This window comes from Nuphar pumila, chromosome 10, assembly GCF_984573655.1.
Source record: "Nuphar pumila chromosome 10, dmNupPumi1.hap1.1, whole genome shotgun sequence".
Lineage (NCBI taxonomy): Eukaryota > Viridiplantae > Streptophyta > Magnoliopsida > Nymphaeales > Nymphaeaceae > Nuphar > Nuphar pumila.
In genome coordinates this window covers 91,256,688-91,328,776 of record NC_143258.1, presented here as the reverse complement: position 1 = coordinate 91,328,776, position 72,089 = coordinate 91,256,688, and the positions used below count along the sequence as shown (strand labels likewise).

General features: G+C 37.7%; 2 protein-coding genes across 2 annotated transcripts; both read right to left on the bottom strand.

The window, feature by feature from the left end:
• Positions 1 to 1,470: 1,470 nt before the first annotated feature.
• LOC149827341 (WRKY transcription factor 6-like) lies at positions 1,471 to 4,274 on the bottom strand. The gene is made up of 5 exons (XM_090020293.1): positions 3,910 to 4,274; positions 3,500 to 3,595; positions 3,204 to 3,365; positions 2,553 to 2,933; positions 1,471 to 2,391 (listed from the first exon to the last, which is right to left on the bottom strand). The coding sequence occupies exons 1-5, from the start codon at positions 4,159 to 4,161 to the stop codon at positions 1,651 to 1,653; spliced, it is 1,632 nt and encodes a 543-aa protein (XP_089876419.1). The 5' UTR covers positions 4,162 to 4,274; the 3' UTR covers positions 1,471 to 1,650.
• A 38,481-nt stretch (positions 4,275 to 42,755) lies between these two features.
• Positions 42,756 to 63,636, bottom strand: LOC149827340 (type II inositol polyphosphate 5-phosphatase 15-like). Its single transcript, XM_090019293.1, has 12 exons — positions 63,458 to 63,636; positions 61,498 to 62,954; positions 56,193 to 56,445; positions 49,736 to 50,546; positions 46,771 to 46,895; positions 46,589 to 46,673; positions 44,852 to 45,005; positions 44,724 to 44,764; positions 44,376 to 44,637; positions 44,073 to 44,196; positions 43,619 to 43,979; positions 42,756 to 43,404 (listed from the first exon to the last, which is right to left on the bottom strand). The coding sequence occupies exons 2-12, from the start codon at positions 62,930 to 62,932 to the stop codon at positions 43,045 to 43,047; spliced, it is 4,011 nt and encodes a 1,336-aa protein (XP_089875419.1). The 5' UTR covers positions 62,933 to 62,954; positions 63,458 to 63,636; the 3' UTR covers positions 42,756 to 43,044.
• Positions 63,637 to 72,089: the final 8,453 nt, after the last annotated feature.

The following is a 72,089-nucleotide window of genomic DNA, read 5'->3' as shown; positions in this document are numbered from 1 at the left end:
ACATCTTAATTTTATGCTGCCAGGACAGCGATCATAAGTACGACAGACAGAGCCAGCACGACTAGGTCTATGAACCTGGGGTAGTTTCTCCTAATAATTTAAAAAAAAAAAAAGTAGAATAAATTAGAATCACACCCACCGATGGACAACTTCAACCACAACGGTCCATTTTTTTAACTTGATGACGAGAAGCCCACCATGATCAGCCTTAATTGGCCCTACATGACAGTTAAGGTTGTCAAGGGGTGAGGTTATTTGACTCTGACCCGTATCAAACCCCATAGGGTCAGGGTTTGGAGACAAAAAAAGAGGTTCAGTTAGACCAAAGGGCCAAATTAGTATATATAGCTGGGTATGGTTTGTGAACTTTCATACCAGACTCGGGTTCCACCCTGAGTTCTGGTTAAGATCCGTGATTTTTAAATATAAAAACATAAAAAATATTATTTTATCAGGTATGGACCAGGTCTGGTTCATGCAATCCTTATAGATTCTGAGTATGGATTTTCTTATAGCAGGCCCGATAGGGTCCAGGCCTAGACCCGATACCCCCACCTCAAAACAGATCCAGGTTCGGACTCACCTGGGTGCGAACCAGATCCGACCCGTTGATACCCTGCTAACAGTGGTAAACTTGGAGAGAGCGGACTGGCATTACAAATTACAATGTTGATCCATATCTGTCACGGGTTTGATCACAAAGAGAGTTGAAGTCATGAGGTTTAGGTATGGATGCAAGTCTGTCAGATCCAGGATGGAAGTTTTGCAATTTTTTACTGTTCCAAATTTGATTCTTATCCGAATTCTCTTGTATTTAGCTGTTTTGGATCGAAACCGTTTAGGGCCTTCAAACATCCTGATTCTCACCCTCACAGAGTGACCACACGAGGTCTACAATAGGCCTCAGTCTGCGTGGGAAAAGTGGACACTTACAGTAGTCCAATTCTAAAGAGATCGGATTTTCAATCCTTTGACCAATACCTTGGGCAGATATTAATGAGTTCTTTGAATCTCCAATAACAAAATCAGGACCTGCACTTTCCATGGTCTTAACCATCCGGTCAATGCGCTGCCATAACTCCTGTGTCTCCCAACTTCAGCAGTCAATACTTTAAACAATCTCTCTCTCACATTTATTAACAAAGAAGAAAAAGCAAAGATGAGAATTTCCAGTCTCTTTCGTGTGAATGTTGCCTTATGACTTATCCTCCACTCAGTTTCAATCAATGTACAATTTGAGGAAAAACTGATACACGTGAAACTCCAGCCGTGGAAAAAAGTTTTATCACTTGTTGATACATTAATATCATCAAGAGAAAGGGTGGAAGAAAAGCTAAAACGTCATTTTTCTCCTCTATACAAAAACAGAAAATCCATGCACATTTATAGTATTGAAATGATAGGCACCATCCTAAGGTTGGTACTTATAACAATTTGTACACAATTTTTTCTTCTGTGAAAGGAAAAAAAGAAAGAAATAAGTATCATCTTTATTCCATATAGATAAATGGAAAAATAAGAAAATGGGATGTACCTGTTTCCTTCAGAAAAAAAGGAAAAGAAACTGAACAGTTGTATAGTGATAATGGTAATTATATTCCTTAAAAAAAAATAATGGTAATAGTAAAATCCAGCTTTAAGTTTCTTCTTCTATGCAAGATTCTGCTGTAAAGAGCTATTGCTATTGCTGTTGGTGGTATTGCTTTGGTGGTTATTTTGCTGTGAACCAATGATTGAGGTGATTGCTGCTGCTAATGCAGCAGTGAAATTGGGATCGGCTGTGATCGCGCTCACTGCATCTGCCAATGATGGGTTCTGCTGCTGCTGCTGGCCTACCTGCGCTGCCACTGCCGCTTCTAGGCCGCCGGAGATTTGCAGGCCGGAGAATTTCGATTGGTTGTAGATGGATTGCCTGAACAATTGGGCTGGTGCTGCTGCGAATGGCTGCGGTGCATTGCCGAATGGGAGATTGAATGGTGCTGAACCAGGCCTCTGGAAACCTAATGGGTTCTCCGACTTTGTTAGATCGAGGGTGACAGTGGGAAATGGAGCCGAAGCCGAGATGGTGGCCATGCTGGATGAGCAAGGCAGCAGTGTTCGAGCCAAAAAGCTGGAATTCACGAGCCCATCGGCGCTCGGCATCGATCCGGAGAGCAGCATGCTCGCAGCGGCTGATGTTGTGGATGCCATGGCCATGGCTGCTGGGGGAAGCGGATGGTTGTGGTTCCCTTCATATGTAGTTATCAGGATTGTTCTGTCTTCTGCACACCTCTGCACTTGTTTGCGCACTGGACAGCCGGCTGCCATGGTGCAACGATAATATGCTCGTGGGCATGGATTCCCTTTTGCCATCTTTTGCCCATATTTCCTCCATTGGCATCCATCTGTTATCTGAAAAATAGAAATCAAATTTATCAATTAATACATAAAATCATCAATTATCATGATTATCAGATCGATTATCGATTATCATCAAACCTTATCCCATCTACATGAGCTTAGCCATGCAAACAATTAGCACTAATTATGCAAAACTGAGAGCAAGCTCTTACCATTGGAGCTTCTGATCTCGCGCGAACCGAAACTCTAGCCTTCCTCATTGTGGCCTCTGTCGTTTGCTCGACAATATTTGTGGCCTGGTGCAACTTGGGGGACTTGTTAGGGACCCAACCTTGTGAAGTCCCGTCTGGGCTCTCCTCTCTGATCAAGTGATCAGGACTACCCACTGAAACAATCTCCCTTGATACCACTTCCATGTTGTTCACTGGTGATGTCGACCGATCATGGCTCCGTTCTTCCTCCGATGAAGACTGCAAGGTCTCTTCAGGGTCTGCGGCACCTAATGTCGGGCCTGGGTCCATGAATTGCCTTGGGATGATCGGCCTTCCTCCAGACTCTATGAGTTTGACTCCCTTCTTATCTTCTTCTCCTCTCTGAGATATAGTAATTGCACCAAGAATGAGTTTTGTGCATTTTAATCACGGGGATTGATAATCACTCTCATTATCATTACGTGCAAATTGTGGCCTTTCTTTTAATTGTAGTTGGTTATATATATCAAGGATGATACATAAATCATCAATGGCGTCCCCATCTACATCCTTATTAGATGGTGAAGAAATCAATGTAGTGTGGTCGTGGGTGCAATCTAATTATAAAAAAATAAAAAAATGATGAGTTAGGATTGGTAATATGCTGCAAACCTGTTCCTGATTTCCGTTGGCTTTTAGCTGACTGTGGTGCTGCATAAGTGATGCAACCTGCATCTGCAGGCTCCTATAATCGTTGCTCACTTGATGAAACATGCTCCGCAAATGTCGATTCTCTTCGTTCACCCGTTCGACTTCTGCTTTGAGCATCAAAAGCTGCAAGGAAGATCAGATTCTTTTGAATTCAATTCCTTCATCAGATCAATTTGTTTTCATTTGCTATGAAACTGTATCATATACCATTTCTTGTGATACTTCCTAGCATTAATTAAGCATTAGCGCTCAATTACCTCATTATTTGCCTTCTCTTCGTGATCGGTATGCGCACAATCGTCGACGCTCGATTGATCGCTTCCGGTGTTTGCGGTAAGAAGGCGTAACCCGGTCTAATTGGAACCAAAAAGAGAAAACTAATTTCAGTCCATTATTTTGAATTGTTTCAATGATCAGCTAGAGATTAGGACTAATCAATGGGATAATAGTTCTGAAAGACGCTAATCATGAAATTGGAAATAATTCACAAAACCAGATCATACTAAAAAAAATCCGATTCCTTGGTCACCAAGAAACAAACATCAACAAGGATGAATAAAAAGAAAAGTTGATTGGACAGCATCGAACGAATTAATTGGACTAACGGAACGCAAAAAACAAAACAAAACAGAGAAAAGAGAAGTACAGAAATATACAGATCACTCACATTGACATTAACATCACGAACCAGAGGTTCACTGGAATCTTCCTTCTTCACTTTGAGATCCGCCTCCTTGGGGCCCAACCGCGCCTTCTCAGAGAAGAAATCCATCTCGCCGAAGACGCGCTCGTCGTCGGAGCCGAGCGGGATGGGCTCGCGCTTCCTCTTGGCGCTGCGGAACGGGTCGAGAGGTGCCGTCTTGGTCAGGAAGAACACGCTGGAATCCGAAGCGATGCTGAGCCCACCACCTTTGTCCATCAAAAATCAGAACCAGGCCGAAGCAACAACAGAAATGGATTCCTTAATTATGTGCTTCGAATAACCAAAATAGATAAAAATATCTGATCTTGATTCGAGAGAGAGAGAGAGAGAGGTTAGTGATGGAGTGGGAGAACCGAAGAAGTCTTTCATGGTGCAAGGCTACGGTGAATAAAAAGGGAGCAAAGAAGAGAGAGAGAGAGGTAGTGGTGGCGTAAGCAGGTGCGTCAGGGGACAGCTGGCGGTGGAGGAAGCCACGCGGCAGGAGATGAGGCTGCAGACAGAGTCAATCGGCTGTTCGACCCGTTCAATGGGCATCTCCCCGTCCGCCATTGGCTCCTCGTCAGTCCCCACGTGGTGGTCCCACCCCTCGTCGTCGACCTGTTTGACTGCTCGGCTTTGACAAACGGGACCCACACCTGGAGTCTCCCTCGAACCTCCCACGCCCCCACCCTTTGACCCCTCTCTCTCTCTCTCTCTCTCTCTCTCTCTCTCTCGTATTGACTACGTCACACTTTCCAGAGAAAATAACCACACTAGACTGTACCATTCTCTCTAGTAGAGATTGCCCTTTTTTCATTCTTTAAAAAAAAAAAAAACTCAAACTGGATATATCAATGTGGTCATAGTCAATCATATTCAGCCGGTTTAGATCAAATCCGCCCTTAGTTTAATTGATATAGGGGATGATACGGCAGCCTTAAAAAATCGGTTGGTATTTTGTTGAATTGGACAAATTCTATCCCGAATCCATTCACTTAAATGGTTTTAAAAAATAATCATAAAAAGATAAAATTAAATAAAAAATTACTCTTTGAAACTGCCGTTTAAAAAATTTAGAAACCAATTCACTTAACAAATCGATATTAATAACCATATATAGATCCATGTCTACATGGTTTTTTTTTGTTCAAAATGATGTTTTGGATCGTTCAATTGTATGGTTGAAGCAAGTCTTTTGAGAGTTTAAAAAATCAATAGCTTATAATGGATTGGAATTTTACAAAATGAAACGAAAAAACAATTTTTGTTTTCTTTTTCACATTGAAATCGCCATCCATAGTGTGATTTGTAATAAATGAATAATGGGAAACTCATCAGTGGGATCGGTTTTATTAAATAAAGGATGCATCTATGACATTTTGCTAGAGTGTATAGTACAGTCGAGAGTAGTTCATTTCTGATTAGGTCAGATCCAGTGCGTTTGAGCCGGATCAGCAATGCCTACCTGTCTTTATGGATCGTGGATCCTGTGAGAGAGACTGGTTATGTGGTGGGTTGGCAGGTCAAAACCGAGGAGGCTGGAGGAGTCAAAATGACTTTTTAAGTCTGCTAAAGAGAACAATCCTGGCAACATTTTTGGACTTTGGATCCAGGCTTTGTTCAGACTCATTGAGTCCAATTTTAGTTGGTACTCTAAAGTTCGCTTATCGTGTCCACTGAACCAACTGGGTTAATCGTTGATTCAAAGTTGCAATGCACGAGTATATTGAGCCTCCTATGAGTAGGGTGTCAATGGGTTGGACCTTCACCGGACTCGGATCCAACTTCAAGTTGCTGGACCGGGGTCTGACCAGACCTACCATAGGAAATTAAAATCATATCTGGGTTCTATAAAGATTACAGAAACCAGACTCGGTACATACATGAAACTAATATCTTTTATGACTTTTACATAGAAAATTTGTATTTGCGGATCTTAATTGGAACTCAAGCTGGACGTCACTTTGATATTAAATTTCATAAAATTGTGCCTGTCTTCGTGTAGCTAATCAGACTCTTTGGGTTCGACCCAAATTCTTAATCAGACCTTATTCATTATCATCAAAATTGGACTTATCGGGATTTACACGAGTCCGGTCTGGGTCAATCCCCTACTTATGACTAGGGGTGTCAATGGATCGGGTTTGGTTCAGACCCAGGTAGAACCAGACTTGTACCCAATTTTTGGGTATGGTATTAGGTCCGGCCCTGGGTCTAATCGGATCTACTATAAGAAAAGCCATACCCTGGACCCGATAAGACTACATGAACCACTCCCGAACCATACCCGGTAAAACCATACTGTTTATCATTTTTATATTGAAAATTTGCGGGTCTTAATCAGAACTCGGGTCTGGTATAACATTTTACAAACTATACCTGTCTCCATGTATTAATCGAACCTTCTGGTTCAGACCCGGATCTTAATCGAGTCTTCTTATTTATTACATACCTAGACCCTATAGGGTTTGATTCGGGTAAACCCGACCCGTTGACACCCACTGTTTTATACGATCCGCTCTCATTACGAAAGCCATTAATCATGATGGCACGACCTTATTATCAAACTATCTCGTTTGACCTCATAATCTTTTTCTAGTTTTTCTTGGATATATAATCGAGGAGAAACCGCCTTACTTACCTAGTTCATCATCCTAAAAGCTATAGGTCCCCGTTACCCACAAAAGTCCACCCAGCTTTAGCTTTTTAGCAAAGGACGCATCCTGTGGGTTTCGAAACAATTACCAGATTCTCGAAAAGAAACACAATAAGGAGTTTCTCTCATGCTAGCGGTATGTTGTTGGCTGGTGGTCCCACTTACTGGGTCAAATAATTACATTATAATAAGAAACAATTTAATATGTCAATCTCATTTTAACCTATAATTAAAACCTACAATTAGTATATGAAACCGGATTAGTTAAAGATTAACCAAGTATAATCTCTAATTGGGATCTTAAGTCTTGTTTTTAGTGTAACGAGACCACAATATATGTTGCGTATGAGTGCAGTATTTATATATTCCAAAGAGGTAGGAAAAGACCCGTATCTCACTATAAGATGGCCATTGGTAGGAGGCAGGATAGGGTTGACCCTTTGGTGATGAGGTAAGCAGTAGGTGTAAATAATTCATACAAAACCAAACACTATTCCCACACGCAAGGGATATTACTAGATGCATATACTATTCATACTTATCTTATTCATTAATGAAAATTCATGTGCCATAGCTATTTGTCACCTAGACCTACATCTAGAGGTAGGGTTGTCAACGGGTTGGGTTTGGTTCGAACCCAGGTGAAACCAGACTAATTGGACCAGATTTTCGGGTATATATGGTTTTGGGTTCGGACACATGTCAAATCAGGTCTACAATAAGAAAAATCATACTTGGATCCAATACAAACTACATGAACTAGACCCGTACCATACATGATAAAATCATATTTTTTTATCCTTTTTATATTGAAAATATGTGGGTATTAATTGAAACTCGGGTCAGGTATGGATTTGGTATAAAATGTCACAAACTATACCTGGGTCCATGTATTAATCGAACCTTCGGGTCTGGACCCGGGTCTTCTTATTTGTCACCATACTCGGACCCTATAGGTTTTGGTTTGGGTCGGGTATGGGTAAACCAGACCCGTTGACACAACTACCTAGAGGGCTTTATATATACTACCTAAATCATGGTTGAAAAATGAACACGCTTGCAATTGAAACCAGCTAGGGAAGAAAGGTTGGCTGCCAACCTATTAGTTTGAAAAACAGGCAGGGTTAGCACCGACTTGCTACCTTATGGCGTGCACGAGGGCTGTCTCTTAGCATTTGAAGTATGAAGAAGGACCTAGCTTGAATTTGAAATAGCCACCAAGAAACCCTACATTTATGGGGTCATTGGTAAGTTCATTTTGGGTCAAAAATTGCTTGATCTGACCTTGTCGTTTGCATTGGCAAAACGAAAATGACGTGCTAGTGTTAGAATTATAGGTGGGAGTCAAAAATTGCTGTAGCCCACATCCTTTATAGGGCTGGCAATCGGGTCGGGTTGGCGGGTCAGCATACCTCAACCCAAACCGACCCGTTTATTAAACGGGTCGGCTGTGGCAAACACGAACCCGACCCGTTTAATAAACGGGTAACCCGACACGACCCGCCAACCCATTTAATAAATGGGTTGGGTCGGGTAAACAGGTTTTCAGGTTGGCGGGTCAGGTTGGCGGGTCGGGTTGGCGGGTTGATGGATCGGGTTGGCAGGTAGGCAGGTTGGCGGGTCGGGTTGGCGGGTTGGGAGCCGGGTTGGCGGGTTGGCGGGTCGACCCACCCGCCCAACCCGTTTATTAAACGGGTTGGCGGGTTGGCATACCCCCAACCCAAACCCGACCTGTTTAATAAACGGGTTACACGGATCGACCCGTTTATTAAACGGGTTGGCTTAAGCCCAACCCGAACCCGCCTAAGAGGCGGGTTGGCGGGTCGTGTCAGAAATTGCCACCCCTAATCCTTTATAAGAAAGGTTGTGTCCAAAGTGAAAGAGATCAAAGGGTGTGAGAGTCAAGATGAGGAAGAAGGTATAGACTTTGTTGGATCCCCGGTGGAGTAGAGGTAGAGGTAGAGGTAGAGGTGGTGGCGACGTGTTTGAACACCCCTAGAAACCCACAGATTTCGCATTGGTGGTTAGATTGGGCATGGGGCCCGCGCTTCGATCCAACCTTCACGCATCCTCAATGTATGATCCCCAAAACCTTCTATAAATGCCTTTTTTTTTGTTCAATTAGATAAAATGAGAGGAAGGGGTCAGACCCGAAAACCATGGATTTGTGATCCTTGATACCGAGACCTCAGCTAAGGATGCAAATGATTCGGATCTGGAACAGCTAATTAAATACAACAGGGAGTTTGATCCAAAACAGCCAAAATTTGGAAAACCCCCAATCCTGAATCTGACCCATTTGCATCCCTACTCACTACTTTCAAACACAACCTTATTTTCCATGACCATATATGATACATGATCTAACTATATTTAATGTTTACTTATCTTCCTCTTGATCACGTCGGTATGTCTCGATCTGACGGTCCAGATTCAAACCACTCTATGATCAACCATTGACCTGACCTACCTAGGGATTAAATGGCTTTAGTCGGCTCAGTAACTGTGTGGTCATCACATCACCCAATTAAATGCCCTGACTTTTTTGGTCATTGCACGTGAAAGAAGCGTATTTATTTCAAAGTTTGGCTCCACCATAAGACTATCTTTCACGTACCTTCCTAGAAGCAGAGAGGCTTGAATATTTTGGGGGTGTCTGTTAGTCTATATAGTCATCCCCTCGCCCACCTTCTTTCAAGAATGGTCCATGCATTTCCACCACATGTACCACTTTTCTTTAATTGTTCAAAGGGAAAAAAAATGGAGGGGGGGAATTGAATCTGAACTTTAACTTAATTAGACAAGAATATGCTTTGCTTCTAATGTGAGAAAAGGATGGGACGTGCAGCTTGACAATTTTGATCATAATATAAACATTTTTCATGGTTTCAAACTCTTACTCATATTAGAGGGAAGTAAGATCTAACAATAAGTTTTCCCCCCCTAGTTTGGATGGGAAATACCTAAACTACTTTGATTTTTTTTATATTTACAGAGAAACCGCCCCCAGGATCAGAGACCTAGCCCTGGCTCTGCCTACTGTACTTACGACAGCGTAAAACTGTGGGCTTACGCCTTGCCTAGACTAGTTTGACTTGCCAAACTATGCCTATTTAGTTTAGTTTAGTTTAGTTTCTTGAGATGTAGTTGGTAAAACAGACGTGTAGCCCAAATGGTCACCTAAGGGGTGTATTTGGCATGGATATCACTTAGAGATCTGCGGGCATGCAGGTCAAGGCGTGGGGCACATGCTAGATGAGAGTTTGTAATAGGGATGTAAACTTTTTGGATTCGGATTGGATGTGACCAATACCATATTCAACTAATCGGATGTTCACTAAATGGGTTTGAATTCGGATTCAGATGGTGAAAAGTCCATACTAGATTAGCTAGATTCCCTTTTTTTACATGTAAACGGATTAGTATATTTGTCGGATTCGGTCACAAACATCAAAACCATATCTGCATTTGATTATAAACTGATATGGTTTTGGCTTGTCAAATAAAACCAAACGGAATCAAATTTGGTTGGATATCGACCCATTCATTGGCGTCCCTGCTTTCTAACAAACAGCAGATCCTCAGGCTTAAGATCCCCAATACCACATAAATCCCTTTATCTCTGGTCCAATAGGGGTGAGAGAACATTTATCATTCAACATTACCAAAATACATTCAACCGAATATTAGATGAGAGAGGAACATAAGAGTAAGACAGCCACCATCTAGATGGTGACTGTGCACAGTTCAGAGTACAAGTAGATCCAAACCCCCATCTCTACTATGTAATTTAAGAGTCAGATACACATCAAACATAACCCGCTGACGTAGCCTTCCAAAATTGAATTTGATGCCCCTGAAAAAGATATCGTTTCTTTCGGTCCATATCACCCACCATGCTGAAAACAACCATACCCACCACAATAATCTTCCTTTTTTTTGTTTCGTAAACTCATGGGACCAAACAAGAGGTCCCGAATAACAGAACTCGAACGTGTTTGAACTGGCGGTGCACCCCAAGTTTGAAAGAATAGGTCTAAAACTACCGGGGTTAGGGGTTAGGTCTTAATTTCCCTAATTTCGATGGAAATACCTAGATTAGTTTTATCTACACAAACTATGTCTATTTTTTTATTTTAGTTTCCTGTCAGGTACTTGCCCAAATCACCACCAAGCCAAAATGGTCACCCAAGTGATATTATATGGTATCTTACCCTGGTCCACTAATGAATGATACTGGCCCATAAGATGTGACTAGGGGGGACCAACCTGATGCACTCGTCCTTCCCTGCTATATAAGCAAATGTATATCTAATAGATGAGAAGAAAGTCAGACAAGATTACTTCAGAGGATCCCCTATCATAATTGGTACTAATGACTTTTGAATTTGGACCCAGTTAAGCCTTGGGATAAAGCTGAATTTAACATAATGTTATGTCAATGGATAAACATGCGGATCTGGTCCAAGAAACCCTAGGTAGGAAACTGTCCAAAAAGCCTTGGATGGTGTTCATTGCCAAGATGAATGATATATGAACCCCCACAAGGTCTTGTGATGCCAGGCTTCAATCATGATTTGCTTTGAACATAGAGTTTGGTGGGTTTTTGGGTGTCGATGTACAACAGTCAAGGTTCTTTTGGTCTAAGGTTTCTTGGACCTGATCCACACTTACTTGCATACTGGATGGACCCATTTGATTCCCTGATCCCCATGATTATCCGGCTCATGCATTGGATGATCTAATTCTCTCATTTTTCTTTTATATGTTTAGCATTTCACTCTACTTCAAAATTGGGAGCATAACAAGAACACTTGGATATTATCATTATGGGGATATGGATTTATGCTCTCGATGCCTTGTGCCAGTGAGTCTCATCCTTCAGATTTGAAATATGGATCAATGTTGTCAGTATCGGTATCGGCCCATATCGATACTCAAGTGAATCATTCTGTTTTGGCTAAAAAATAATAAAAATATATTACGTACTTGTTAAAACAATTAAAGTAATAATGTTTAATGTTTTTTACATTTTTTAAAAAATAGCCCATTCAGGAGCAAAACATATCAGTTTTCTTCCGATACACGATGCATATAGACCGATACAGGCCGATGCCCACCGATACTGATAACATTGATGTGGATCACATTATATGTCCTGGCCGTCCAAATCGACGGCTAGGACTAGTCCATAGTCTCACTCTGAATGTTCGTTAATCCTAGCCGAGCTTCATTAGTTTGACAGGTAGGAACTGACATATATGTCGTAGGACAGGATCATTTCTCCAGATTTGCTAAAACCGATGGTCCAGGTCCCTCCCTAATACGGGTGTCAACAGGTGGGAGCTGGTTTGGACCCAGGTGAGTCCTAACCTGGATCTGATGTTGAGGTGCGGGTACCAAGTCCGATCAGGTCTGCCATACAAGAAACCATACCCGGGTATTATAAGGATTACATGAACCAGACCTGATCTATAAATAAAACAATATTTTTCAAATTTTAATTGAAAATCATGGGTTTTAATCAGAACTTGAGTCGGGTCTGGTATGAAATATAAGCATACCCGGCTCCATATATTAATTTGAGCCTTTTGGTCTGACCCGGATTCTAATCGGATCTTCTTTTTATCACTAGACCCTGACCTTGGTACGCGTATGTTCCAGGTCAAACCCGTCTCATTGACACCCGTACTCCCTAGCACTTTAATAAAGGGAGGTGGGGTTCTTCACACATTGGGTGCATCAATGTGGGCCCAACGCCACAGAACTTACCGGATTTCTCGGGCCAGCTACACAAGGTTCAAACCGCTTGTGAACCATCTAGTCACTTGATGTACCCATCTTTCAAAATCAAGCTGAGTTGCATCCCATAAAAGATTTGAATCGGGTCAATATTTCATATGTGAAAAGCATCAAGGCAGACCTAAACAAAAGTAGGTCCCAACCTATGTTGGGTGTTCGGCTTACGCATCCGGTCCCACCGATGTACCCAGACCCACACATTTGGACTCGGTCAGATCCTGATGGGGACTTGATTGGCCCATATTTCGCATCATATAGACCCACCTTGATCAGCCTCACCCCCCCCCCCCCACCCCACTTTCCTTGCTTCAATGCATGTGGAGTTCTCTCTTTGTCTCCCTTCCCTTAGGTCCCAACCTATGTTGGACTCTTGGCTTACACATCCGGACCCACCAATGGACCCAGACCCACATAATTGGACGTGGTCAGATCCTGATGGGGATTTGATTGACCCATATTTCGCATCATATAGACCCACCTTCATCTGCCTCATCCCCCCAACTTTCCTTGCTTCAATGCATGTGGGGTTCTCTCTTTGTCTCCTTCCCTTGCATATATACGTGAGGGGATAAAGAGAGAGTAGCTTTCCACTCAACTTCACAAAAAGTAATTTGGTCTATATCTACTGTAAGGCCCCTTTAGAGTTTTGCATTAGAACGTCAACTAAATTAGCCAAAAGTTACATGGTCTTTGTTGGCAGGTTTGGACTGAAAAAAATGGAAAGATGGCTCATGCCTTTTTAATAAAGTTGAAGTGCTAAAGTGAAGAGCAACAACAAGAAAAAACAATACAAAAATTAGTTATTTGTAGCCAAAGCAGTCCTCCAACTTGTAACTTTCAAAACGTAAATAAAATATCTACCATGTCATTACCTGTAGTTTTATCCATTTTCATGAATCTGAGCTTCATAATCTCAATCTCCTATTTTGAAAGATCAAATAACTCATGATGTATCATGATCTTATTGCTATTCAAGTTCTGTCTGAATGTTGGAAAGAGCCAAAAGAAGTGATAGAGCTCCTTTAAAAAGTGTCTTCAACTCAAACTGAAGCTAGCAAGTGGGAGATGCAGGAAACGATAAATTAGAAGTTGACTGATATGATAACTATGCCAAGTACAAACTGAAGCTAGGATCTTGATAGTTTAAGGGTTTTGACTTTAAGCATGTAAAGCACCTTAGGGCTTTTTTAGTGTCTTAGGTATTATGAGACCCAATTCTGAATTGGGTGTAAAAGTAAGACCCAAACCTAACCCAATCTAATTCGGGTTTGGATAAAGTCTGAAATTGTGCCATATGGGTTAACGGATTCGAGTATGTATCAGGTCGGGTATAAACGGGTTGGGTTTTTAATATATTCATTTTGATTTGAATCAGTTAACGGGTTCAGGTATGATCAGTTTGAGTCCTAACAGGTTTGGGTTTCAACTTGGGTCTTGATATTCAACTTACCTATCTTGATAAGCATTTAATTAGAAACATCCTAATTCTAACACACTTCTAAGATATGGATCATTTACGTAGATCTTATATCCTTTACGAAATGAAAACACAAATAAAAAAAATTGAAACTAAAAAATGGATCCAAATGGATCTCTATAGTGTTACACTCCCACACTGCATCATAATGTCTCTCAAGAACTTATTCCAAAACAAAGACATTCTAATATCGGTTTGAGTTTGATTTTTCCTTTTATAGAAAATAATAAATAGAAATCCACAGGAAAGGAATGTTCGAATTAGGGTCGGAGTCACACTAGAGCTAAGGTGGGCATGAGCCCACCCTGACCCAAAAATTTCCCAATAAAGGGGTTCAGATCAGGGTGGGCAGTGCCCACCTTGACTCGTTTGGGTGGGTAGCTAGTGCTCACCCTAACTCTATGTAAGGTCAGGTCAGGGTGGGCACACCAAGACCCGACCCACACCCCTGCCTCTCTCTCTCTCTCTCTCTCTCTCTCTCTCTCTCTCTCTCTCTCTCTAAAGCAGGATGCTTTCTCTGTCACTCTAGCGGCACTAGAAGCAGTGCACCCCAGGCTCTCTCTCTCTCAGCTTTGTTGGATTGGGTTCAATCATCTGCCGTTACGACTTTTCTGGTGCACGACCCTAGGTCTAGTGGTTGAGATGCTGAGTCTCATTCTTTTCAAAAAAAAAATTTAAAGGCTTGATAGGGGTTTTGATGTTAGAGTTTTTTTTTTCCAATCAGCACAATGTATATGGTTAGTGTTTAGGTTTTTGATGTTTTTCTTTTGAAAATATTATGAATGTTCAGTTAGGGTTTTAGGCTTTTTTGTAATTTTTTTTCAATTAGCATTAGGCATGAGTAATGAATGCTTGATCTTGGTTAAAAAATTAGGATTTTTTTTTTCAATTAACTTAAATCTATAATTTTTTTAGGACTTTGGGTATTGATTTGGGTTTTTCCAAATGACATGAATACGTATGTAATTAGGGTTTTAGGGTTTCTTTGTGCTCTTTTTTTTAAATTATCAAGAATGATTCCATTAATGAATGCTTAATTGTGGTTATCTAACCCTTAAATCTTTGATTTTTATTAGAATTTAAGCTTTTTATTGTGGTTAGTCAAATAACATAAATATTTAATTTGGAGTTTTGACTTTTTTAATTAACATATTTATGAATGATGTTTGTTAGGATTTAGGGATGTCGTGTTTTTAAAATGACATAAATGGTTAGTTTAAAGTTTTAAGCATGAATCGATGGATATTGTGTGATTTGATTTTGGTTAAAATATTAAGGCTTTTATTAATTAACATAAATTCATATTTTTTTTGTTTGTTGGAATTGAAGTTTTGATTTGGTCTTTTTAGAATGACATAATCTTTAGTTGCATGAATCATGAATATTGAGTGATTTGTTTTTTGTTAGAATATTTGGGTTTTCTATCAATTAGCATAAATACATAATTTATAATGTTTATAGTCATTAGGGTTTTGATTTGGTTTTTTAGAATGACATAAATGTTTACCTTATGAATTTAGGGTTTTTTGTATTTTTTCTAATTACCATTAAGCATGAATTCATGAATATTGCATGATTTTATTTCAATTAGAATATTAGGAGTTTTTTTATCAATTAGCATAAATACATAATTATGATGTTTATAGAAATTAGGGTTTTGATTTATTTTTTCTAGAATAACATACATTTTTAATTATAGTTTTAGGAGTTTTTGTGTTTTTAAAATTACTATTAGTACATGAATTCATGTATATTGTGTGATTTGATTTTGGTTAGAATATTAGGGTTTTTTTATCGGTTAACATAAGTGCTTAATCTATAATGTTTTATAGGAATTAAGATTTTGATTTGGTTTTTTTTAATGATATGAATGTTTAGTTGCGGATTTAGGTTTTTTTTTTGTGTTTTTTTCTAATTATTGTTAGGCATGAATCGATGAATACTGCTTAATTTGACTTTGGTTAGAATATTAGGGTTCTTTATCAGTTAGCGTAAATACATAATTTATGAAGCTTGTAGGATTATAGTTTTGATTTGTTTTTCTAATGTCATGAATTAGTATAGTTTATTAGTAATATTTTTTTTTTACTTTGGATTTGTGCCACCCTAGTTTAGAATCCCGGCTCTGCACTTGGATCAAATTGGTTCAAACATAACTAAAAGAGGATATCAGTGAGGAAAACATATCTAACTTAGTATGAATGGACCTAGGGATGGCAGCGGACCGGGGGAAAGTAGGGCCCCGCCCCGCCTCGTTTGGACCGGGGATGAAGGGCATGAAATGGGGATGAAGGTTAAAATCCATCCACGTGCGGGGATGGACTTATGCTTTCCCCCACCCCGCCCCATCCTCGTCACGGCAGGGATGAAGGTTGAATAAGGGTATAGTTCAAGTAGATCAGGTGATCCGTAGGTCATTTTAAAAAAGTGATTTGACATCTTCACCATCCGCTGCTTCATCCCACAAGACCTCATGATCCTTGTGTACATTGTGAACGGTGAGGATGTCAAATCATTTTTCAAAAAGTGATTTGGCAGATCACTTGATCTGCTCTTGGTTTTCCTTTGGCATACTTAAAAAAAAGACTTGTGAAAACAATGTTGTTAAAATGGGTTCACTGGGTGAATCAGTTTTTTTTTTAAACTAAGAATTGAATCGAATCATTTGTGAATTGACAACTTTTTACCATCAAATGACCTTGTCCTTTGAAAATAAAAATATTAAAAATATATTATAAAATTTATCCCCTTAAAAATATATTAGAAAAACCATCTGAATCGGCCCAATAGCCCTTTTAGAATCTCTATTGGGCCGATTCAATCTGAATCTACTAATTCAGACCGAATTTAATAACATTTTTTTTCTATTGAGAGTGGATTTTAATAACATTGTGTGAAAGCGTTCGCATGCCTTAAATCCTCTTATGAGGGTGGAATGCGGTTAACATCAGAGGTACTATCCCTTATTACTTGACGGTAAGCAGCTGATGCTAATTAGGGGTGTAACCAGGTTCAGTTCAGGTCTTATTGGACCCGATTCTGAATCAGGTCTAAAAGTAATTAAGACCCAAACCCGACCCAGTCTAATTCGGGTCCGGGTACATCTAGAAACTATGGACCCATATGGGTTAATGGGTTCGGGTATACATCGGGCCAGGTCTGTTGTGTTTTGATTTGAGTCGGGTTCGGATCTGAGTATGGCTGGAAAAAAGTACACCCATATAGGTTAATGGGTTTGGGTTTTAACTGTTTGGGTCTTAACGGGTTCAGGTTTCAGCTCAGGTCTTGATATGATCGGTATTCTAGACCTAATTACCGACCAATAAAAAATATAAATTAATAGAATCAACCGTTTATTCAGAAGATTATATGCTAACAAAATAACAGCTTAATATCTATTTTAAATAATGTCAAATTTTAAATATAAAAAGAATATATCCACACCAACCAAACATTTTAAATTGAAACAAAAAAACATTATTCTAGGATTTACTTCAATCTGACAATTTCCAAGAGAAAAAGGCAATAAGAAGTATATGCAAAAAAGAATTAAAGTTTAGATTACTAAAATGCAATGCATATTAATTCTAAGTTTATCAACTCCTCTAAAAGAATTCTAAGTTAATTAAATATATAATATTTAACATTAGAAACTTTCAAATGGATCAGGTATGAAGCGGGTTTGGGTACAGGTCCATTTAGGCATATAGTTGGGTCGGGTATGGGTCGGTTGAGGTACATAATCGGGTCGGTTCAGTTTTAAAATATGGAGAATCATTTAGGTCTGGGTACATAATTGGGTCGGGTCAGGTCTGGGTATTCATTTACATCCCATGACCCGATCCATTTTCACTATAAGTCTATATTTTGGACCCAACCCAAACCTATGAGTTGAGAAGAAAAGATAGATGGTGTTTGACAATTAATTAACATAGCTGAAAAGAAAAAGGTTGTCAATCATTTGTAAGGAATATACACATGATCAATTATCGCCTTCTAGAATGTAAATCATAGAGAAGAATACCAAAACATTGGGCTCTAGCCTAAAAGCCAATAGGAATTACATTTTCTTTTCCTTGTTTCATTTTGGTTTTTTCTTTATTTTTATTTTTTTGCTATGCCAACGAAAAAAATCTCCATCACCAACAACCCATTGGCAGTCCTCCGGTTGATAGAACCCTTAAGGTCTCCTCACCAGCGAAGAGTACATTCAGCTTTGACCTTGTGACAAGGAACGGGCTTCATGGATTTGAAACTGTGGTCATCCCACGTGAAGGTGACAAACCATGATAACCCCTAGCCAGAAAGGCTGAGCCCTTGTAGGGCCTTCATGAAAGAATGATGTCAAATTTTGCATGGAAAAATAATTCAAACTAGTTGGAGCTCAAACTAGGAGAGCAAATGATATGAAAGTGATTTGGCATCTTCACCGTCCATTGATTCATCTCACAAGGACCCCGTGGTCTTTGTGCATATTGTAGATGGTGAGGATGCCAAAATCACTATCCTAAAAGTGATTTGGCAGATCACCTGATCTGTTCTATCAAACTAGAGCATGTCTGCTGAGCTGCATGGGAAACTAGCGTTTCACATGTGCTCAGTACCCAAGGAAGATATGAGGGTCAAACATGACTGCCTTTACCAAGTGATCTTGAGTCTGAACCGCAGGCTTTACCAAACATAGTGCAAAAGGGTCAAAGAGTGTGCAAGAAATTAAGCTGCCCTAGGCCATCATTTTTAGTAGGCGTGTCAATGGGTCGGGCTTGGTTCAGACCCTGCAGGTAAAACCAGACTCAAACCTGATTTGAGATGATGGTACCGGGTCCAGATCGAGGTTCAATCAAAACCACTATAAGAGAAACCTTATTCAGATCATATCAATACTGCTTTTGAAAAACATCCAAGCGGTTCAAGTTCGTGCTTATGGCATGCCAGCCTTGAAAATTATGTGTTAGGACACGCACAATATCACGATAACTTAATATCAGATGAGCAGAACCCATGTTTATGGCATGCCAGCTTGGTAACTTTCGTAAATTGTTTCTACCAGATGAGCAGAACCCTCATGGGCTTAATATCACGATAATTTTTTGATGATCAGCTTTTTATTTATTTTTTATGATCTATATCGTGATATTTATTAAGGCCAATTTATGTCTAAACCTGTATCGTCTGGTGATCAGGTTGCTCCTTTGTGGTTGGGATCACAAACTGATCACGTTGCAAGAGTTTCTCAAACTATGGATACATGAAATGCAAAGATCTTGAGTCATAGTCTTTCGAAGTAATCACGAGAAATTTTTTTTTTTTTTTTTTAAAGAACAGTTTTCTTTTATAGACAATTTGGGGTTAGGCAGACCCTCCCAGTTTCATTGATAGAACAATATTACAATCATACATAAATGATTTACGTTAGGACACCAATCAAGTGGTTTATCCTTCCTTATTAATTCCTTCTTGCTCATATATACAACCCAATATGATCACAACCATCAACCTTGAATATTATGATCCTCCGTCATCTGTCGAGCCCATGTTCACCTAAAGGCAAAAACAAGAAAATATTCAATATTTTTGTCTATCAAATTTTCAGGTCTTGGAACATATTAGGGCTGGTAAATGAGCCGAGCTGAGCAGCTCAAGCTCATCTTGTGCTTGTGCTGAGCCGAGCCAAGTTCGAGAGCCCGACAAGCCCAAGCTAAACAAGCTGACCTCAACCTAGGTTATTTACAGGAAAAAGAAAGGATAGCTTCAAAGCTAGAAGTAATAGGGTTTGAACTATAGACCTATTGAGTCAAGTTCGAGCAAGAACATTTTAAAAAATACATTGTTCCAAAGCTGGGAGTAAGATTTGATCTCTAAATCTTATTGCTTGCAAGCCAAACACTTCAACTATTTGTTCAACACTACATTATGTAATATTCAGACAATGATATTGACGGCACTCACCTTAGGCATCATTTAGTGTTTTGGCCAAGACCAAAAAAACATGAAAAACATAGCCAATTCATGACAAGAATCATATGATAAATATGGCCAATTAATTTTTTAAAAAAATTAGGCACATTGGTCAAACCACTTGTCTAAGTTGTGGCCTGAAAAAATCAATTACCATGTAAGTTATCACCTGAAAAAATTAGGCTCCATGATTTTAACCAAACAAAACAGCACAAACAGTTCATTTCTAGCAAATGGGCCATGTTGAACATGGCTATGAAGTCTGATTCATCAAATGTTGCTTGAAACATTGAAAATCAGTATTTTCTAAACTATATATATAGTTAAAGATTGCTACAATTGTTTGTATGTACAAAGATCTTAGCAAACTTTTTTTTTCTATAAAAATGACACATGAATGTGATTTACAACCACTTTTCAGTAGGAACAAACTTTGTAATTGCTAGAATCAAACGTGTGTATGGGTTTTTCTGGCAATGCAAAAATCAACGGTTATAAAAGCAATAATTTTTCTACACTAAAAAAATTTGTTTTTTTTAAATGCACCATGAGTTTATCCAAACTAAATCAACTATGCTGAACACATCTACATGGTTAGATTGAATCAAAACAACTTGAATCGTGAGATTCCAACTAGATTGTAGGTACAATCTACTGTTCACCCACGGGTCCTCACCTTCAAAATTTATATTTAATCTTCTTTTTTTGGCAAATCTAACCATATGGATATTACCTCTATGATTGAAAACCTATGAACATATTCTTGAATCAAGCTTTTTTTATGTGTAAATAAGATATTATAATGCAGAACATTTTATAGATTTCAAAACGATTGATTCACTTGTTTACTAAGCATGACATGTTGTCATACCGTGTGCAGCAACCATTGGTTGATGTACATGGCATGGCAGCATGTTTCTGTGATATCCCCTCTTAGCTAAAAACTGATAAAAATAAGGAAAAATAAAAACCAATATTAAATTGAAAGGACAAACATGCCTTTTGGTCAAACCTAGTCAACACTTGCTTGAATTAAATTATGTTAAAAATGATCTTCACTCTCTCCTGTTTAACTAATTTAGGCGTTGACTAACTTCTGCTGGCTTTGTAGGTTCAAAAACCTCCTTTTTAGACTTACTGTGACCCTCTTTGGCCTTAAAATCAAATCCCCTGGGTATTTCAGGAGTTCATCTACACCGGCCAAAGCGGGGGTCTTATATTGATGGCTAAGGAATAGAACGAACAAGAAATCTTTTTTGGTTTGGGATATGAAATGAGAATAAAACAGGTTCCTTTGAAACTAAGGGCATGTTTGGAAGCAAGAAAATGATAGGAAAAGATGCAACTAGGAAAAAAATGACATTTTCCAACCATTTCAAATAAGAGAATTTTTTTGAAAGGAAAGTTTTTTCTAAAAATTTGATGTTTTATAGAAATAATTCTTCCACTTGGGTGAGTGGAGGAATTTTTCCTATCAAAAATTCTTTTGGAATTAGGGCTCACTAGGGGTGGCAATTTCTGACACGACCCGCCAACCCGCCTCTTAGGCGGGTTCGGGTTGGGCTTAAGACAACCCGTTTAATAAACGGATCGACCCGTGTAACCCGTTTATTAAACAGGTCGGGTTCGGGTTGGGGGTATGCCAACCCGCCAACCCGTCTGCCCGACCAGCCAACCCGACCTCGAACCCGACCCGCCAACTTGCCTACCTGCCAACCCGATCCGTCAACCCGCCAACCTGAAAACCCGTTTACCCGACCCAACCCATTTATTAAATGGGTTGGCGGGTCGTGTCGGGTTACCCGTTTATTAAACAGGTCGGGTTCGTTCCGACCCGATTGCCACCCCTAGGGCTCACACATAACACACCTCATTCCATGGGCTCAAATTGTGCCCGACCATGGTCAGGTGGTCGTGCAATGAGGAGGAGGCTTTAGATCAGTCTGTCGATTTTCTTTCGAGCAGTGGTGGTTAACTGAACCAGAGTTTCATTGAGTGGTTGAGGGGTCATGGACTTCGAGGGATCATGAAGACAAGGCTGCTATCCAATATCAAAAGAAGCTTTTGCGCCTAGCTAAGAATATTAAACTTTGGTTGCAAAGGCGGTCTGAGAGTAAGTTTCATGAGATGGCTGAATGGGAGGCAGAGATCTCATCATTGTTCACCCTATTATCTTCCACCAAAAGATTGTCAGACGCGCAGTTGAAGGAGTTGCAAAGCAGACTTGCTAATCGGACAATGTTATTGAAACGTTGAAGGATAAAAGAGGAGTAGAAATGGAAGCAATGTGCTGTGTACAGTGTTTGATGAGTTTCATCGTAACTCTAGACTGCCTAGACAGTGTCATGTCGGATTAATCCCGCTTATTTCAAAAGAAAGCGTTGTCACAGATATTATACGCTTTTGTCCCATTTTCATAATGGGAGCCTTGTATCGTATAGTCGCAAAGGTCTTAGCATCAAGACTAAAATTGATAGCATCTAATCTATTTTATGATTTTCAGTTTGCTTTTATTCCAAATAGGAGAGTTCAACAAGCATATATCTCGGCTTCAAGGGTCATTCATTTCATGCACACGAGTCGTACTCCTTACTTCGTGTTGAAGCTTGATTTTAATAAAGCATATGATTCTGTGTACTGACCTTTTCTTTTGCAAGTGGTGAATCACATGAGATTCAACATCCATTTTTCCAGATGGGTATCAGAGCTCCTTACCAATGCACAAGCCATGGTGTCTATTAACGGGGTAAAGAGTGAGAAGTTTTCATTGCGACACAACCTATGACAAGGATGTTCGTTATCTTTGCTTTTGTTTAATACAGTGGCAGAAGGACTTGCAGTGGTTTTTAGACGCGCGCAAACAAAGGGTTTCGTACAATCATTGGATATTTAAGGTTTTTCTGGGCATATCATACAATATGCAGACGATATGCTAGTCTTTGGAAGGGCTTCACTGCAGCAGATGCTTCATGTAAGGCTTATTCTCATGTTTTTTGCAGCTTTGTCCAGGCTGAGGCTCAATGAAAATAAGTGTTCGGTCACACGTCTGAATGGCGATCCGACCAGTCAAAACACGACAAAAAAAAATTCAATTGTGCTTTAGGGCCGTTGCTGATCAAGTACTTGGGGCTCCCCCTACAAGTCAAGCCAACATCTAAAACATCATGGGCACCGGTTGTTGACAAGGTGTGTCTTAAGCTCCAGTCTTGGCGTGCCAGATATTTGTTTCTTGCAGGTAGGATTACTTTGATCAGGAATGTTTTGTCAGCGATTCCGGAATTCTTCATGTCAGTTTGTGTCATGCCTGTCAACGTTGAGCAACAACTTAAGCGTGTTCTGTCAAGTTTTTTGTGGCGTGGTGTAAATGGACCTTATAAGAGGCACTTGGTGGGATGGGACTCCATCGTTATGCCAAGGACTATGAATGGCTTAGGAAATTTTGATTTGCGTAAAAGGAGTATGGCATTGGCTATGGAGCAGTGTTGGTTGGCTCATACTTCACAGGATGTATGTGCAAACTTCTGCCGGCTAAAATATGGTCTAATTAATTCGCTTGTTGTTCGTCGAGGGGCTCGTGGACCTTACACATCGCATTTGAGAAAAATATGGTTTAGGGCATTGCGTTTGTTTCTTGATAGGGATTTGGACGTGGGGGTAGATAGATCTTGGCTTCAATGGACAGTCTCAAATGCGGGAGTTTTCCAAGTCCATAAGGTCTACTGTTCTCTTTTACCTCCAGGTTCGGGCTGGATCCCAAAAAATGCTTTATGGGCGAAGGGACAATCTCCAAGGACCAAGGTATTGGCTTGGTTGATTCTTCATGACCGGATACAAACCCATAACAATATCAAGAGGATGGGGTTTCAGTTTCCTAGTTGGTGTGTGCTTTGTCGAGAGGCTGAAGAAACCACACAACATATTTTTTGGTCGTGTGAAGTGTTTCGAGAACTGTTTTCTATAACTTGGAGGGCTTCATCAGTTGTTGTGCGGAAGGGATGCTTTGCATTAGATCTTATCCTCGGTCCTGCTATAATTAGACGTGTAAACAAGTGGAGGACTATTTGGAGAGTTTGGTTATTTACAGTGTGGTGGTTCATATGGATGGCCCGAAATGATGCTACTTTTTGGGATGTCCCGTTCAACCTTAACCGTTTGACTCATAGGGTATTGGCTGATGTGTATGCTATCTTACGCATATATCTCAAAGACCTGCCTCTGCCTCTGCCTCCAACCGATCCTCATCTAGATGTCTGTGGTCCTTGATGAGTTTTCTGTTTTTTTGTAAATGGTGTTTTCATGTTTTTCTATTGTGTTTGTGCTTGTGGGACTCAACACTTTGTTGAGTTTCACTTTTAAGTAATGTTGATCGCTTTTCGTCTCTCTCTCTCTCTCTCTCTCTATATATATATATATATATATATATATATATATATATATATATATATGGTCGAACCACCTTTCTCTAAGAACTGCCTACCACTATTTTCAAATCTCTTTCACTATTTGGTCGAACCACCTCTCTCTAAGTGCTGCCCACCACCATTTTCAAATGTCTCTCTCTGGCATGGTCGACCACCTCCCTCTGAGAGGGGGCTGATCGTCCTTCTCTCTCCCTCACTTATTTTTTCATATTTTTTCACTATGTTTTTCTCATGCTACACAAACAAGAGAAAACTCTTTATTTAGAAAAGTAATTATATCAAAACTTCTCATAAGAATTTTTTTTCTACAAGAGTTTTTCTTGCTTCTAAACGTGCCCTAAAAGTTATATGAGCCTCATCATGCCTCTGCAAAATTTTTGATGGGGACATGATGCTACTTTGTTGCCATATCTGCATTCCATGCTTTCTGCCTTTGATATTACCCACCTTTATGCCATCAATCTGCATATGCTATCAAGGGGGCTCAAGTCTTGCTTGATTCAGGGACACGATATGTCATCCCTATGGAAGGGTCACCTTTCATGGCTTCTTGCATGCTTTTGTCGTTCATTAAACTATTCCCATTCTTAGAGTCACTAGAGCTATCGAGGTGAATCTCTATTGCATCATCTTCTGTGGAGTTTTGGAGGGTGTCAAAATGATTAAGGAACTTGGTGGAGCTTTGATTCCGGTTCTTCCTCCTAGGCCTTTGAGCCGCCTTTACTTTCGTCCATCCCTTCGTCTCTTGTTGCACCTTGTCTTTTCTTGATTGTGGTTTTTTCTTACATTTATCACTAGTATGAGTGATGGAACGATAATATACACAGTATCGTATATAGTTTTCATATATAATGTCATGTTTAATTACTCTCTCATATTCAATCTTAATATTGTTAAAAAATAAAGAATTTATAATTAAATAAAAATAAATAAGAGATTGGGGGGGTGGAGACATAATACACATATACGTGGTTCAGCCAATGGCCTACATCCATGAGAAAAAACTCTCACACTCTCTTTCTTTCTTTTTTAATTTATTTAATCTCTCAACTAAGACATTTATATAAATACATTATCCGAATAAAAAAAATTATCTAAAATCAACATAAAAAATAATCAAGATGGGATAAGGATATACAATAATTTTAGAAACTATAGATTATCACCTTCCTTAATAAATAATAATCTTTGGGATTGCAACTGCCCTTTGATGTAACTAATTTTCATGAAAAGCTGCTATTTTTGATAGACGATATCCTTCTATATTATTATATATTTCAATACACCCTTTCAAGTTGGAGGGTGAACGAAGAGAACCTTCAACTTGAAAGCATGAAAATATATGAGATGATTGAATGCATTAATGTTGTAGTGATGATAATGCAACAATGAAGCATCAAACGGGCTACAATCTGAACCAAAGTCACTGAAAGATGCACAACATGAAGTTTATAGTACAAACTTGTCAATAGAAAGAAGTCTGCAAAGAAATAACATGCATATATGTGGATCGTTCAAAAACCTACATCCATTAAAAAAACTAATAAAAACTTGATCTGATTTTGGATCAGATCTATGTGAATTCAAACACACACAAGGAGGAACACACTTGATTTTTAGTGGTTTGGCCAGGAGTTGCCTACATCCATGGGTAACTTACTCTCTCTCTCCCTTAACAAATTTTCTGAGAGAGAAGAGGTTCTTATTTATAGAAAATTAAAGAGTTATAATAGGGAATAAGATTCTTGAGTTTTTCCTATCTTGATAGACTCAATTCTCAAAACTACATACATTTAGGATTCTTCTTTGATTATCCTTCTCACTAATTTTCTGTTGTGAGGAGTCCTTGGGAATGACCTTCTTGGAGTTCTTCTTGACGTTAACCATTCTGGAATTCTTGGGGTCTTCTAGATCAGTGTCGTATTCTTCAACACCTTTGCAAGCTCAAGGGTAAGATGGAGCTTGGATCTAATGCTCTCAAAATGTCTAGTGGATAGAGGTTTGGTTAATATGTTTGCTAACTGTTCTTCTAATTTAATAAATCTAATGTCAAGTACATTCTTCTTAACCTTTTCTCAAACAAAATGAAAATCTATTTCGATGTGCTTCATTCAAGCATGAAAAACTGGGTTTGCAGCCAAAGTAGGTAGCCCAAGGATTATCTTACCATACAATCGGTGTTTCTTTTTGTTCAACATGTAATTCACGATGAAGATAACTCAGCCATGTAAGCTTAGACATGACCCCTGCCAGGGCTTTATGTCCAGTTTGAGTGTTGGACTTAGCAACAATTTATTGCTTGGATGAATTCTAGGAGAGATGGTTTGTGCCAAGGAAGGTGATGTAGCCTCTGGTAGAATGCCTATCATCTGGGCATCCTACTCATTCTGTGTCTGCATATCCTGATAATTGCAATGACCGGCTCTTATGAACATTAAGTTCATACATTATTGTCCCTTTGAGATAGCGTAGAATTCTTTTGTCATGAATCTAATGATCTTGAGTTGGTGTGTGCATGAACTGACATGCTTTGTTGATAGCATATGCAATATCAGGATGAGTAAATATGATATATTGTAAGGCCCTGACAATGCTTCGATAATGGGTAGCATCTTCAAATGGTTTTGATTGGTATTTGGATAGAGTAACGTTGACAATAACTGAAGTAGTGAATGGTTTGGCTTCTAGCATATGATTTTGTTTGAGCACATCTAAAATATGTTTTTTTTTGAGAAAGAATTAGCCCATTTAACGAAAGAAGTGCCTCAACTCCCAGAAAATATCGTAGCAAACTCAAGTCTGATAGAAATTTTTTTTTCCAAATTTATTGATCAAACTCTGAACTTTCGCATAAGAATTTTCTGTCACGATGATATCATCAACATACACAAGAACAAATAGGGTGAGATCTTTACATCTTTTAATAAACAAAGACATATCAGCCTTAGATTAAAAAAATCCTAGCTGAATAAGATAACCATGCAATCATTCAAACCAGGCTTTGTGCGCTTGTTTTAAACTGTATAAGGCTCGATTCAACTTGCAAATATAATCAAGATGTTGGATATTTTAAAATCATTGTGGTTGTACCATGTAAACTTCTTCTTGAAGGTACTCATGAAGGAAGGTGTTATTCACATCCAATTGTTGTATAACCCAACCAAAACTTATAGCAAGAGACATGATGATTCTAACAATGGTAGGTTTTATTATTAGACTAAATGTTTCAAAATAATCATATCTTTCTTGTTTGTTGTATACTTTAGCATTACTTTTTACATGACAATTGATCCATCAGCATGCCTCTTGATCTTATAAATTCATCTACATCCAACCAATTTTGGATAGGTGAGGACAAGACCATGATTCAAGTTTCATTTCTAATTAGGCCGTCAATTTTTTCTTTCATGGTTGTTTTCCACTTCTTATTTTAAATGGCTTCGTTAAAATTTTCTAGTTCAAACTCTTGGGTTAACTCACCTATCATAGCAAGGCTCAAGGGATATTTGGTAGATAAAAAAAGTCTTTGTTTGAGGGTTCCATCTTGAGACCTAGTAGTCATAAGATGGGTCCACACAGGTTGGTGGGTCTCTACAGAATTTGGGTTGACTATTAGATTTATTTCTAATGAGTCACTTGATTCAGGACTAACATGAGTTATGAGTGGTATGTTCAGGATTTTGGACATGACCAGAAATTGGTGAGGAAGGCATGATAGGTTCTGAACTAGTGATTTTTAGGCCAAGTGAGACATACATGGGTAGGGAGTGATCACATATGATATAACTTCGTGACGAATCTGGAAGGAAGGTTGTATTTATAGGTAACTCTTGGACTATTTTGAGATTTCAGCCAAGTGGAGATTTCTTGAAAGGTAACAAGGTTGTTGGTACTAGTGTAGAGATATTTGGACTCATCCAAGGTCACATGTCTCGAAATATAGACCTTATTCAACACAGAATCAAAACATAGAAAGCCTTTATAGTTTGTCCCATATCTAATAAAAATGTAAGGTTTGGTTTTAGGAGATAATGTTAAGGAGTTATACAGAACAAGTTAAGGATATCATGTATATCCAAAAACTCTTAAATAGGAGTAGTCATGAGTCTATTTTAGAAGAAACTCATAAGGTGACTTATTTTCAAGATTAGAACTAGGTAGCCTATTTATGAGAAGGATAACAATTTTAAAAGCATCTATTCAAAACCTAGAATTCATGAAGGCATGACATTATGTTTAACCTAGTTTTAACAATATGCCTATGCTTTCTCTCAATGATTCTATTTTGTTGAAAAGTGTACGAGCATGAAATCCAACGCTTAATACCGTGATGCTTTAAAAAAATTGAAAATGCCATACTAAGTAACTCGCCACCCCCATCACTAGGAAAAACTTTAATTTGAAAACCAAATTATTTTTCCACAATATTTTTGAAGGTTTCAAAACAACTCAGAGTATTAAATTTTCTCACCAATGAAAATAACCAGAAGAAGCGAGAATAATCATCAACAAGCAAAAAATAAAACTTATAACCTTCTCTACACATCACAAGTGTAGGACCCCCACAAATAAGCATATATGATATCAAAAGGATGGGAAGATAGTTTTAAATAAAGTGAAAAGTAACTTATGAGTCTTTTCAAGCATGCAACTAGAACATAAATTAGACATGTACAATTTATTTTTCAAGCAATTTTCTAGAACTAATAATCTTCACAACACCTTGACTAGGATGTTCAAGTATGCAATGCCATGTGTTGGACGATATGTTTTTCTGAGCAGAAAACATCCCAACTCCTTTTCTTGGCTCTTTATTTTTTCAGTTTTAAACGTATAAGCCTCCTTCACTTCTCCCCTTTAGAAGGATAGCCATGTTCTTCATATCCTTAACATAAAGCATGTGGAACGAAACTCAAAGATACACTTATTATCATGAGTTAAACGAACAATAAAAACTAAAATTTTCTTAATTTGAGGAACCAGAACATTCTTTAGCATGAAGGATCTATCTTTTGAGGGGAGGCTTATATTACCTGTAGTGGATATAGGAAGACTAACATCATTACCAAATATAGACTTTGATATTCAGCGTTATTTGTCATACCTTTTTCTTCTGCCATCATATGATGAGTGGCGCCTGTGTCTGGGTACCAATTAAAATTTTCAATGGATGACATATTCAAGAATGTTGTAAAGGCTTTAGGGATATCCCAACATTGTCTTCCAGTATGATTTCTTTGACCACAAAATTGATAAATAACTCCTTGTTGATTTTGGTTTCTTTTTTCTTAACTACCATTACCTCAACTCTGATTGTTTCTTGTAGGAAAGCCATGTCTATGACAAAAAATTTTGAAGTTCTTACACTTACCTCTACCGCCACCTCTTCTTCTTCTAGGCTGCTCAAAAAAACCCTGACTGCAACCTCTTCTTTGTTAAGCAAAGAAGGCAGTAGCAGTAGAGTCTTGGGAGGACTTCTGACCCATCAACTGAATCATTTTCTCTTGATTCAATAACACATTATATAGTTTGAAAAAGGATGAAAGTTTATCAAGCGTAGTGACAACAATAACAAAACTTTCATATTCATGAGTGAGCCCATTTAAGGTACAATACACAAGATCATTATCATTTACAGTTTCATTGACAACACTAAGACAATCGGCAAGAAACTTGACATGATTTAAATACTCAGTCATAGATTTTTCTCCTTTACTAACATCTTGAAGGTCTTTCGTTATTTGCATAATTTTGAGACTAGACTGAGAAGAATGAGCTTTTTCAAGGCAACCCATGCATCCCTGGCACTAGGGATTCTAACGATTTAATTGAGCACAACCTCAATCACAGTGGTCTTAATCTAACTTAGGGTCAACTGATCAGACCTTTTCTAAATGAGATACTTAGGATTTATAGAACAAATTTAACTTTCCTTAGCCACACTTAAAAATTATTCCAGAGCAGGGCAGAAGTCCTCAACAAATTTAATTAGATCTTGACTAAACATTAATGATTCAATCTAAGATAACCACAACAAAAAATTATTGTGATCAAGTTTGCTGAAAACCAAGCTCGAAAAAACATTCCATTGGATCGCTAGGTTAGGGACCAACGATACAACCAGACGATGATGCAGATGCAGGCGAGGATGATGAACTCTCATATCAGCAATACCTCTAACACCAAATAAAATGTCCTCGAGGCAAACATCCCCAAGGCAAGCACACACTTACAAGCTTGACCTTTAACAGTGCATGCAAGAAAAAAAAAACAAAACTCACATAACAGAATCTGCCCCAAGAGAACTCCAAATGAGCAGACAACAACATCACAAGAACACTTCAAGGCAATCAACTGGGGACACCAACAAACACAACTTGGGACACAGATGATGCATGCATGCTCACACCATTACGTTGATTGGGTGTTGTTTTGCAACACATACACGATTGCTCTCCTTCATGCACACAAACTCACCTGGACATGCAGGTCTAAGACACGGATGGCTAGAAGACTCTAGCTACACTCATGAGCACCTCTCTAACATGATCAATATGAAGGCTCTGATACCATGATAAATACCTGATCTGATATTGGATCAGATCTACATGAATTCAAACACACACAAGGAGGAACACACTTGATTTTTACGTGGTTCGACCGGGAGTTGCCTACATTCACGGGTAACATTCTCCCTCTCTTAACAATTTTCTTAAGAGAGGAGAGGTTCTTATTTATAAAAAATTAGAGAGTTACAATAGGGAATAGAATTCTTGATTTTTTTCTATCTTGATAGACTCGATTTTCAAAACCACATACATCTAAGATTCTTCCTTGATTATCCGTCTTACTAATTTTTTGTTGTGAAGAGTCCTTGACATCAACTAGTTTGAAATTTTCACTCTTTCAGTTTAGTATCATGTTCTTCAACAAAAACTCACATCCTCTTTTTTTCTTCATTTTTTCTTTTTTTCAATTTATTCAATCTCTCAACTCACATATTTATAAAGATACATAAAGAATTTTTATCTATAATTAATATGAAAAATAATCAAGATGATATATCGATAAATGATAACTTTAAAAACTATAGATTATTATATTCCTTAATAAGTGCTAATCTTTGGGATTGCAACTTTCCCCGAAATAAATAATTATCTTGAAAACTGCTATATGTGATAGTCAATATCAACAATTTATCTTGAGTCTGATTGATGGTGTGATCTTCGCTGAGCTACCCCTTTTGGGGGATGCATCAATCATCACCCCTCATCTGGTGGGGGTTCTTCCATATATGATAGTGTTCTATGGTGTTGTGGGTTTTTGGTTATCGAAAATGGGTTTTGTGGGTTTTTCAATTATGATGTTGGAGTTTCTTCATCCTGTGGCTTGTGACGATGCTGGAAGGGTTCATAGAATGGGTAGCTCTTGAGTTTTTGAGGTGTAATTTGAAATCTTAATAATGCATATTGTGTTTTTATATTATAGTGTGAATTTGCTGTAATACACCTTCAATCCAACTCTCCCAAACAGAAACCCATAGAAATGAGGTGGTGAGACGCCCTTTGATTCATACTTGCACCTCGATAGTCAATACTTAAAAGCCAATTTATCTATAGCTGCCAATTTCAAGAATTGATGGCTTCCATTTTTTTCAAATCCATGAATTCTCTCAAATATTTAACTCTCAAACATATATTCTAATAGATCTATTTTAAACAAATTCCCTCCAACTTTCACCTCTCAAATAGAGCTTAAAATCCAAAATCTAGATTTGAATTCAAATAACCGTAACTTGACCTGCATCCAATATTTTACAACTCTACTCAAGCAACTCTATTGACAGCCCATAAGGACGAGTCTGGATCAGGTGCCATCACATGACACATTTTTTGTGTCTTAGGCACCTGATCACCCTCCATCGGGTCATGGGCCCCACACCTGACAGGCCCTATCCCCAAGATGGAGGTGATCAGTGCCATGTGATGTCTCCTGATCCGGACTCCCATAAAGACTGCTCTTCTCGGAGTAACTTGTTAATGTCACCAAGTTGACAGGGCATTACTGAGTTCAAAATCCTGACAGGGCATTTCTTTCATAAGGTCCAAGCTGGGTGTACTCCTCGGTGAGCAATGGGGATCACAAGAATTTTATCAGTCTGAGATCTGACAGTGTATGGTTAGTGATGGAGGGTTTTTTCTTAGCTTAGAAAAAAAACGTCTATCGACCAAGCTGTCTGTTAGACCTTGCACGATCAAACCGCGCCAATGCTGGTCTCTTTCAGAGTGGAAAACGAACGAGAGAGACTTGGGAGTTGGAGCCAAGAAACTAGTTGTTTATAGATATAATAAATTGACCTTATCAAACCCGAGTACAAACTACATTTTGAGAGATAGAGAAGAGACTTGGGAGTTGGGAGTTGTAACCAAGAACTTCATTGTTTACACTTTATAGAGACTTGGGAGTTGGGGAGTTGTAACCAAGAACTTCATTGTTTACACTTTATAGAGACTTGGGAGTTGGGAGTTGTAACCAATAACTTTATTGTTTATATTAAACTGATCTTTTCAAACCAATTACGAACTAAATTTACTAATATGCAAGTATGGGTGACAAAGGTAGTGGGTGCCATGTAGTTGTGAGTGTGTACGTTGGAGGGGAAGGAGGGTCCCACCTACACGTTACCAGCCCGGTCTTTCCTCCCCCCATTGAAATCCATAAACACACTCATTAAGGTGGTACGTGCTCCCATTTATCATAATCATACTAACTCTGGCTCCCTTCCTCCCCTTACTGTCTCCCTTTCATCATTCTTCTTCTCTCACCTCACATGGGCTCTCCCTCTTTTCCTACTCATTAGCCCCAACAACCAATCTCAACTAACTTTATTACAAAATTCTTGAATTGGGTTCTTCTTTTCCTTTCCCTTTAGTGTTTTTCAGATTGTTGGGTTGATTGCCATTCTTGAGTTTTTTGGGTTTTACTTGTTTTCTCCATCTGGTTTTATTTGTTAACATTTTGGGGCTGTGTGAATCGTTTCTTTTCTATATTGGGATTTTGCATACTGTGGGTTTTGCTTCAAGGTTTTGGGGTTTTGATTTGGTTTTCAAATTTGGTGGTTTTTGGCATTTCACTTAGAAGAGAGAGTTTTTTCTGTTTGTTTCTAAATCTTCAATTCGAAGGGAATTGAGTAATCAGCAACCATGATTCAGTTGTTGTATACGTTTTTGGTTGGTGAGGGAATTGTGGTGTTGCTCCTTATCCTGAAGAATCCAATGAGGAAGCTTGTCACGCTGTGTTTGGATCGGGCGAAGCGCGACCGCGGCCCCGTTGTCGTGAAGACGATCGCTGGTCTGATGTTCATCTTGATGGTGTCGAATCTTCACAGTATCTTCAAAATTCAGAGGCGTTCGGCGGAATTCGGCACGATCACACCCACGGATCAGGTCCTTGTGAGCAGGCTTATGTTGGAAGCCTCGCTGATGGGTAATCATCCGTCCTTGTCTTCGTATCTGTCTGTTTGAGATGAAGACTAATTAGTTATATGGTATAAGGCTTCGCTTTTATTGAGAATGGTTGGTTTATCGCTCTTTTAATTTTAGTACTGTCTTATCTCCAAAAAAAAAAAAAAAAGCAAACAAAAACTCGTTCTGAATGAGTTTACTTGCCGACGTGTTTTCTGCAACGTGGTCATCTTGATCTGATCAATAAGGTCTTTCAGAATTTTGATTGAATTGATACCATGTACGATTACAGCTTGGTTTTGTTGTTGAATTTAATCTCTTCAATCACAGTTCCTGAGATTGATGTCATTTCATTTACTTTGAATCATCCCTATAAAATGAAAATAAACACAGATGGATCACTCAAGTTTTTTCTTTCCTAATAGTGCAATTCTTTATCTAATACATGTCCTTCCCATGGCATCTGGACGCACTGTCATAACATAAAGACCAGACAGAAAATGATGTATTTGCTACACCATTAACAAGGGCAAAGATCGTGCATATTTGTTGGCCATCGTCTCTTTTCTAACGAGATAGCATGTCAGTTTTCTTGGAATTCTGTTTGTTTCGGACAAATGCATACTTAGACAAGTTCATATCAATTCTAAGCTTCAAGAATGTTTCTCACATTGTTTTCTTCTGCTGTGTGTCTTAACTTTATAATATTTCCTGTTTTGTCGTGTTTATTTCTCAAACTTCCTGTGTATTTCCTTGCTTCTCCAACATTTTGCTATTAACTATCACTTTTTAACCTTGCCTACTCAGAATGCATTTATTGCTTCTAGGATCATTTTCTTTAACCTTACTCATGCTAATTCATGCACACAGATGATCTCAAAATTAGTTTTCTTAGTTTTCATTCATAAATCCAAAAATCTTCTGTTTTCAAAGCCCAACCACGAAAAAAAAGAAAAAGAAAAAAACTGCTCTTCTACATTTAGCAGAAATTGGGTTAACTGTTGGATTTTTGCTTTCCAGAGAATCTGTCAACTTATTCAACTATGGATCTCATTATTGATACTTATTTCTGCATTAGATAATCATTAACTTTCTCTGCAGGAGTCATCAGTTATTTCCCTGGATTTATTTTTCTCTTTATATTATAGTTCTTTTTGACCTGATAAATGAAGATTGCAATTTACAAGGATTGAAACGAAAACTAGATGTGTTGTTCTTGCTCCACCCACGTTTCCTCTTAAGTATAGAAACTTTGTGGTGGAACTAAGAAGGATGCAAAACTTGAATATACTGGGTAATCTTGTTTGTAGTTCATGTTTGAAAGGATACTGTTGCCGAATGTTTTCTCTTGTCAATGAAGAATCTAAGATATCAAAAATATTCTTTAAGACCTAAAATGAAATATTAGTTAATTAGACAAATCTACCAAAGTGTTGTGGGATATACTCATGAGGATTTGCTAAAGTTAGATACAATTCCAAATAACCCAAAAGTTAATATTGAAGCATCTAGGGAAAGGTGAAAGAAATCATTGGTTATTTAAGTTATCTAACAATCGAGAATTGCAAAGATGATGTCTGTAAGATATTATTCAAAAATAAATTTTATAACTCAAGAAAAGGTGGTTTTATGATATAAGGTTGCTAGAAAGGAAGCAGCAGCATTGAACGCTATATGATACAGAAATGGGAAGTGAGAAATAACAAGGGAATGAAAGTGAAGCAAACGAGGAAATGACTTGAGAAACTTTTGAGAAGCAAAAATGGTTTATTTAAAAAAAATTAGCAGCATTGTCAGTTGCGAAATTTGTTTACAAGATTTATTTATTCACCAGCATCTGTGTAAATATAAGACATCATTATATATTTTAAACTGTACAGTCAAGCAGGCTATCCATTCATATTTTTGTGCTTATAAATGCATATGTTGTTACTTATATGTAATAAAAAATGTTTGGAAGTAGTAACTATTAAACACAAAGTTTTCATTATCGATAATCGTCAACAAAATGTTTTGGGATAGATAACATGCCATTTGTGGATTAAGTGAACTTGCTATATGAAAAACAACAGAAGCCATCAAGATATCATCATGCGGTCAAGATATCGTCATGTGGTAACACATGGTTTGGTCATTTAAAGTGACTTGATGCAAAATGAGATGGGAAAAGCATCAAATTCCTGTGCAAGTGAATACTAAGTCATTCCCCAGCTTTGGCGATAATAGGCATAAAAATTACAACACCCAAACAGTTCTTCAACTTTCTGTTTCATTCCATAACTCTCAGTCGTTATTTCTCCTGAAGTAGGGACTAGGGAATCATATCAATTGTTTCCTTGGGTAAAGATCCTCGACTATCATTTGCTCACAAGTGCAAGATTAAGTTTCCAATGTGACTAGACCCCAAACCATCATTTTCTTTAGATAGTGTTATATTTTGTCACCATCACAAGTGAACAGATCATCATTCCAAAGGAATGATTGGTTTCTGAATTTGATTCAATTCATTTCCTAATTTGGCTTGCAGAAGATGGGTACTACCAAAGCAAGAAGATGAAATCTAGAAGAGAGAAGTTGAGAGGAAGCACAAAAAGAAACTTCATTCATCATAAAATGAAAAGAATACACCCTTATAGGAGAGACATCCCATCTACTCCACTACAAGACAAAATCTTTTGACTTTAAGATACTTTTACAAGGACATGAATACCCCCTGACAATAATACTATGTACAAATATATACAAGAAGAGGGGCAGCACACTAATGGTGATACACATATTATACATATGTAAATCACATATAATCGTGTACTTTAGATTTTAATAAATTTTTTTCTCTGATATGAAAAAAACAAAAAATAGCATTTCTTTTAACCCATGAAACACACAAGATAGTGGTTTTCATACAAAAGCATTTTCATGTAATCTGCCTTTCCCATGTATAATCTTTTTCCAATGAAATGTCACGCACAAAACAGGGAGGGTGAATGATTGATACCATTTCCTGCTGATTCTCCTTTCTTTTATTGATCTGTCCTTTTCATCATACTTGGCAGGCTTCTCCATCTTCCTTTTTGTTGCTAATTGACCGGCTGCACCATTATATAAGGGAATTACGGATGATGAGGAAGACCATTGAACCTTTGAAGAGGCAATGCAGAAACTCTGGTGATGAAAAGACTAATGCATCAACAGAGATCAGTAAATTGGAGAAGGAAATCTCTGTTTTGAATGAGAAGGTGAAGCAGCTGGAGGCAGAAGCTGAGGCAAAGGGCAAGGAAGCAAGAACTGCTGAAGCAGATGCTATGGCTCTGAAGAAACAGTCTGATGGATTCCTTCTTGAATATGATCGTCTTTTGGAAGATAACCAGAACCTTCGTACCCATCTACAATCATTTGAACGAAGATTGTCTTTATCTCGCTCTGATAGCAGGAAGGTTTTGTAGCTGCTCCCTGTCTTCCTCTCATCTTGTTTGCAAAACAACCGAATTTTTAATCTGAGAGGTGTGATTTCATCATTTTATTGATGGACTGCACATATGATTTATAGCCTTTTATTTAAGGGTGAGATCTATATTTTCTGTATAGCATCCTTTCGGGGTGGATTTTCATGTTTTAGAAGGCAACTAATGTATGTTAAATTGCTATGTAATTTCCTGTGCTGCAAATTTCCAGGTTTTGCAGAATATTTGCATCATGAGTGACTGAAAGAGCAAAATTTTGAAGCAGCCAACCTGAGTAGGAATTTGGTAGGGATTTCTTTGTCTTTGGGTCTTCCTTCAAACTTGGATTGAATACTTATATGCCTTTGGCGATGGCACTGTATCTCGGAATCATTTGGCGATTATTGAAATTGATCAAGTTATTGAAATCAATGCAATTGTTATTTCTTTAAAAGAAATTGCATCCACTGATCTTCTTGAATATTTGATTGGCTCTACTATTCCATATCTGCAAAATTTAAATACTAATATCCACATTGTATTGGTGCAGCATATGCTAGTAAAACCAAACTTCTACACAATTCCAATATCCATCAATAACGCAGTTTTTGTCAAACTTAAAACTTGACGATTTTGAATCATATTCAATTTTACAAGAATGGCTAAATCCAAAGGTCTCCCCATACCCTTCCCATGACAGGGGAGGTATACTTCATGCTCAAAAGTATACACTATTAGTTTGAGAAATTGATCGGACTGCCTGACTACTGAAGAGGTTTCAGTTTTAAACAGAGAACCTTGATTCAGGGAATAAATCATATTCTCATAAGGACAAAGTTTCTTGTCGTTTCACCAAATGAACCCTATTTGCTCAAACAATCATAAGTTTGAACCTAAATCAGTGGGATATGCATAACCATTAATTTCAGTGGAATGTGGTGTTTTTCCTTTGAACCAGCTAGACATGCTTACTCCCATTCTTGCATAACTTATAATATTCATCGGCACAACACTAAGTTATTGATCAGTGGATTAGCTAGTATTTTCTTTTCTTAATCTATGTACACAGTCCGTTATTCTGCTCCATCATCCATGTATCTGTTGTCTGTTTAGTTGAACTTCTGCACGAGCACAAAGCAATCTTTAGCTTGAGAACCGAGCTTTTAATTTCTAAGGGTTCGTTTTTTCTCTTGAAGTGCTAAGCCTCTTCGCATTCAATGTTCCATATCCAATTTCTCTCGTCTAATCAAAGGGAAATTTGAAGTTGGTACATCAAATGATGTTCCATTGGTTCCCTAATAGCTGCAAATGGTTGAATAAGAAGGGTTTGTCCTTGGTCTCTGTTCTGTATCAAATAGTTAATGGGAATGACATAAAAAATGTTTAATGAGAATGACATAAAAAAGGTTTCATCTGCTACCTTTTTGAATGCCTAGGAGGTCTGTCATGATAATGTGTCCCGTACCAACTTCTTTCCCTTTTTTGTAGACAACCTTTGTTTTTCCCTTTGTAGAACAGCTAAGCTCTCTGTTACACTTACCTTCCAAAAATTTTCTTCGACACTTACATGTTTAAAGGAGCTGAAGATAGATGTTAGCAAGGTTCTGTCCCAAACATCAAGAATTGACCTCAGGACTTTGTAAATTAACAAGTTGTAATCAATTTAAAATTAATTTTTAAAATCACGTAATTGTGACGAAAATGACAATGAAAACCCTTCTACTCTAACCACAGGGTTTTCGCTCGTGGCAACTTTTGTCATTTTGAATCAATTAGTTAAATGATGTATCGGAGATAATATCTCTTAGTTCTCCATCACAGTTATGATTAAATGAAAACTGTCCATAACAATGAACATTGGTTAGTAAAATGACACTCCTTCAGAGGTGGTCATCCGTCAAGGTATATCCACAAAGGATGATATAGAAACTGTTTGAGGGCATTATGTTAGCAAGATAATCATCATAAGGCGGATTCCTGACACCAATTAGCCATCAATGCTTCGCTAGGATCCTTTCCATTGGGGTTCCTGAGCCTTTTTTTTTTTAATTTTGTATGATCAACCTGCTTAAGAATGAGGTTATTTGATGGGTCCCCCTTTCTAGATACTAAACTAGAGCAGATCAGGTGATCTACCATATACTTTTAGTAAAGTGATTTGGCATCCTCACCGTCTACAATATGCACAAAAACCATGAGGTCCTTGTGAGATGAATCAATGGACGGTGAAGATGTCAAATCACTTAACCTGATCTGCTCTCGTAGTAAACCCCAGGTGAGTGTCCTAGTTCGCAGACACCACCAACTGGACAAGCCACTCTCTTTGTTTCTCCAACTAGAACTTTCTCACCATAAAAAAAAAAACACCAAACCATTGCCTTCGGCCTCAACCCATCATCTATAAGACCCCACATTTCAGGATACTTCACCCGCCACCCTTCGTCGGCGCTGCCAGGCCAAATCATTTTGGGCCCTCTCTTTCAGGTCTGGTGTTGCTTGCCCTTGTGTGGTCTCCATCTTACTAATTCCTACCTAGCTAGACTTTTCTTCCAGCTTCTAACCTACGCACTGGTCACACCAAGTCATGGTGGATCCTTGCTCCATCGACGTGTTACCGCAAGTAGGCCACATAAATATATGCTTTTTTTCTGTGTTCACATTATATGAAGCGTCGCTGCATGGTGGGCATACAGGCCACCTATCTTGGCATTTTTCGAGATGGGTGTGGTGTCCATCTCGAGAAATGTTGAGATGGATGGTCATTAGAAGCCGAGCTGCATGCTAGGCATACAGCGCAGTTAAGAAGAACATGAGCAGCTAGAAGATATTTTTTCCATCTATGTACGTTGGTGGAGCATAAGCATTATATCACTATGGTTTTTATAACAGGTGTCAATGTGGAATATATACAGTCACTAGAATATGAGAACTAAAAATATGAGACCTAATGTGTGAACAGCGATTTTTATGGATTTTTTGTTCTTTTCTCTTGAATCTACAGGTAAGGATGTGATATACATGCTTGGTTCTATAATAACTCACTCTTGAATCTACCAGTTTTTATTCATAAATGAGATTTTTGAAAGGCTTTAAAATCAATAGCTTATAATCTTCATAAATATTCAAACATTCAAAAATTGATTTTTTCATAAAAAATACACAATCCAATGGTTGATTCCTACCAAATTCACCATGCCAATATACATATACATAGTCACTAGAATATAAAAACTGAAATATGAGAACTAGAAACATGGGCATTTTCAAAGTTTTTTTTTTAAATCCAACTATGTGGATGTGCTTGGCATGGTGAATTTGCTAGGAATTTGGATCATGTATTTTCGATGAAAAAATGTGATTTTTGAATGCTTGAATATTTATGAAGATTATGAGTCATTGATTTTGAAGCCTTAAAAAACTCGCTTATGCATAAAAAATGGATGATTCAAGAGCAGGTTATTATAAAACCATGCATGTAGATCACATCGGTATGGTTAGATTCAAATGAAAAGAACAAAAAATCCATGAAAATCATGGTTCACACATTAGTTTTCATATATATATATATATATATATATATATATATATATATATATATATATATATATATATATATATATATATATATTGGTTACTAATGAAGGTATGAAACTAATGAGCTAGAAATCATAGGTGCTAGTTATATTGATTCAATCTAACCACATAAATGTGTTTAGCATGGTTTGTTTGCTAAGGATGAAGCCTTGGATCATGCTTTTCGGATGTAAAAATGTGATCTTTTGAGTTATAAAATTTTGGCACATTGTGGGCCATTGATTTTTGGACCCCTTTAAAAACCTAATTACTTGTCATAATTATATGTTTTAAAACAAGTTTCCTACTAAACAAACCATGTAGATCACATCCGTAACATTTGATCTACAAAAAATCAGAAATTTTGAAGAAAAAAGTGATTTTTACTTATTAGTTATGTACCTTCATTAGTAGCCAATATTTATCATATATGCATATATAAGGTTAATATTTGGTGTTATTGAAGACACAAAACTATATGAAACTATTGAGCTAGAAATCATAAGTTTTAGATTTTTTTGTATATTAAATCTCATGGATGTGATCTACATGTTTTGTTTAATTGAAAAATGAGTTTTGAATTATATGATTGTGACACATAAGCAGGTTTTTTAAGGGCTTAAAAAATTAACGGTTTACAATGCACTAAAATTTCATGTCTCAAAAAATCATGAAATAACATGATCCAATATTTGATTCTTAGCAAATAAATCATCCTGAACACATCTATGTAGTTGATTGAGTCTATGATTTCCAGTTTAATTCTTCCATATAATTTGGTGCCTTCAATAGCACCAAATAGAAGGATAAAAGTGAAAATCACCTCACTCACTCGATAGCTTATTAGTGTAAAAACCCCAAGTCCCCTATTTTCCACCAGCGTGTGCACTCAGCTTCAGTCTTGCAGCAAGGTACGCCCACTCATGGGTTTCGAACTCATGACGTCCCTTCAGCTTGGCAACATACAAAGTTGGAGAAGTACAAAGTTGGAATTTCCATTAAATTGGAGCAACTTTTCCACCTTATTATGATATCTGAATATGAAGCTATTCTGTAGTGTACTACCTAATTCTTGGAGAATAACGCAGGCTAGGCAATGTGTTCCATTTAGTAAACCAAAGTGGATCAGACCTCCAAGTTAAAGACTGTTGATAGGACCTTCAATAACACATCTCTACCACATCTGAATAAGCTTTCATGCTTCGTCCGGCCTTTGGATCCACTAGTGCTTAGGTAGAACACATCATTACACTTAGGTCATACTGTAGGTCTCACAGGGACATGATCCTGCACGAAAGCTGATCCAGATGACAGAAGGATTTTGGCAGGAATTTTCCATTTGCAGATAGTCTGGATATGGACTCTCCTCTTTAGTCTTTTGGATTGGATCTTAGGTCTTATTGCTACAATGTGTGGTTTGCTTTTTTTTCCAAGTTGTCTTCTAGATTGCTTGCCATAAATAGAGTCTTGAACCAGAATTGTGTGGAATAAAGGTTATAGAGATGCATAGTTAGATGGTACTAGTTGATGAAAAGGTGAGGAACCTCTCTGGTGAGATGGCACTGGTTCGATGGATTGCTTATTTGCAAGGCTCTAGATTCTAACTCACACCTGGCATCATCAACTTTTTCTGTTCAAGCATGATATAGAGCTTCATCATTTATATAGGGCCTGTAATTTTAATGGGAAATGTTGAACCGGCATCACTTTCCCTTCCTTTCCCACCATGGGTGAAATAAACATCTAAGCAAAAGTGTCATGCTGGCATAAGTGGGCCTTAATTTTTTCCACCACCTCTCTTATAACATGAAAAGTTGTTTATACCTCCCGCCATATGAAAGAACCTTTCATGGGAAGGCCATGCTGTTGGGATATTTTAGAAAGTTGGGGCCTGCATTACTTTCCAAACATGTTCGTACGAGAAGAAATCTAATGTGCAACATAAATTCAACACTTTGGCATAAATCGCCAGTCAACAAACTGAAACAAAAAGTAAAAGGGTAGTGGTGAGGGCCAGAAAAAGAATTCTCTCCTGTTGTCTCTGTCACAAAGCCGTAGAGTAATTTCCTTGAGAATCACAATAGACCAACCCTCCATCGATAAACTCTATAAAGAATTGACCATGAAATGATGAAAAGAGTGGGCCTTTGTCTCCTAATACACAACTGGCACAAAGTGCACCAGATTTCAGGCAACATCAAAGGGTACTTGATACCAACAAAATATTTACAACACAAGCTTGAAGAGAATAATTCATGTTACATAATGGAGAGAACAAGGAAGCAAAGGCAAGATGTCTTCTCTTTTGACCTGCAGGTGCCTTTTTTCATGGACATTGCCAACTACGAAAATCGGGAACAAAATCAGATGTATCTGGAACATTTCTAACATCAGACCTGTGCAGATGATTGGTTTGGCCCCTTCTGGAACCCCCTCTAGAGTTTGCACGTGGTGGTGCCTTTGAACCAGAAAAACAGTGCCGGACATGTATCTGATGGCTCCTAGTCTCTGTGGAGCAAACACCCCCGATGATGATTTCCAATATCACCTCTTGATCTCTGGTATCTTCACACCACCAATTTTGAGGTACTCCATCAACAAACTCTTCCTGGGTTTGGATCTCTTCATGGTGAATGGAGACTTCTACGACTTGACCAGGCTTGATTATACCAACAGCTGGAGTGACCTGGATACCATCAGACGAATATGAAAAAAATCCTCAAAGCTCATCCAGATGGAAGTTAAATCCAAGAATGAGAACAAGTGCACGATCAGGTATAAATACAAAAATGTGCTTGCATTGCTCAAAACATTTCCCAGTTCAAACAGACTACAGTCTTAACAAAGGAACTTGGCAGTTCTCATTGAAGACAATATCAAAGAAGGTGAAATAAGATTACCTCAAGCCAGCGAGGAAAACCATAGGAACCTCTAGAATGATGCTCAGAAGATAATCCATCATCCTTGATGGTGGACTCCTCTTTGCAGATTATTTTGAAAACTGCCTTGTCCTTCACGCATCTGTTAGTGATACGAAGTATAGAAGTGTCCTGGTTTTGCAGTATGATGTTGTTAGTACTGACAATGGTTTCAGGTATATTATTCAAATCTTTCAGAAAAGACTGGATTTTTGCATTCGAAGAGATAATATTTCCAAATTCTACTCTTCTTATCCACTCATCAACATATGCAATTTCCACATTGAATATGCATCTGACAGGCTTGTGGTCACTATCTGTCACATCCATGGCAGCATCATACCTGATAAAAAGTAGAAGAAAATGAAGATAAAGTTTTCTAACCAGAGCGATCAAGATATCATGATCTCGTGAATCAAGTTTTACAAGGGCATACTGTATTATGGATGAAACTACAGGACACTCTAATGAGCACGGAAATGATACAGAACTGCGGTTGTCACGATATAAGATTCGATCACACCAAGCAGGAATGCGCTTCTTCTCACCCGAATCATATCCTGGATAAAATGGAAAGCCATAGTAAATTTGATATAATTCAAGCAAATGACTTTTATGAAGGTTTCAGCATAAGAATAATCCTTAATAAAGAACACTTGAGAGAGAATCTGCAGTACTAGAGAGCACTAATTTGTGTTGGCTAAGAGTGCACATAATGCATTGGCAGAGATACACTTACCCCCTAGACCTGGTTGGTGCCTCTCAAATTTGTACGTTGGAGGAAATTTCAGAAGTCCTTCACGCAGCCCTTGGAATACGCGTCCGGCTTTCATTTCTGCTGTAAGTTGGTCCCTTTCTCGGAGCCAGTCAAAGCACCTCTGAGACACAAAGTCTCTTGCTTCATCATATGAAATACCATGGAGACGATAATTGAAATCACCAAGAAATATTAGCATGTCTGCATCAGATAGCTCAGGCCCTTCATGTTGGAAGCCTGCAGCCTGTGAAAATTCAAAACAGTTGAGACAAAATTACATTGTCTATGAAGCTAATTTCAGAAAAATAGCATCAGATAAACATTACATACATTTGCACCACGAAGCAATTGAACAGCAGATGAAACACCAGCTGCAGGAAAAACATTGAAAGATATGTTTTAGAAGCTACATGACATGCCATATGCATATAGTGAGAGATTAGAATGATGCATCTTACCAATTCCACTGGTTGGTCTACTAAAGACCATAGTTCGATAAACATGGTCAAAATCAGCATTTCGTCGATTAACAGCTTCCAAGTGTGCCGCAAAGTGACAGTTGACGAAGCACATTACCCGATTATACACTCTCATCTTCAAGCCTACAGCTCCCTGGTTTAAGATTTAATAGGATTATTCAATACTCTTAAAGGAAACAAAGAACAATTTTAAAATTTTGCAAAAACATAAACCAAAAAACATGATTGTTCAAAGATGGCATCCACTAACAGGGGTATTTTGAGATTTGAAAATAGTGTCCAAACCTAACAAATTTGGAATGAAATGTGATCTTCGCAAGTTGCCACATGTTAATTATAGGCAAGGTCAACTATCAACACACAAGTAAATGATGACTATCAGCCATTCTTAAGGAATCTGGTGATTCGCCCCAATTGTTGTATATCTCAAATGCCTTGCCTTTCCTAACAAGCTGACTATATGAAGGGATAAATGTTCATGCAAGAGCATTCCCATATTTCAATAGAATGGAAGAAGAAACCCCACTCTTGAGGATTAAAGGCAATGCTGAAATCAGGTGGGAGTATGACTGACTGCAAACTTTACAACTATAAGATACCTGGAATATTTGGGGGCTTAACAAACCAGAAAAACAACTATTTATGGAAAACACCATCAAGTATGAGTGTATGACATAATCTGATATCTCCTTCATCTTATTAACCAAAATGGAAGAGATTGATTTAGAAACTATAAGATAAATTTGAAGGGGGAGACATTGAACCCACAAGGCAAGCAAGACGGTGGCACATTCATTCTATGGAATGATCAGTAGTTGGAAGCCATGTAGTGGTGGTTGAAGTTCTCCCTACTCACCGTGTTAGCCAACAGACTTTATGGCTTGCCACCTCACCTGAATATATGCCCATTAGTGCAGGCAACAAAGAAAAATTTTGGTGGAACCATGAGCTACTCAATCAGAATGACGATTTCTGGGTGGTGAGGGAAATTTTACTCTGCTATTACCGGACAACAGAATCAGCTTTTGTGCAGAAGAGAAGGGATGGGACTTCTCAATGTGTTCATTGACAAGAATAGAACTTGTGCACATGAAACTAGTCAGGGACAAATACAGGTAGTCCAACAACCAGAAGAGCCTTTATTAGAGAAGCATGATAACTTTATTATCTTGGCCGTATTTTTGCATGTGCATCAATCAGCATGCAAGTCTGAGTCACCTAGACTTTTGATCATAGCTTGATACCCCATATAATGGGGGCAATTGGAGGCAATAAAAACATTTCCATTTCAGAAGTGTGAAATCAGTTCTGATTTCAACATCGTCTCACATGGATTGAAACTGTTACAGGAAATGTTTGGCATTTCAACATGGTTTGTTTTGTGGGAGCCAGCATTTGAATCACCAGATTCCGATGTGTGTGCAGGTTTTTCCAGCAACCCAAAAAATTGACGGCCATAAAGACTTAAAACTTTGTCAATTTGAAAAAACATAATCCAAGAGCCAATTCCTAATAAATCAACCATGTTGAATAACAGTGTAGGATTGGGTCAAAACGACTTGCCATATGAGATCCCAACTAAATTGATGTACAAATGACTGTAGCTATATATATATATATATATATATATATATATATATATATATATATATATATATATATATATATATATATATATATATAGGTTAAGTGGAAACTTCAGAAATTTACGCATACCTTGTTGCCAATGGCACGTCCAAACCCACATGGTACTGCCGCAGCATCCACATCTCCAATATGCGGACGCAGATTCTTCCTAACCCTAAACGGAGGCAATTAATGAGAGAAAGATCTGTTAAAGGGCCACAATGAAACAAACTCTAGAATGCCAGATAAAGACACAGAGAAGGAAAGCTTACCATACAGCAATAAGTAGACCAGCTAGTTGTCGTGATCCAACACGCTCAAAACTTGTCCCTTCATCTAATACCTTGCCAATAGCATCTAACCACCAATGACCATTAGCACTTCCCTCGAGTCCCACCTAGAAATACCATATCAATGTACAAAATCTGAGAATCATTTGAAATCTAAGATCTATGTCACATAAACATGGTTACGGGTATTGAGACATGTTTTGGACACTTTTGGAATGACACATAAGTTTTATAAAATTAGGACACAGGTACATGGCCATACACAATATATAAATATATGTATCATGTGCATTCAAAATTCTTAACCTAAAGCAACAAAGCACGAATATAATCTTAAGTGCACATTCTTGAACAATAATTCTGAACATTATGACAGAAAACATTAAAGAATAAATATAAGTTGAAAAGTGAAATGTAATGTAATCAATGAAATTTTTTAAATAAACAATCAAGATCACAAAAGAAATAGATAAAATTGCGGACACAATGTTGACTGTATCCAACACAAGTTTAACTGTATACAAGAGGTGTCAAATCATGTCGGCACAGGATATGCATGTTAAAAGTGCAGTGCCCATGTGACATGGTTGAAGATGCACCTTAGTAATGCAAAGTGAATATCAATGGATATGATATTTTTGGAACTTAAATTTTGTTAGTTAAAAACAATAACCAAGAAAATTTGACAATTAAGATAAGCAAATAACAAAACAGAAATAATTTATTTACAGATATAGCATCCGTGAAATTCTGATGTGAATAAATTCATTCATGCTAGACAATGCGTGAAACCATGAAGTGATACATCTACATCAGTTTGGCAGTATGTTCACAAAAACAATATTTAAACCCCAAAACAATAACTAGACATTAGTATTATTAAATGTTATACAATTTCTCAAGGTCTCATCATCAATCTCACATAGAGATCAGTAAAATACCTATTACAGGTGTTCATTTTTTATACAGCTTCTTGCATGTCAAGGTCAAACATTCATCTATTTCCCAGACTGATGAATGATTAGAATCATATTCTTTTATTTATTTTTTCTTGGACAAATCAGTCCACATAATATTTTATGTTGTTCCATTTTTGTACTATATCTGATGATAGCCAAATAGATTGATGATCTTAGGAAATAAGCACAAGCTTAAGTCTTATTGTTTCCTTAATTTCTTATTACTCCATATCTGTGCTTTTTTTTTGAAGTTGTACTGTTTTTATGTTTTAATACCTATGCTTATCTCAAAGTATTTATGGTTGAAAAATACAAATTCAAGCTAACCTTACTCTGCAACTTGTAAGTTTTTTCTTGTTTTGTTATTATCCTCCAACTTCCCTTCCTGCTATGCCTTTTCATATCTTCTGTGATAGTCATAATGTGTATTGTCCATTACCTTAAGGGACTGAATCTATGTAACACAGACACGGCAGATAACCCATTGTACCCATGTAGACATGCCTGGGTACGGGTACTGGGTGCGACACAGGTACGATGTGGGTCAGTTTGGGTTGGGTTTATCCAAGACCCAATTCAAAACCAATTTTTTTTGGGTTTTTTTTTTATTAGTTGGAACTCCCCCTCCCCCCCCCCCCCCAACACACACACACACACACACACACACACAAAGAGAGAGAGAGAGAGGAGGAGGAGGGGAGAAAGAGGGAAGAGGGCAATGATGCAACAACTTGAACCTAGGGGACAGCAAAGCATGCTTTGCCGTGCCCATCCAATATGGTGAAGACCAGCATCAAAGAAGACAAATATGTGCTCAGTGCAATTTGGTGCTTAAACATATGAAATTAGAAAGTGTGAAATAAGCTGGATTAGCTCTTCTTTATTCCTCAGCTCTTCATTTTGTCCGTTACTGGTTATAATTGTTTTCATATAAAGGGACAGTCCAACATAGTTCAGAAGTTGTGGGTGTTCCATTGTCATAAGAAATTGACAGCTTTTTGTGCTTTGAAGTATTTGAGACAAATCATCGTCCTTGCAGATACTGTTTTCCTGTGAATATGTACTGGATGTGAACCATAAATTCATGCTAAGTTGTTTGGTCCTTATTCTCTCTATCAGATACATGATTACATACTGCTTCAAATTCAAGAAAGTTACAGAAAGATTCAAGATGGAGAGTACCATAAATAAAGATCACAAATATGTTCTTGGTAGAATCTTGATGCTTGAATATAGGTCTAAACTATGGTGACACAATCTGGACTTACTCGTTTGTTATCTATTCTTATTGTATGTCTAGCTTTTGTCCTACTTGTTCACATAACAAACGGATAATGAAACCTAAATGTGACTTCCTATAGGCACATTTTATCTCTCATATATAATGAGAATCATTTCTTTAAAATCGTTTGCTAGAATAAGTTGATAGCACCGGGTGAACAGTAGTTCCAACAGCATGACGATTTCATTCTATGGATTTAAATGGTTTTTTTTTCTTTAAATGATTTTTATTTTCTTTTTTATACAAAATCTGGGGGTAACCCCTGCATTCACACAAGGGGTGTGCCATGGGTTTACACCGTCCGGACAGTGACTGTAAGTATGGCAGGCTTAACCAGCACGACTAGGTCTCCGATCCCGAGGGTGGTTTCCCCGTCCATCATGGAAAAACCCATGCATTCACACCAGAGACCCCTCAGTTATGATAGTGCAACTTTTCTATCCAGCCACACCATTTGATCACCAAACCTATAATATGTGATCAAAAGAATCCATCATGTGATAAATGTTTTAAACAGAAGCTTGATACACAAGATAGGCCCTAAGATTGCTCTGCCCTACACTCTTGCAGCAATGCCAAAATAACATTTTCCAAATCAAGGTGCAATATATGGTTTATATCATATAATATACCAAATGCCACAAATCCAGGGTTAAAAGATTAATGAGATATTTTCTTTAAAGATAAAATTCAAAAATAATCTTACAGATTCTTTTGCAGCAGCCATGGCGAGAAAACCTGCCCCCATTTCAACTTCTTGCAATCCAACGATGACGACACCAACATCTGTAGCTGCAGAACCAATCCATGATATGAGCGAGTCCTGAGAAGCTCTTCCTTGTCCAACATTCCAAGTTCCTGTCAATATTCTCAATGTTTCTCGTTTTGCAAAAAGAAACTCTTTCTTAGACAATTCTAATCTCATTGTGTTGTCAAAAAGACTTGGAGATGCCATATTCCAGGCACGAATGCCACCATGATTGGCCATAGTAAAAACATAGATGCCACCAACACTGATCCTGGTAACTGCAGTGCTGTGAGAAACCCACTCTCCTAGTAATTTCCCCTCAAGATTGATTACCTGCATAAGGCCACTTGCATAGCCTATCCATATTCGGGTTCCAGCAGCACAAATGCATTGAACTGAAAAAGAATGATGATGGAAGTCTTGCAACCGGTTACCGTTTCCATCCCATTGCACCAATGATCCATTGGCACATCCAATCCATATCATTCCGTCTGCTGACATAACAATAGCCTCAGCTCTTCGGCTATCATCTCCAAAAGGCGCCTTGGCTGCAACTCGACGAACAGCATCAGCTGCACCCATCAGAGCATTACGTGAACGCTGGAAAAAAGTCAGTGAAGATTGATTTTTTTCCTTTTTTGAGGCTGTAACAAATTTCGTCTTCATCTCATCATCTGCAGCAATATCCTGAGTAGCAGAGAAGTCTGGAAGAATCTCAGCTTGCCCATCTAGTCCAAATACTTTCAATAGATCTCTTGTGTGAGCATCCCTTTAGATCAGTGAATAAGATTGAGTTAGATGTTTGTGATGTTACAGAAAGCCCAGATGAGGCAGCAATGAGATTTAAGCTTCATATAACTAGGTAAGGCCTAAAATCAGCCCATGTATGGATTAGAATGTTAAAAAATGTATTGATTCATATATATATATATATATATATATATATATTCGTATATGAGTGTATATGTATATATTATATAATTTAAAATTGTTTTTCTTCCCTTTGTAATAGGTAATACCCGTTAGGGGTATTGTGATAATTTTGTACATGTAATAGGCTCTGCCCTTTAGGTGTAGAACTGACTTATTTTTTTATTCTGTCCTTTACACTTTTGTAAAGGGCAGTTTTATCTTTAGTCAATATGGCTGTTGGGAATCTCCAACAGCTATATTCAGTTTTGTCTTTTAGTGAATATAGCTGTTGGAAATCTCTAACAGCTATATTTCTAGCTATTGGAGCCTTTCCCAACAGCTATATGGGTCCCCTTGGCCCTCTTGTTTGTATATAAATAGGGACTTCCTGTCCCATTAGATGTAATGTTTTCCTAAGCATTCTATATCAATAAAGATTATTATTTTTTATGTTTTTTGTGTTCTTTTGTATATGCTCTTTGGTCCCTCTTATGATCTCATGTATTAGTCATTGATTGGCTTGTGTATTGTCCCTTTGTGGACTTGTGCTTGTGCATATTATGCTCTTTATAGCCATTGTATGCACTTAGGTGCTTTTGTATTGTCATTGGCATTTGTATTATCTCCTGTAGGACTTGTTCTTGTACTCATGCACATTATGGTTTGCTTTCCATTTTATTTCAATACATGGTAGCAGAGCCAAGAAAATTTCCTTTGTATTTTGCCTCTTTGGGACTTGGGACTCTTTGGTTTAAGTTCATGCTTTGTGAAAGAATCGTGATCCATGTATGGCTTGGATTTAAGGGAGATCTTGACTTGGTATGTGTCTTGAATCTTTATATATACGATTATTTTTTGAGTTGTGTATCTCATGTATTATGCATGAGAAAGCACTCATTTTTCTTATCTTTGAATTTTTTTTTTTTTAAAAGCTAAACCCTTAAATGTTTTCAAATTTATTGTTGGATTTATTTTAAAAAAATATCAAAAATATTTATGTTATTGTGTGCTCTCTTGTAGTGCTCATTTATGGCTTGTGTTCTTGCCTATTTGGAGGTGTTTAAAGTGAGTGCACTCATTGCACTTGAATGATTTGTCCCTTACATGCTTAGTGCATCATAATTATTAATAAAAATATTTATTCTAAAGGTTTTTGTGAGGGTTCTCTTTGGAGACCTTAGTGGCATTTGTGCCTTGCGATTATGTTATTTCTTGGTTTTATGGCTCTTTAATAAACATTATCTTACATTTTTACATCACATGGGAATTGAAGCATAATGCTTCTTGCATGATTTGACCAATCAATAAAATATTATTTTATTTGAACCTTCTTTGTGTGTATCTCCTGTGTGGGACTTGTGGGTGTGTCCATAATGACCACTTTCACTTTTGGTTTCAGGTGGACTTTTGCTTATGATTGAAGGCTCCTTGATTCTTCACATGCATTAGATCTATAGGATCATATTGATCTTTGGATAGTATAATGTTTTTTTTATGCATTCTTTGTGCATTATTGTGAGCTTAATGAAATAATATTTTTTTCAAAAAGTGTGCTTTCTCATCCTTAGTGGCTTATGTTTTCTTGCCTTATAGACATGTGTTTGTGCCCTTAGTGGCCTTAAATGGATTTGTGGGAATTAATAAAATTAATATTTAGTATTGTATGTGCTTGCCTTAGTGGCATTGTGATTATTTCACTATTGGTTATTTCCCTCTTGAATTACCATCTTATTGCATTCCTTATAAGGCTTTATGTTTTTTGAAATTTTGATGCATATTATTGTGTGCCTCATATGTGGCCTCATGAGTTTTTTAGTGACTTTTTTGCATCTTGTCATATGATTGACATATCGGTTCTTGTTTATAATCTCTTTTTAAAAGTGTTTTTCAAGGTTTTTCTTGTTGTCTTCTTTTGGCTATAGTTTAGCAATCACTCTTCTATTTGATACATCCATTACTATTATTCGGCCTTTTCGATGTGAGTTTTATACACTTCAGTGTTGTGGAGCCAGAGTTAGTTGTTGGGGTGAGTTGTGTGTGCATCTCTATCTTCTTGTCGGTATAGATTGCCAAGTTTATGAGTATTGTATTGGCACTCATTTTGGCCTCGGGTTCTATGAGTGAGTTGTATCACTCAATTGTTTTTTTGACTTTTGTTGTTTATTAGATGCTCGTATCGATTTTTGTTAGTGATAGCTCAATTGTTATTTGCATATGATCATATTTGTCCTTATGAATTAAATCTCATAATATTGCAAAAATTATTACTTTTACCTTGATTTGAATGTTGTTTTTAAATTTTTTTACTTATTGACATCAGTTTGTCTTCATTATAATATTTTTGCCTATTTTGTTTTTCACCCTTCCCTCTTATTTGAGTGTCTTTTTTTGTTGGATAAGAGAGTTTGTTTTATCAGTTTTTACAATCATGGTTGTGGTGAGTTATGTGCACCCGTTCTAGCTGATAGTATTGATTGCAGTTTTACAATCATTTGTGAGGTGAGGGATGTGCACCTCTTATGGTTGTAGCTGGTATTTATTGTCAGTTTAGATAGCCGATATTGTTGGTTTATGGTCACTGGTATGGTTATTGCTGACATTTGTGTTTGATCTCTTGTACACTTGAATTTTGAGGATGTTGAGTTGGAGGTCAAAGAGGTGATTGATTGTGGTGAGCAAACTATTATTGAGATTTGGAAATATCATTTCTTTTGTTATGATTTGTTGTATGTGGGATTTTTAAAATCTCTTCATGTATTTCCTAATCTTTTTCATTGCTTGTTTGTCCTTATATAGAAAATGGTTGTTCCTTGAAAATTTTACATGCATTTTGTGTGTATTCTCTCCTTAATAAAATTATCATTCTTATGTGTGCCCTATTGGTCCTTAGTGGCTTTTGTGCTTGAACTCATATTTGGGTTGTGTGAGTGACTCTTTTGCCTCTTGTACATAAACCCTATTGGGTTATCATGCATTTTTATGTGCATTAAATATGCTTTAATTGCATGTTGGATATATATGTTGAGGATATTTATATTTGTTTCATGAATGGTTATCTTGCATTTTTTTGTATGAATTTAATTAATTCTTTTTCTTTCTGTGAGTTCCTTTGAGCTCTTACATTTAATATACATGTTGTGTTTTGCCTAGTATAATTAATGAGTTGTATGTTTATTTGAAACATTTACCTAAGCCTTTTGGACATTATTGCAAAATTGTTTATATCTTATTGATATTTTATCTTTAATACGTGCTTGTCTTTTGAACTTTAATGATCAAAATTCTACTATATTCAGAATTTATGTTTTCTTACGAAAATATGTTGTTTTTATGGTTATGATTGTCTAAACGAGAAATTCTTAAAAAATGACTTTGAAGTATACTCCTTGCCTATCTTAATGGCTATTGTATCTTGCTTGAATTGTTTCTAATATTTTGAAAGATTTTAAATTATTGATTAAGGTGCAAATCTTACTCTCTTTTAAAATTGTTTAGTTTATAGTACTTTTATGTTTTGTTATGGAACTTAACCATCCTCTCTCTCTCTCTCTCTCTCTCTCTCTCTATATATATATATATATATATATATATATATATATATATATATATATACTTGTTCAAAATATATTTGTTTTGAAACTATATACATATAACCTATGTCACATGGGTGCGGGTGCCGTGATGTGTCACTTTAAAAAAATTTGGGTGCAGGGGTGCGGGAGTGTATATATATATATATATATATATATATATATATATATATATATATATATATAGAGAGAGAGAGAGAGAGAGAGAGAGAGAGAGAAAGAGAGAGTTTGGGTCTAGATCAAGTGTGGATCCAGACCCACCTTTTTTAATAAAAAGGTGGGGTACAAAAACCCTCTCTCATTTTTTGTTTAGATCAAGTGTATATATATATATATATATATACATATATATATAGAGAGAGAGTTTGGGTCTAGATCAAGTGTGGATCTTTACCCACCTTTTCTAATAAAAAGGTAGGGGCACGAAACCCCCTTCTCTCTCTCTCTCTCTCTCTCTCTCTCTCTCTCTCTTGTGGGTTTCAACCAAAAGGACATCCCCTCTCTCTTTCTCTCTCGCAGAATAATGAACGGGAAGAAGAAGTGGAGGAGGTAGCTGCTCACAGGTATGCTCTCTCTCTCTATTTTCCTTCTCTTCCTCTTTTGTCTTCTTCTCTCTCCTCCTCTAACCCTTCCTCTTTCTTCTTCTTTCTTCTCCTCTTTCTTTCTTTCTTTTTTTTTCTTCTTATTCTTCCTTCTTCTCTTCTTCTTCTTCTTCTTCCTCTTTCTTCTTCTTCCTCTTCCTTTTTCTTTTTCCTCCCTATTTCACCGACATAAAAAAAAACACAACTTTTTAATGGTCCAAAACAGACTCTATCAAAGTTGACTAAGTCCATTTTGGACAAATATGATGTGGGTGCGGCACCCAGTTTAGCGAGTCCTTATGACATAGCATATAACCTATAACTATTTTTAACTATTGTGTTAAAACATTTTCTTTTAAATCTATTTAGTTAAGATATTTTTCTTTGTGTAGTTGAAAGTTGAAACATTTGTTTTGTTCTCCCTGTAAGTTCTTTATGTTTCTTGATGCATTATATCATGAAGATGGAGATAGTCAATAAAGGCATTTGCTGAAGATTATCAATGAAGACTTGGTTCCTTTCTTTTCTTTTGTATTTTTAAACTTTCGATAATCACACCGTAAGTTTGAGGGGGAGTGTTAAAATATATATATATATATATATATATATATATATATATATATATATATTATATATATAATTTTAAATTATTTTTCTTCTTTTTGTAATAGGTAATACCCTTTTGGGGTATTGTGATAATTTTGTACATGTAATAGGCCCTGCCCATTAGGAGCAGAATGGTAATTTTGTACATGTAATAAGCTTTGTCCTTTAGAGGCAGAACTGACCACTTTTTTTATTTTGTCCTTTACACTTTTGTAAAGGGCAGTTTTATCTTTTAGTCAATATAGCTGGGAATCTCCAACAACCATATTCAGTTTTGTCTTTTAGTGAATATAGATGTTGGAAATCTCCAACAGTTATATTTTTAGTTGTTGGAGCCTTTCCCAACAGCTAATGGGCCCTCTTGGCCCTCTTGTTAGTATATAAATAGGGACCTCTTGTCCCATTAGATGTAATATTTTCCTAAGCATTCTATCTCAGTAAAGATTATTATTTTTTTATGTTTTTTGTGTTCTTTTGTGTATGCTCTTTGGTCCCTCTTATGACTTCATGTATTTGTCATTGATTGGCTTATGTATTGTACTGTCCATTTACGGACTTGTGCTTGTGCACATTTAGGCTCTTTGTAGCCATTGTATCCACTTAGGTGCTTTTGTATTGTCCCTTGTAGGCCTTGCTCTTGTGCTTTTGCACATTATGGTTTGCTTTCTGCTTGATTTTATTACAAAGAAAGACATGGAGAGTGTGTTGCAAGACATAAGTACATACCACAGTGCAAATGAAAAGTACCCGCCACCCCATACTTTCCCTCTACATGTATCTGCCAGCATATATTTTACATCACCAGGAGGCAAATAACACGCACCACCCACTGTTGCCTGGTTCCGAAGGTCAATATAAGACCTCTCCACTCCTAAGATTGCTATATGCCTCTCTTCCTCCATAATATTAAGAGCTTTTGCAATGGCCTCCCAAGGCCAGATTTTAACAGAACCACCCTCAGAACCAGACCATAAATCACCTAGATAAGCAATTAATATAATCAGCACAAAAGAATCTGGATTATTCATATAAAATGCATATAAAAAGCTGCAGAAATTATCGACTAATCAGTATAGGAAAAGTGTAAAATATGATACCCATCCTTAAGCCTAATTGCCATAAAGAGCCTGGTATTATGGCAGAAAAGATCATGAAAATGACCTAGACGTATTATGTTTAATGATGCATGAATGAAAGGGTCGAAAAATAATTTCTAACACAGCAAACTAAAGCCGGATGTTATAATAACAGGTGGTTAGAATAGTAAAACTGATACCTCACTAATTCTCAACAATCATGACACTACCTATCTATAATTCAACATGTACCACATAGAAATAACAATAAATGCATGTAATTCCAGTACCAGAAAGAAGTATTAAACAAGTGGTTGCAGAAGTTTTTAGAAACCATACCAGGTCCACCAAGTTTATGAAACTAAAACCACGATTGGATACACAATTTTCAGATGCAATATAATTCTGTCTTGCAAGTGGAAGATGTATTGACGATATAAGTGTACGTGTGTTGATAGTTTTCCCTGCTCATGTGCATTGAAATGGAAAAGGCAGGTTCTACTAACATAATGATATACTGTATTTGTGCTGCAAAACAAATCTTAATATCTGAATGAGACAAGAAATAATAACATGGTTAGGAACGACTGCTGTCCTCTGAGCCACTCCAAGGGCAATGAATGTCACCAATCAAAGCATTCCCAGAGACAACTGCCTGTGGAAAAAATTAACATCTTGAGTGGACTGAATGCAAAGATTTAGAAGTAGTTGATATTAATTTCTAAAACATTGTCCACCTTTCATTCAATCCACCATAATACCAAATCATGAACCACTGCCTCTGTTTCATGTCCTTGGTACCCAAGATAGCTTTCCAACTACGAAGACATTGGAAACATATAGAAAAACCAAGTAATAACAAACAAAGTCTGGCATGCCCAACACAGCAAACACATGCCACAGTAGCGTCTTCTTTGTAGATTTGTAAGTTCAAAATCAAATTTTAGATTAGAGAGAGATGTTTCCAATTGCTGTTCACTTGGTTGCTTTCCTTGACTTGTCTCTTCAAAAGTGGGAGGCTTATTTTTAACTTCATTCGCTTCTGCAGTTACTCCAACACCAGAGAGCTGGAGATGGAGAAAATGAGCCATCTAGCTAGGCTGACAGAATTGATCCTATTTATGGGCTATCTCTTTGGTGCCACTTAAGTTGTATTTTTTGTTAGGACTTCTTAATCAGAACCTTTTTATAGTATTGGTTTATTTTCCCCATTGGAGTCTAAATTGAAAGTTTTAGATACAACTTAAACTTGGGACATAGTAACATGATCCCTATGTCACATGGGTGCGGGTGCGGCGCGATTTCAAAAATTTTGGACACGGGGACACGGCTATATATATATATATATATATATATCCACTGTGTGCATATATGTGGATATTGTCCTCTAAAGTTTGGCACCAGCATGAGTATTTTTACAAACTTTGCAAACTATACTTTTGGCCTTGCAGAAGGGGGGGTCCTGGGGCTCCCCCCGGGCACGGGTCCCGCTGCGCGGTCAGTGGGCGGGGGTCTAGGGGAGGCCGTAGGGGGCAGCGACCCCCAGAATTATTTTGTCTGTGGCTTATGTTTGAGACTCATGCTATATATATATATATATATATATATATATATATATATATATATATATTTTAAATATCATTTTTTGCCCTAAAAATGGACAAAAATAGACTTGGTCAACATTGACTGAGTCCAAAACATGGACGGACTCGGCCCCAATGCGTTGACCGAGTCCGACTCTTCGTTGACCAAGTCCGGCCCGTGTCCGAAGCCGCACCCGTGTCGGGGCGTGTCGACGCGGGTGCGTCGACCCCCCTAGCCGAGCCCGTGTGACATAGCATAATCCAGAGCTGCATTTATCATGTACAAAATCAGTGTCACCATTCTGAACATGGAAATTGTGCCTTTGCAATAAATAAATCATGAGTTCCATAGGAAAACTCTCATCATCTATTTTATTAGGGTTTCAAAGATAGCAATTGAACCCTTTATAATTTTTTTACTACATAATATCCCCACTGTTTTGTGAACTCCACATGCAAGATGCTTTTGCACTGGGTTTTGATCCAGTTCTCCCTATTTAAAGTTTAAACATAAACTTGACTATTTAGGTAATTCACTTTAGGAAACAGGCCAAGGTAAAACAGGTAAATAGTCTCTTTTGGTGATAAAAAGAATATGTATTAACACTGTATTCACAAGCAAGAAATTCAGACTTTATAGTGATGCTTATTGTTTACTTCTATTAGCGAGTCAAGGATTTTTACACCATATTGCTTTTGTAATTATATATGCTACCAAACATCGTTAAGAAAACCTTTGATTATTCACAAGTCTTACACAAACATTAATGTGGCATCAAAATTTTAATCTAGTCAATGTTATAGTTATATTTTGATAATCTTGAGTCTTATTGAAATTTGAATTCTAAAAGGCCATCTATCTTGCTTCCCAAACACTTTCTGCTTCACTTCCAAGTTCCAACTCATTCCACAGGGAATTAGTTGTTTCCCAAGTCTACTTTCCAACCTGGTTCTCTGTTCTGCTTAACATTGTATGACAACTTAATGGGCATGGTGTACATGATACAAATCTTATTTTTCATTACTGGTCTCCAGAATCTTCTTATTTATATGCAAGAACTTCAATCAACTAGTCCTACTAACAATTCACACCAATAGAATAATTGCAGCAGGCACAGGATAACCCTGGAAGAAGCAGACCAAATAGATAAACCATTCACATACTTTTTTGTAAATAGAAAAGCAGACAATAAAGCTGCTTTGGAACTGCAAAAGAAAGCGCATATCTTCTGTACTCCATACAGCACTTTGAGCCTGAAAGAGGACCATCTATGAAACAAAACCGGCTACTCATTTTCTAGGAAACAAAGAGAAGCAAAGCTGTTCAGATTGTGAGCGCTTCCAGCAGGAACATGCTTGCTGAACTCCAAGAAATCCAAACATGTACAGAGAGGACCAGGTAACAACATTACAGAATATTTTCATGTCAAAAGTTAACCTAAGCACCAAGCATGATGGATAGGCTAAAAGGAGAATTTGAACAATTCCTGGTCAACTAAGACTAGTTGGTTTCCAGTTAAAAACATATCATACTGCTCCTATCATATTAAATCCTTCTGAAGATGTATATATTTTTGTCTAGGAAATCCAGATCCAGAATCCTGATTGTGCGCTATAGGATCATGAAAAGTAAAAATGGAGATTAAAAATGAATAAAACATAATTCAACTCAAGCTAAATGGAGACAACCAAGATATGAACTCTTAGGTACCACTTCACATAGAATTGTTGGAGATATATGATTAGCTACCTCCAAGATGTTTTAAAGAAGACAGGACAAGCTTCACTGAAATTTTTATTTTTTTTTTCCATGATGCAAGAGGTTTTACGTTGAGTAAGAGTAAGACAAAATATATGGAATGTCGGTTTAGCAAGCAACGCAGTAGTGATGAGAGTGTAGTGAAGCTTGGCGAGCAAGAAATATCGGTGGATGACTGTTTCAAATATTTGGGATCTATCATTCAAAATGATGGAGAAATTGATGGAGATGTAAACCATAGGATAAAGGTTGGGTGGATGAAATGGAAAAGTGCAACTGGAGTGTTGTGCGATCGTAGAATGCCATTGCGGTTGAAGAAAAAGTTTTATAGGACGACAATTAGGCCCGCTTTATTATATGGTACGGAATGTTGGGCGGCCAAGAGACATCATATTCAAAAAATGAATGTAGCTGAGATGCGTATGCTTAGATGGATGTGTGAAAATACAATAAAAGATAAGATTCAAAACGAGGAGATACGTAAGAAGGCAGGTGTTGCATCCATTGAAAATAAGATGAGAGAAAATCGTTTACGATGGTTTGAACATATTCGGCGAAGGCCTAATGATGCTCCAGTTAGAAGGATGGATAAATGGAAAAATATATTAGTCAAAAGAGGTCGAGGTAGGCCGAAGAAAACTTGGATGGAGATGATAGGAAAGGATATGAATGCTTTGAACCTCACCGAGGACATGGCATTGGATAGAAATGATTGGAGAAGAAGGATTCATGTGGAGGACCCAGAATGATTTTCTTTTTTGGTTCATATCGCCGACCCCAATTGTTTTGGGATGAAGGCGTAGTTGTTGTTGTTGTTGTATGAGGGAAACCACTTTTTTTTAGGATCCAAGAAAATCCACATTTACTGGACCCCTTATGAGGATCTTCCAGTGTAAAACCTTGAGATAACCCCCCTTGCCTACTAGGTAGGCCTCCCTTTAGCTTCAGCACTAAGGCCACAGTTACCCACCCCAGGGTTCGAACAAAGGATGCCCAGGAAGCCTCAGACAATCATGTCCAGTCCCTAGCCAAGTGAACATGCCCCTGGTGGGCAAGCTTCACTGAGCATTATATTGTAGCCTGACCATTTCCTTTTTTCAATACTGTAACACATAAATCAACAAGAGGTGAAGAAGAATCTGAGCTACTGATAAGAATATTTTCAGGAATCAAAACCAAGAATAAAGAAGGTCCTCCAATAGGTGTTTTTACTGGGCAGCATGCTAGCTTGTAACAGCTCCACGTTTCATGTACTTCTCAAGCAAGATACAGCATCAAGAGCATATTGCAAGCCATTACAGTAATTTGTGCAGGGGACTTCACAACCTGTTTCTAGCAAGAATTTCGATTTGATCACCCAGACTAGAGATTGATGATAAAATAATTGAATCACAGAACATTGAAAAGATAAAAAGAGTTATGGCAAGATTAGAAGAAAACAAAGAACAAAAGGCCACCATGCTACAGGTGACAAAGTGGCCATCAGCAACACTCAAAGATCTCGTGAACTACAAAATGGTAGGCATATTCACAATATAGAAAGAAACCCAGATTAAGAAAAAGATTGCTGCATGACTCATAAAGTAAACACAACGGAGCAATATTGTACTCACTGTAAGAAGTCATTGCAAGGGACAGAACAGGATTACGGTGTGCTTGCCATGCAAGGACTTCTTTAAATGGACTCACATCAGAATCCTCCAAGCCCATCTTCCAGGACCTGATCTTTCCATCTTTGTGGCCACTCCAAATTAGTTTATTTGCAGGATCAGCAATCAAGCATAGGGTAGGCGAAGTTCGAGCAGATTCACGGAAAGGAACTGTTTTCTCATCCCCTTTCACATTAGCGCTCTCACTTTCATGCACGAAAACTTCAGAAAGGTTCCAAAATCTAACCCCAGACTCTTGTCCAGCCCATAGCTGACCTTCTGTGTAAGTTATAGTTCTCAGGAACCGACCTGCCTGGGTTTCCCGCAATGGGTGCGGTCTCAATTCAAATGAAGGGGGACGGCAAGGATGAATTGCTGCTCGCACGGGGACCTTGAATATCCCGGTTCCACCACCGGCACCAACAAATTCAGGCAAGCTCTGTGGAATAGGATTGTCACTAACCTCTTTCTCTGCAAATGGATTATCATATGCAGGCATTTCACCATTTACACAGTATGTCTCGCTTTTACTTCTTTCAGACGCTGAATACAAATGGCCCATATGCTTCGGGAGTTTCTCATCAAGGCTATGCTTTCTCCATGTACTTCTCTTTCCTGGGAGGATCATCTCATTGTTAGCACTGCCTGTACCCTGCTGGCTGTAGGAGGATGTCTTACGATGAGTAGGAAAGTGGCCAAGGGGTGGAATCTCTTCCCCATCATCAACATCTGGACTTTCCTTCTCATGGGCTTCTTCCCATGTGCCTTGCCCAAAGTGGGTTGATCCAATTGGCTGTTCCAGAGACTCCACAGAATCTGACTGAGATGTTATGGATGAAAATGACGATCTTTGGTTAGTGAATTCTTGATCACCAGTTCTCATAGCATCAGGAGATGAACCATGGCCTCTATGGTGGTCTGAAGACCGAGAGTTCGGTCTATCCAACGAGGGACGGACATTATTTCGAATAGAAAGGGAAGAAGTCTGGCTTGTGATCTCAGTATATATGGAGTCTTCGTTGTCCAGAATTGTGGGCAATGGTGGCTGATAAGAGGGGTGTGGAGAAGATAAGAACTGATCGAGCGTGTTGTGAGAGGCCCGGAAGGGATTTTCTTCGTTGCCGAATAGGTGGTGCTCCATTGAATCAACAAATTCCGGTCGGTGACCATCCTGAGATCTCCGGTGGACGCTTTCGAATTCGAATGAGGAGGTACCGGACGGCGAGTCGGGACCAAAGGCGCGGCCTCCAGAGCTGGTCAATCTGTCCCCAGCAACCGTTCTCTGCTGCGGAGCTTGCACAGGTGCATTCCAAGATTGCAGTGGGAATCCTTCCTTTCTCTCATCCTCAAAATCTATCAAAGATGGCAATGAAGATTTTCGAGGAAAAGGCTCTGCCATCAATCAACTGAAAGGGATAAAACTAAAAACCAAGGGGAAAAGAAAATTGTCAATTGATTTCCCGTACTTAAGGCAACAAAATCTCATAATTCAACATGGGTATCACACCAAAACTGAGCTAAAACTGTCGAATTCTAATCCAAAACAAAATGAAACCCAAAAAGATCAAAATGGGTGTTTTTTAAAGAGAAAAAAAAAACTTGACAATGAAGAAGAACCAGATTTTACAACAAAGTTAGGCTGAATTCTGCCTAAAAACAACAAACAACCGAAAAGTCAACAATGGGTATATAATTCACACACGCAGAGAGAGAGAGAGTTCCTTTTTACCATGAAAACCAACAAAATTCATTCCAAACTTGGTCGAATTCTACCTACAAATTCACAGAATCCCCATAATTACCAAATGGGTACCTCGAAAACAAAGGTTACCCACATGGAAAAGAACCCAACTTGGACAATCAACCAATCAATTCGTCTTAGAATTGAAATGAGAAACGAAGAAAGAAGGATGAGAAAGCCCACCTCTTGTTCTTCATGTTCAAGCTAGTCTAGAGAGTTTCGATTAGAGAAAGAAAAGAAGAGAAGGGACAGAGCAATCGCATGTTTGGATCGAGAAAGCAAGGGGAAGAGAGAGAGAGAGAGAGTGTGTGTGAGAGGGACAGACAGAGGAGAGAGAAAGAGAGGGATTGTCGGTTTGTGGTAAGCAAGCCAAGCAAAATTTTCGTGTCAAAGAGAGAGAAAGGGTGGTCAGAATCTCTCGTTACGGTTTGAAACGAAATGGGAGAGCACCACCACCTTGACCAAAATACCAAATCTTCCTATTCCTAGCCCCGACTTTGGTGGGGCTGAAACCGTCTGCAAACCTCCTCTCCTCCTGCTAACTGCCAACCTTCGTCCAAGGCCTCATTTATCCTTAAACAACGACCCCGCTGTCATACGCCTTTCTGGACACACCCCTCTTTGGTAACGGTTCTTGCTCTTTTCCTATGAAAAAAAAGTTTAATCATGGTAAATTGGTAATAATAATAATAATAATAATAGATTCTATTATTAATAGCTTTTTGGGTTAAGGATAATGATAATAAATTAATAATAGTCTTTTTTGAGAATTATGGTAATAATAGTCAAAAAGCTGATTTCTTGACTGATCTAGGACTAAACTCGACCAAATCTTAACTTGAGTCATGGAGGTGTTGTTTGGCCCCTGCTTCGGTGAGGGTTCCTCTTCATAAAAAAAAAAAAATGACCCCAAGCTCTATCTTTTTTTAACATAGTGATTTAACCCTAAATCAAGCCGTAAGGTCAGATTTGTGAAAAACAACCCAAAAACACCAGTCTGCAGGCTAGAAAAGTGATATATAGTTCTTACTTTTTATAAAATAATATTTATATTTATTTTTAATAAATAAAAAAATCTGGCCTGATGAATCATAGAGTTAGGCGTGGCCAATCTGATACAAGAGCGGATCCTCTCAAACACTGGGTGATCTCACCCAAGCTTTTGCAACCACAACCCAGCGTTTGACAGGATCCTCGCTCATCTGATACCGAGTTTGTAGAATGCCAACCATGGTCCCATATCTAAGAGACATGAAACAAACAAACCACAAAATTTACATTATTTGTGCTTTTTAATATTTAATTTTTATTTCTAATAAATGTAATTTTATATATTGAATTTATTAAACATGTATTTGTTCTTACACATTCCAAATGATGTGTTTCTTGTGTCTTAGTTTTCATAATATCAAAATCATGACAGCTTATTTATATCCATGTGTTTCAAAAACCTTAGCTGCAAGCTTTATCTACCTAGAGGTGCCTTGAATTCTATGTTACAACCCCAGTACATGTCACTTGAAGAAAATCATATTGAGAAAAATTTTAGAAGTTTGTAGTGGTAGCGGAGGGACCAGGTCGTTAGGCCCAGGACCCTAACCTACTACTGACTTCGTGGGGATGTGAGGGCAAAGCTCCTGCAGTATAGACCTAATTCGTTCATAACAAGGTCCTATAAATACTTTTGTAGAGTTTTCATGTTAAGACACCTTATTTTTGTGAGTTTGGGTGTTTTGTGCGGTAGAGACTAGAGTCATTGTCTACCTTTGTAATTCCTTTTTTTTGACATAGTGAAAATTTCTGCTCCTTTTGTCACCCGTAAGCCTTTGGCCGAACCACATAAGTGTGTTTATTTTCTTTTTTCTCTTGTTTATTCCCCTATAACTTTCTCACATTACAAATATGTTTTTCAGGTTTTTCCTTTTTCTAGTAAAACTATGTCACCGAATATAACTAAAAAGGACATAACACATTATTTTTTGCATGATTTTTTTCGTTAAGCAGATCGGACAGGAGAGTTAATTGTAGTATCCTTGCGGCATACCTTAAGAAATATACTTTGGATTAAGTTGTTTTTTTTGTAAGAACCCGAGTTTTTATATTGTCAAAATCAGTTTCATTTAAAAATAAAAAATTGCTAAACATCGAGGCATAAAACCAGAAACATGTTTTTTATTTAATAAACAGTAGAGGCTGCATCTGTAAAGACTGATATACGAAGAACTTTAACATATTGTTAGAAAGTGAGGGGGTTTATTAGGTAGTGTAGTTTTGTCATCATAAACCCTTTTTTATTCTCATCTATTTTCTTTTATTCAAAAAACAAATAGAAAAATAATGAGGTTTGATCCTCTCCTTGGTCTAAAGGAAAGTTTAATAAAGAAAATTATTTCATGGCACTTTATGTGTCTGGAATTAAGTCATAAAGCTATACATTGACTCTTGCAAGGTTGTGAAGTTTTATTCTCAAAGGAAACCATTTTCTCGCGTTTGCAAAGATGCGAGAAAATGGTTCACAGCAGAACCATTCCATCAGAACTAGAGAGAATGATTCTTCTTTGAGTGTAAGCAGCAAATGTCGCCTCAGTTAACTTGAATTGGGCATTGAACAGACTCTGTTTGGCAATGCTCAGCGGTCTCCACTCTTGCAGAGCAAGTTAATTTAATCAAAGGTTATTTGGTCTTAGCTTCTCTAGGGTAGAGTTGGCCATACTCTTTAGCCAGGTTGGATCTTACATTAGGATATGGTCTTTGGCTAACCGATTCTTCCAAATCAAACACTGGTTTCGATTAGGCAAAAACCAGCTTATCGATCTTGACTTGGAACTGTCAATGAATTGATTCCAATAATTCTCACATTTTTTTCAAAAGCTACTCAAAAATTTCTGATTTTGACTCCCCCCCCACCATGATTGCTCCAAATTATGTTTCCCATAAAATTTTCAATGCCTGTGGTGCTTTATATTAGAGTTTCCTTCAAAAAATATTTGAGTTATTTACAAAAAAACCTAACTTATCAGCTATTTACAATAAACCACCCAAAATTTTGATTATTATAACTACCTATTTTATTTGAATATGCGTTTCAAATATGTGCAACAATGAGGGCATTTTAGTCAATGATTTTTAGGACTAAGAATGTCATTGAAACATAAATTATAAAAGCAGGTGGTCAGATGTAATAACTGAAATATCAAGAGGACTTTATGTAAATCGCTGATTATTTATGTTGCTTTTTTGTAAAATTTCTCTTTATATTATGTTGTTTCAAGGGTAGGAGAACATTTTTTTTTTCAAAGGTAAGCTGGGGTTAGGCAGACCCCTTATCAGTTATACAACTATACCATTGGGTTTTGAACCTGCAACATCCCAGCGCAAGGTGTGACCTGCACTAGCTGCTCATGGGGTGTGAATTGGAGGCTGCTTAACATGATATTTTGGGATTTTAGAATGGCTTTCTCAGGTTTTATTGAGAAAGAGATTCTGTGGGAACGTCCCAATAGTATATAGAATCTTTTTCTCTTTCTTCTTTGCTGATTTCCAATTCCAGGGATGCTCAAATCCTGTGAGAATCTTGTCAAACCATCCACTAATTTCAGCCCACATATGTGTTTGAAATGAGGGCAGATCACGTAAAAATGATGTTTTACAAGGTTATTGTAAAATGCGGATGCAAGACAGGACTTCTGTACTGTTTGGTACACAAAGTAGGTACTGGGTCCCACTACATTTGATAGGTGCAACTTGGGTGTTGACGTTTGACATAAAAGGTTTAACCTGATTTGATGGTGGAACCTTGCTTGCCTAATTAGCTGTTAAAATAATGTTTGCAACTCCTTTTTCTTGAAGAAAATGCAAACTGTGATGAGATGGTATGGGAATGAGATAAGGGGCTTGACAGCTGGATGGGTAATGTTTTTCTTGATTTGATGGTGGAACCTTGCATGCCTAATTAGCGGTTCAAACAATGTTTGCAACTCCTTTTTCTTGAGTGGTACTATCATAATCAAGGGGCTTGAGACAGCTGGATGGGTAGGTCGTACCATCATAACCAAAAGGTCTATGGTTTCAATCTCAGGGATAGGGATCGGGGCGGGAGACAAGGTCTCTATCTCGCCCCGTCTCAAAATCCAAACCTCCATACTCGCCTTCATTCCTCGACGGGGATGGATTTTAACCTCCACCCCCATCTACATCCTCATTTCAAGTCCTCCATCTCCGGTCCAAACAGGAACGAGGCAGAGCAGGGCACCGTTTTTCCTTGATCTATAGTCATCTCTTAAAGGATTGGGGATGAGCAAGGCGGGGATGGGGGTGGGACAGGGGAAAGCGTAATTAAGTCCATCCTCGCACGAGGATAGATTTTAACCTTTACCCCTGCCTTCATCCCCGATCCAAATGAGGCGGGGGTCGTTGTCCCCCAGTCCACTGCCATCCCTAGAGCTAGGGGTGGCAAAACCTGACACGACCCGCCAACCTGCCTCTTAGGTGGGTTCGGGTTTGACAAAAATGAACCCGTTTAATAAACGGGTCAACCTGCCTAACCCGTTTATTAAACGGATCGGGTTCGTGTTAGGAGTATGCCAACCCGACTGACCCGTTTAATAAACAGGTTAGGCGGATGGGTCAACCCGACCCGCCAACCCGTTTAGCGGGTCGTGTCGGGTTACCCGTTTAATAAACAGGTTGGGTTCGTGTTTGCCACAGCTGACCCGTTTAATAAATGGGTAAAGTTCAAGTTGAGGTATGCTGACCCGCCAACCCAACCCCATTGTCACCCCTACCTAGAGCCAAGTGATCATAAGTACGGCAAGCAGGGTCAGTGTGATTAGGTCTTTAGTTCCTGAGAATAGTTTTTTCTTGTAAATATGACAAAAAACTCATGAATAGGGTTATGAAACAAGACAAGTTGCTCATGACTTGGCTTGTGTTTAACTTGTCTTTCAAACTTGTGAAATAGGCTCAGCATGCCAAACATGAACAAGGGGCATTCGGCAAGGCTTGACTTGTATAAGCTTGTTAACTGATAATAAATATATTTTACATATAATTTATATATGCATAAGGTCGAAGTGTTTGGCTTGCAATAGGTGTAGAGTTAAAATCTTGTTGCTTAGAGCATTCAAACAATATATTTATTTTGTAAAAAGACAAGCTTGAGCGATGTTCAGTAGGCATAGAGGCCAAATTTTATTATTTTTAAATTTAAAAATATATTATTTTTAAATTTAAAAATGAGCTAACTCAAACTCGACTCGTTTAACTCGGGCTTTCTATGAACTCAAGCTCAGCTTGGCTTATCACAAAAGCATACTGAGCTTGAACACCCTTTGTTAGGTTCGTTCAACTCGTTTACCAGCCGTACCCACCAGGTTACCCCCAAGGTTGCCCATAAATAAAAAGATGAAAATAGCCATTCGGGTTGAGATCCCACCTCAGAGAGCTGGATTGTAACAATCACATTATTATAGCTGAGGGGTCTCCGGTTCGAACCCAATGGAGTTCTGTCCAGCTTGCTTATCCAAAAAAAGAGAAAAACAATGGTGACAGCTATTTTCTCCAGCTCATCAGAGCCCACCAGATAAGAAAGTTATGTACCATACTGGAAAATCTGATTCCAACACATCATCATTTCAATATGTCGAAATATTGACATAAATGCTTTGATGGCAACTAGCTGTCAAGGACCTGCTCATGGATAAGCTCGTGTTCAGCTTATAGACCTCATTCAAGTAGAATAGGTTTGGTTCAGCTTGTATGGGCTGGTTAAGTAGTAGTAAATATATTTTACATCATGTAAAGAAGTGAGAATTGAAGTATCCTTTTTGCAAATAATAAGTTTCAAAATAAATCTTGTTGCTTTCAACTTTCTTTAGTAAATCAGTCAACTCAAGTTCGGCTCATAGGTCTATACTTAAAATTCTATTACTTTCAACAGCAAAACAAAATTTTCTTTCTTATTATTATTGCTTTTTGTCAAAAGGCCAGCTTTAAATCAGCTGGACTAGCCACAACAGCAAACCAAGCTTCACAACTGAAGCTCAACTCATTCAACTCACTTATCAGCCCAGTACCATTTAGTTTTTTATTATATATATATATATATATAGAGAGAGAGAGAGAGAGAGAGAGAGAGTAATACGTAGGTTTCGAACCATTTATGTCCCAGACTGTCTCAGACTCCTTTAAAAAATCCACTTGCATGTATTTTTTGCTTAATTCAAACCTATAGATATGTTTACCATTACTTATTAGCTAAGAACTATGCTTTGGATCACATCAATTTAACAGGAATTTTTTATTTTAGTTAATCATGTTTTTTTATGTAATATGAACCATTGAACTTTTTGTTAAGCTAAAATCACATCTAAACATGAAAAATGTTTAAGCTAATACATGTTTTTTACAAAATAAACATAGAGATCACATCTACTGATTTAGATCAATTTAAAAACACAAGCAAATATGTTTTTTAAATGAGTCTCTAGATAGTCTAGAACTTAGACATTACTCTCTCTCTCTCTCTCTCTCTCTCTCTCTCTCTCTATATATATATATATATATATATATATATATATATATATATATATACTGTGTTCCTTAAGCCCCCTTTTTTGTTAGGTCTCGTTGGGTCCCTTCCAAAATCTTAGTTTAAGTATTTCTTCTCATGTATAACACCGGAGATGTGATCTATAGTTTTGTTTAGTGGGAACCGGATTTTTTATCACCAGAATTTGACCTGTATATAGGTTTTTTTCGGTGATCCAAAATCAATGGTTATGAAGGTACCATTTTTTTTTTGCTTAGAAAAATGTGTTTGGTTGAAAAACATGATCCAAGAGTCATTTATCATTAAATTGAGCATGCTAAACACATCTAACAGTTCAAATATATCATAAAACACTTAAAACCTAGAAATAGGGCCTAATATGCTCTCTCTCTCTCTCTATATATATATATATATATTCTCTCTCTCTCTCTCTATATATATATATATATATATATATATATAAGTTTGTGGTAATAAAAGTTCATATTTAGGTAGACTACTTTTCCACTATAATTATTTTTTTTTGCTAAGCCAAAGAAAAACCTCACATCAGCTATTCTACATTGACAGGTCTCTTGTTAGTAAGACACCTGAGATCCCCGTGCCCATCGAAAATTACTCTCAACTTCAACCTTGCAGCAAGCGAACATAAGACAAATGAAAATTGTTAATAAATTATTATGTCTTATGTCTTTTTTTTTTAGAGAAAGGCAAGATTATTCATTCATTTTCAAATGAAATTGTACATATACATAATACATATTACAATTTATAGATTACAGTGCGAATCGGGGTCTTCCACCCCCCTACCATGCACAGTATACAACAATAACTCAACTTATTCAGCATTACTATTTTTCCTGAGTTTCAACTTAACAACCTGATATATAGTGTTCACTTCGTATTATGCAGAAAAACTTTTGCATGGATGGTGCTACCCCATCAAATGTAACTTTATTTGGATGCAGCCACAGTTGTCTCTATACAATCAACACTTTGCTACGCCATTTGTAGCTGCCCCTGTTGTTTGTAGCTTGCAGATGTTGGGACAAGGACATGTCATGGAGTCTTCTTAGTTTGTTCACACAAGCAACATCTACTCGCAAGGTGCACTCTCTTACGTTGTAAGTTATCATCAGGTTTTGCCCGGCCATTAAGAACGGCCAACCAAGCATAGAAGCACGTGGAGGCAGACTGTTCTCCCATAAGTTGTGATCAAGCAACCACAGCACGGATGGCTCACCCATAGCCCTGTAGCACTGTTAAATCTTCATCTGCTGTGAGCACCCAGTGTAACCGGTTGTTCCCTATAATAAGTTAGTTTCCTTCCACTTAACAGTTGCTGCAATTGTGAAGCTGTGACTTGGTTAAAAACGTGCCTAACTTGAATCTGCCAATCATTCACACCGTACTAATATTCCTTGACTGATTTTTTTGGTTTTTCTATAGATATGAGGGAATGTGTCTGAAGCACCCACTTTCACTTTCACGTTCTGCAGAAAAAATTCCAGCACCTTCACCGAACCTTTTTCAAAAGCTAAACCTTATTTTTCATTGAGTTTCCTACCCAGTTTTATGGCTAACGCTGTATATCATATTTACAGCGAACAACAGAGGAAACCTGCCCGTCCTCCAACCACCACCATTTCACCAACCGTGCAATGTTAAACAGATGCAATTCCTTGATCCCAAGGCCCCCTTCAGATGGATTCTGACAATCAACCAACTGGCACCTTATGCAATTAGTTTTTGAATTTCACTGTAACAGGAGGTTGCTGCTTGCCCTTAATAAATCGCAGATGGTCCTTTTCCCAAGCACGGTGCTGCTGCTAATATCACTGGTTTCATACTCATCTGCTTTATGGGTTCCATTTACAAACTCTTCTCGAAGGTGCTCACTTCCCATCTTAAATCTGTCATTTATAAAGTCCTCTTGGATTCCCAATATGCATTTATCTCAGAGTATTGTATTCATGAATGGGGCAACGGTAGCCAATGAGATTATACACAACCTCTCCAAATCCAACCACCCATTCTTCATCCTAAAAGTAAAAGTGGAGTAAAAGTAAAAGTGGAGTAAAAGTAAAGCACTCGACTATGTTTCATGTCTTTCTGGATGAATACATGAAGAGAGTTTTGGCATGCACCCCTTGGTGTGGTTGGATCAAAGAGCTGCTCTCTACGGCTTCGATCGCAGTATAGGTTAATGGTCAATCGAGTCCCTTCTTCTCACCGAAGTGGTGTTTGTGGCAGGGTTGCGCTCTT

Excerpts from the sequence above, each read along its gene's own strand:
- LOC149827340 (XM_090019293.1), bottom strand. The coding sequence starts at position 62,932 with ATGGCAGAGCCTTTTCCTCGAAAATCTTCATTGCCATCTTTGATAGAT. Across the intron at positions 56,446-61,497 it reads CCTTGCAATGACTTCTTACA|GTGATTTATGGTCTGGTTCT; the intron begins GTGAGTACAATA and ends TTGCTTATCTAG. Across the intron at positions 44,765-44,851 it reads TAGACCAACCAGTGGAATTG|CTGGTGTTTCATCTGCTGTT; the intron begins GTAAGATGCATC and ends TTTTTCCTGCAG.
- LOC149827341 (XM_090020293.1), bottom strand. The coding sequence starts at position 4,161 with ATGGACAAAGGTGGTGGGCTCAGCATCGCTTCGGATTCCAGCGTGTTC. Across the intron at positions 3,366-3,499 it reads AAGAGAAGGCAAATAATGAG|CTTTTGATGCTCAAAGCAGA; the intron begins GTAATTGAGCGC and ends TCTTCCTTGCAG. Across the intron at positions 2,934-3,203 it reads CCAACGGAAATCAGGAACAG|AGAGGAGAAGAAGATAAGAA; the intron begins GTTTGCAGCATA and ends ACTATATCTCAG.